At 41.7% G+C, this 72,089-nt stretch overlaps 2 protein-coding genes across 5 annotated transcripts; both read left to right on the forward strand.

Annotated features, from left to right (window-relative positions):
* Positions 1–1,464: 1,464 nt before the first annotated feature.
* LOC105180879 (calcitonin receptor-like) lies at positions 1,465–52,401 on the forward strand. 4 transcript variants are annotated; one of them, XM_025301214.1, is made up of 6 exons: positions 1,465–2,296; positions 2,356–2,442; positions 5,572–5,806; positions 32,191–32,243; positions 32,337–32,417; positions 52,299–52,401. In XM_025301214.1, the coding sequence occupies exons 2-6, from the start codon at positions 2,409–2,411 to the stop codon at positions 52,397–52,399; spliced, it is 504 nt and encodes a 167-aa protein (XP_025156999.1). In that variant the 5' UTR covers positions 1,465–2,296; positions 2,356–2,408; the 3' UTR covers positions 52,400–52,401. The 4 variants fall into 4 exon arrangements, with proteins under 4 accessions (XP_025156999.1, XP_025157004.1, XP_025157007.1 ...); XM_025301219.1 differs by lacking the exon at positions 52,299–52,401 and adding an exon at positions 34,046–34,141; XM_025301225.1 differs by lacking the exons at positions 1,465–2,296; positions 2,356–2,442 and adding an exon at positions 3,176–3,233.
* Positions 52,402–70,443: 18,042 nt separating this feature from the next.
* Positions 70,444–71,715, forward strand: LOC112589069 (uncharacterized). Its single transcript, XM_025300955.1, has 2 exons — positions 70,444–70,980; positions 71,038–71,715. Exons 1-2 carry the CDS (start codon positions 70,444–70,446, stop codon positions 71,713–71,715), a joined length of 1,215 nt encoding a protein of 404 aa, XP_025156740.1.
* The last annotated feature ends 374 nt before the right edge of the window (positions 71,716–72,089 follow it).

Below are 72,089 nucleotides of genomic sequence, written 5' to 3' on the forward strand. Positions count from 1 at the left end.
AGATTTTGAAAATTTTTTTTAAACTGTATTTTTTGAAAAAAAAATTCCATAATTTTGTTATAATATTGTGGCATTGAAACCCATAACATACATTTTTTCCATCAAAATCGGTTTGACCGTTCTCGAGAAAAAAATTTTTATCGATTTTTCTTTCTACTTCCATAATTCCTATAAAAAATTTTTTTTAAATATAATCTCTTGGGAAATATTATCTTACATCAATGTCAACTTATTGTAAAAATCTCAACTAGATCCAAGCGGGGGCAACACATACATGTTTATCCTGCTATGCTCTTTCTCTGTAGTACCAAAATCAACCAAAAATATATTAGTTTTAGGATTTTTGAGCATAACTTCCTTCATGGTAAAGAAACCGGATTCAAATTTTTCGCGAGATGTTGTTTGATTGAAAGTATTATGCTTTGTTCGGTAAGCTGCACCTGTTATCAAAACATGTTATGATCTAATATATATATCCATACACTTCAAACCAAGTTATGCTCAAATATCTTAACCCTTTGTGACGCAGGCGGACACCCAGAGACCCACCTGTATTCCGTCAGTTGTTCATATTTTATGAGCAATTTTAACGATTTCTTAGCAATTATATTTTTTAGCTTCTTAAGACCCTAACTAATGTAAAATAATTGTAATTACTTATAAATGTTTTAAATTTATTATTGCTAATAGTAAATAAGTAAACACAATAAAATGTTTTTAAAAATAAATGTATGGCAAGGCGAGGAATTAATTATTTTTATCTGAGAATTAATACGCAGGAATTTGTTTGGGGCGCTGATTACGAATCCGTTGTCAGATTTTAGAAATTCAGAATAACGAATCCAATATGGTGGACATAAAATTAAAAATTCAACCAATTTTCGTGAAACTAGGTATCTAGGGTTTTCTTGGGTCACTGATTACGAATTCATTATCAGATTTTCAAAATTCAAGATGATCAATCCAATATGGCGGACGAAAAACTTAAAAAAAACTTCAATTTTTAGAAAAATTGATATTGAGGGATTTTTAGGTCGCTAATTATGAATCCATCATCAGATTTTCAAAATTCACGATGGCTGATTTGATACAGCGAGAATTTGAAAAAACCTAGATTTCTACGCCATTTTGAGTTTCGAAAATCTGACAACGGATTTGTAATTAGCGACATTAAAAACTGCTGGGTACCTAGTTTCACGGAAATTGGTTAAATTTTGAATTTTACGTCAGCCATATTGGATTCGCCATTTTGAATTTCGAAAATCTGACAACGTAATTCACGTAATCAGCGACTCAAAAAATGCCTGGATACAAAATTTTATAGAAATCGGTTGAAAGGAAAAATTCGTGGCTCAAATGGTTAAAGGTAGTATATTTTTGGCCGGTACTGTACATGCTTACAGAAGATCGATACTTGTGAGAGCGTCGTGTCTACGCAGGCTCAACCCGATTGGTCCGACAATTTCGTCCTTTTTCGACGCAGATCGATATTCATTACTGAATTTGAGTTTTACCAGACGAGTTGACTCGCCGGTGCTGCGTGGATTTACTTGTTCGGTAGTAAAAGGTTCATTTATATTTTGTGCGCAACTAAAGCCTGACTGTTACCTTATTCATAAATAGCAGTGGAACGTGAAAGCATAGCCTGCAGCTTACGTGCTGTCGCATTATTAATAAGAAACGCGACGTGTGTTTGTGTGTGTATGTGTGTGTATGTGCGCGTGTGCGGTCAAGAATAATGCCGCGCTGCCTAACCGCATTACGGAGCGGAAGGGTTAACATTGCGCCAAAGATCAAAAACATCGACATCCGGTCATCCGGCCGTAATAAATATAAAAACAGGTCCTTTGGACTCTCCGTCGTGCGTCATTACCGCCTTAAATATTTGATGAACGGGAATTTTACTGAATCCGTCTTCGCCGTGCGTTTTCTGTTTGCTCGCCAGCCGAGAGCCCAAAACGATTGCCCGATTCGTTTCTAATCGCAGGAGTGGCTGTCCTTGAGGCAGGCTGTCGTGTCCGAGTTCCATAAACATTTCGTGCCTAGTGGACATTTGTCATACACAGGACAACATTACGACGTCCTATAACTGGCCGACTTTGCTTTGCAGATGAGACGAAAGTATATTTAAGACAAATTCGACGTATTATGTTAGCGGAAAGCAGATAAGTTTCGCCAGAACGTATAAGAGCAGTAAAAGGCAAGAGATCACCTTCTATTTCTCGAGCTCCATTTCTGACTACTATTGAAGAGAAAACAGCAATCAAGAAAGGAAAAGAACGGAAAGACGAACAAGGTAAAACGAAAAGACGAACGAACGGTTCCAATGTGAGAATATATTTGTGATTATTACAGGGGCAGCAAAAAATTAATGAAATTTACGAGGCGTGATATCCTTGGTGACGCTTATGCTCTCCTTAGGAATCTTCTTAGGTATTTTCGGTAAGTTTGTAATTTATCGGCACCTTTATTTCCGCCGTTATGTGGACAGTGTATGAAAATTTGTATCTGCGCCGATCCAGGTCACCGCGCTAAAGATCCGGGAGTTTCCTCATGATACATCATGTACAGTCTGTCAATTAAGAACGTGGTCGGGTTAATTTTTAAAAAAATATATTAAATAAAATTTTTAAATACATGTATGCATTGTATTCGATGAGAAGAAGGATACAATAATGTCAATAATGCGTCCAGTCACCACCGGCGTCGATAATTGCCTGGCATCTCCGAGGCATGCTTTGAATCAAATTGACGGCGTATTCTAGCGGCAAGGATCTCCAAATCCGACGAATCTCGCAATATATAACTGTTCAAAGTGTACGTGCATTTTCCACGAAGCTTCTGCTTCTGCTAATGTATACCCACACATTTTCTATGGGATTTGCATCGGGCGACTGCGACGGCCAATCCAATGTAATGATGCCAGATTGCTTCTTCCACTCGGTATAGAGTTTGCTGCGGTGTTCAAGATCGTTGTCCTGCTGCAGAATCCAAACCTCATTTTTATCGACGAACCAACGTTTGGCAGACGGTAACAAAGCCTTTTTGTATATTTTCAGCATTTTCTCGACATTCAGGTTGTAGGTAAACAGGTGCAAAGTGCCGAATCCCTGCTTTGACAAGCAGCCCCAAAGATGCACCTTTACTTCGTGTTTTACTGTTCGCTGGACAAGCCTATTGGTGGAAGTCGACCAGGCGTGAGGATACAACGTGCCCATATAGAACATTCATCGGTAAAAATTACGTTGCTATAATCTTGATCGATGTTCTCGTGGGCCCAAGCGAGTCGCTTCGTCACATGTTTTTCGGTCAACAGAAGTTTCTTTATTTTGTTGCGCCATTTCAGGTCATGAGTGCGGAAATGAATTTAATTTTGCTTGTCCTTGACGTAGTGTTAAAGCAGGATTCCAACTGAATCTTTCTTGCTAGTGCATTAAGGAGAAAGTGTCCCTCTATCGGCCCACAAAAGATTTAGGGCGTTTAACTGTTTATCAGTTATGAGTAAGGCCGACCACACTCTTACTAGACAGACTGTACTTTTTTTAAAAAACGTTCCAAATATTCCGACCCATGAGCATATGATTATTTTTTCGTTCATGTCTAGAGGCGGAGCATGATTGAACAAAAGAAGCCGACATCAAATTAACATATTCCTCTTCATATACAGGTTGCGTGAAAAGTTCCCGGAGCGAAACTGAAATAAAGAATACCTAATTCCATAAAATGATTTTATTCTTCAATATAGTCTCCATTAACTTCAATACACTTGGCCCAATGGCTCTCCAATAATTTTATTCCATCGTGGAAGTGTGTTTCTGGAAGGTCTGTGAAATATGCATCTACGGCTGCTATAGCTTCTTCATTCGACAAAAAATGCTTTCCACGGAGGAATTGTTTCGGGTTTCGGAACAGATAGAAGTCGCCGAGTGTCAAATCTGGCGAATACAGTGGATGATCAAGCAATTTGTACTTCAATTCATTGAATTTAGACATTGACAAAACACTTGTATGAGCAGATGCGTTGTCTTGGTGAAAAATAATTTGTTTGTGCTGCAAACCAGGTCTTTTCTTACGAATTTTTGCGTCTAATTGATCCAAAAGGTTACAATAATATTCAGAGTTAATTGTTTTACCATTTTCCAGATAGTCAATTAACAAAATCCCTTTAGCATCTCAAAAAACTGATGCCAAAACCTTTTTTTGCTGATCTTTTATGCTTTGTTTGCTTTGGAGCTGAACATCCAGCTTCAGTCCATTGTAAACGTTCCTGTTTCAATTTAAGATCATGGTGATAGATCCAAGTCTCATCCATAGTTATAAAACGATGCACAAAATCCGTTTTATTCTTCTTAAAACGATTCAAATGACGCTGAGAAATTTGTTTTCGAGCGAGTTTTTGTTGAATTGTTAACGTATGCGGCACCACTTTCCCAAACACCTTTTTCATTTGTGATTCTTTATGCAAAATATGCTGTACCCGTTCATCTGAAATGCCTATGGTATGAGCAATTTCACGCATGTAGTCACACTTGGATCTTCAGAACAATAACACGTATTTGCTCAATGATTTCTGGTGTTGATGCGCTTTTTGGACGTCCACTGCGTGGATCATCTTCAATGCTTGTACGACCACGTTGAAACTCAAGTGCCCATTTACAAACCATTGTTTTTGAAGGAGCAGATTCCCCTAACACATTTACCATCTCGGAATGAATTTCCATTGCCTTTAAACCTTTTCTAACAAAGAACTCAATCACTGCACGCTGTTTCAAATTTTCCATTGCAAACAAATATACTGACACGTCAACTTCAATTGGCTTGTAAACACAGAAAGAATTGACAGATGGAAATGAAACCTAACCTAGGTTCATGTGAAGAGTGATCCCATATAACCGATTACAATTTATAATTCTACCGTTTATTTATAGATTCCGCTCCGCGTACTTTTCACACAACCTGTAAGAGGAAAATTAATTGATATCAGAGGGAATCCTCTTGAAATAAGAGAAAAGTGGTTAGAATAATATCTAATAAATTTTAGATGAATCGTTCACTTTAATCGCTTTAGCGAAAGAGGAATCCTTTTTCTGTAAAAGGCTTTTTTTGTTTAGAATATGAGACTCGTACAAAGGTCACATTTCCCGTGACTATAGTTGGTCACTATATAGTTGCCAGTTTATGTTATTTTTTGTTATTCTCGTACGTTATCTCTGTATTGCTTTTTCGCCAATTTTTCGAGCCACGCAACAATCTTCGCGCGAAATATTCCAAAGAAGAGAAATGCTCGTGAAGAAAACGGTTGCGACCTCTCCGTTCCCTTCTGCGAACAATTTGATTTATCGTTATCGTACATATCTCAGACGTATATGTGTTGCTGTAACATATAACGAAAAGAATTTACGCAAATTTGGTAATAACGGTCAACCGCATCATTAAGAAGCACGGCGCCGTTTCTATCAGATTTTGCAGCTCGATGTCACAATTGCTCTGATTGAGCTACTGTCGCGTGCGCAAATAGTTGAGCAGTTTTGAAAGGACTTCCATTCATGAACTTCCACGTATCTTTTGCAGATCCTTTGCAGATATGCCGCGTATTGTATGTGCTCTTTCATTACTTCCTATTAACAAACTACGCCTGGATGTTCTGCGAGGGCTTCTATCTGCGCACCCTGCTGGTAAACGCATTCACCAACGAGCACAAATTAGTGAATTGGCTGATGGGACTTGGATGGTCGATGGCGACTGTAATCGTCACATTGTACACGGCACTACGCGCCTCCAGCAACGATCCTGCGGACACCGAGCAGTAAGTAACAATTTGCCAGTAGACGATCGCGTTGAGAGGATTAGCCCGCGAGAACATTTAACGAAGAAATCGTAAATTATCGCGCGACGATGAGAGTGCGGTGGCGAAAACCGAAAGAAAAAAAAAGGAACATTGAGAGGGAAATTGGGTTTTAGGGTCGATAAAGAAAGCTTTTATCGCGCGAAATAAGACGAGATAAAGAGACGAATAAAGTTGCCTTTGCACTCATTTTCTATCAACTTTATTTTTCGCGAGATTCGGGGGAAATTTGCTAACATTAGACGAAGGAGCGTTCTTCCACACATGATTTAACAAAGGATTTCCAAGAGATTGCAAATTTATCACTCTTTCCTAACATCACGATGTGTCGGATTCCTTCTTTCCGACTGAAGCACGATTTCGCAGCGCACTATCGAATAGTTTCTCCATTTACAATGTTCCTTGTTGAATTTAATCAAACTCGGCAACTCTTGAAAGCGGTGGATAGCGTAGCTCGACAATCGATTAGAGTATCTCCTATTAAACTTCTATTTGAGCTCACCGCGTTATGTTTGTTTGAGACAGACGTTAAATGTTTTTCGACGTCGGGATAATATCGATTCAGGAAAAGTAAAGATATTCTCCAAACGATTCGGGGAACGTGAGTCAACATTGGTCTAAAAACCACGCAAATGTTGGATTGATTTAAAAATATGAGGGAGAAAAAAAAGGGAAGATTCTCATACATGACGTTAATACTAAACTAAACTACTAGCGATTATGAGATTTCTGTCATTTGTCGAAATAACAATTTTTGAAAAAGGACAAAATATAATACAAGGAAAAAATATATTTATTCATCCTCTTTAATTTTATTCAACGTCAGTTAAAAGTATGAAGTACATTGCTGTAAATTGGAATAATTTTTAATATATTGAAGTCAATAATATTACTTTTATCTTTAATTCAAATTTTTTAATTTAACTCTTTAACGCCCGACTTTTTTATAAATATTTTAAGAATAAAATTTGAGTTTCTTTGAACTGAGACTATAAGTAGTGATAACCAAAAAAAATATCAGAATTTTATATCTATGAAAAACTACCTTTCTAAGCAGAATCTACTCCCAGAAGCGAAAAATACGCCTGATCGGTTAAATTCTCTTTTTTAGTTTTAATAATTTTATATCATATCTAATGGTTGGAAAAATTTCTCGAAACATAAAACTCATATTCAAAACTTGATATTTATTTATCCGCAATGGAATTGCATAAAGCATCGAGAGATGCAGAGGGGAATTTTACAGGTTTTGCAAATTATTTTTGTCCTGCTTTGCTTCCCTTTCGAGCTGCACAATTGACAACGTCTTTTACTGTTTTCCTTAACAGGCATGTGCTTGTTGTAACACTTCCTGATGTACGAAAAACGAAAACTAACAATCGACATTTGAACGGAAAATGTAAAGTAATAGTCTACTTCTGAACGAATAAATTTGTATTTTTTTTTTGTAAATATAACGGTAAAAATGATAAACATGAACACACTCAGAGATGGTTATCCAGATGAAAAAACCGTGAAACAATTACACGGAAAATGAGCATCAATCGTTTACTTCTGATTAAATAAGTACATGAAGTTTCCGCTTTTCGTTTGTTGGTTTCGTTAGTTTGGCTTTTTTATCGTTCGTTTTTTGTTTATTGGTAAATACGACTTGGATTCTAAAAGCATATACGAAATGAGCAATCTATACAGAGAAAAGTGAAGAGTAATCTATACGACATAACTCTGATAGTCAGTTTGACATTTTTGAGCTAAAACTTTACTATATTTGTGAATGAAGTTTATCGTTCAGAGCGTCAAATTTACTATTTCAGAAGAATATCTTATAGATCACCATTTAGTTAGTCAATCGTCCCTTCACTTTTCGCTGCATAAAAAACTGTAGATCACCAGGTTTCACGAAAATTGGTTGATTTCTTGGTTTTCATGTCCATCATATTGGATTCGCCATTTTGAATTTCTGTATTCTTTTAATCCCACATATTGTATCTGAGAAAGCTTCCAAATGTATAAAATTACAATAGATACCAATCTATTCATTTATAGTGCACTTCTAGATGCACTTCATTAATAATGCTAACTATACCTGCTTGGAATTTGACAAAACATGTTATCATTAAAACTGAGCTAAAAACTGACTAAACCGAATCTACATACAATCTATATACCATTTTTTAAAAAAAGAATTCACCTTTACAGTGGTGCAAAGGAAACGAAAATATCTCCTTTTTTGACTAAGTTATATTAGGAGCGCAAAAAAGTTCTGAGCCTTTTTTTGCAAAATTCAAAATTTATTTAAAAACAAACAAAACTATATTAATCAACGAAATATTCCCCGTTTGCGTCGATGACCTTTTGTCATCGTTCGGGCAGCTTGCGAATTCCCTGATGGTAGAAGCTCACCGGCTTCGAGGCGATAAAGTCATCAATGCATTTTCGTATCTCTTCAAGTGTCACAAAATGTGTATCAGCCAAGAAATGCTGCAGAGACCGGAATAGGTAGTAATCGGAAGGCGCCATGTCTGGGCTATACGCCGCGTGCGGGAGAAGTTCCCAGCCTAACGCAAAGATATGGTCCTGAGTCACTTTCGCAACATGTGGTCGGGCATTGTCATGAAGCAGTATCACTGTACGACCTTTGCCAGTAAATGGCCTCTTTTCTTCAAACGCATCGCTCAAATTGCTCAATTGTTGCTGATAGCGATCTGCCGTTACTGTTTCACCCGGCTGTAACAACTCGTAATACAATATACCTTTCCAATCCCACCATATGCAAAGCAAAACCTTCTTGACGTGGATATTGGTCTTTGGCGTCGATGTCGAAGGTTGACCAGGGTCAACCCATGATTTTTTACGCATCGGATTATCATAAAGTATCCACTTTTCATCACCTGTAATGATTTGGTGCAGAAAATCCTTTTTCCGGAACCTTGAAAGCAAAGTAAGTGCCGTGTCACGCCGTCGATTTTTGTTGTCTTCGGACAGTGCATGCGGAACCCATCTGCCTTCCTTTTGAACTTTTCCCATTGCATGTAAACGTGTGGAAATGGCTTGTCGCGTAACGCCAAGTTGCTCTGCAAGCTCCTTTTCAGTTTGTGCAGAGTTTATATCCAACAATGCTTGCAGTTCGTCCGTTTCAATCTTTTGAGGGCGTCCAGCACGCGGTTCATCTTCAAGACTGAAATCTCCTTGGCGAAATTTTTGATACCACCTTTTATACGTAGCATAACTTACAGCGTTCTCTCCATATGCAACACAAATCATTTCAGTGGCTTCAGCAGCATTTTTCTTCAGATGAAACGCGAAGTGGATAGAAAATCGAATATGCTCTTTTGTTATTGCCATCGTGAACACTGCTGATTTTAAGGTTATGTGCATCAAACGCCAAATCGCACGATGCTTCGAAAGACCAAATGTCACTGCTTTAAAACCGCAAGAGGGCGGGAAAATTAATGCAATTTAAATTGTGGTTTCAGTAGTATGAAATCTAGGGCTCAGAACTTTTTTGCGCTCCTAATAGATTCTTAAATGCGTTTCTGGTAACTATAGTTACCAGTAGGCGTTAAAGGGTTAATTTGATTAATTTTATTTTATTATCTTTTTATTAAAGAAATTATAAATTGATCATTTCGACGGCGTTGGTAGTTTTGATGTCAAACATTCATCATATCTTTGTTTTTTATCATGGATATAACAGATACTTTTATGTTCGCTTCGAGCGAATTTTCGCTCGTTTCAAACGTAGATTTCACTCCGAGAAGTTAAAGAGAGTACTGTTCCGTTCGCGGGATGATATTAAACAGGAATCACGAAAGAACAATGCTATCAGAAACGAAATTGACACAATCGATCGATCCCGCTGAATTACAGAAGCACGCGCTTTCGGTTTCGCAGATGGCTGTTCTTGAAATGTTCTGTCGATAAGCGAATTAGATGAGCTCAAACGATTGTTTGAGCTTCACTCAAGGGGATTATTGACGCATCACATCGACAGCGAAAAGATGATGTTGATCGACATTAATTTCTCAACAAGAAGGGCATGCGCGGTCGGTCAGTTGGTCGCTCGATCGCGTACGTACGATCGCCGGTAAAATTAAATATGTCCGGCATCGTGAAACTGAGGCAATTAAATACACCGGAGTAGAAGACCGAAACCGCGATGCGACAATCACGTTACCATTCCATTATATTTGACAGCTAGATGAAAAATGTCGATATATACATCGAGGAAAAAGACCGCCCTTGATTCCAGCAAGATAACGTCCGCAGAGGAAGGAAGGGGCGAATCAATATCGAGGGAAATTAACGAAACGTCGCGCTTGCTTTGTTGGATTGAAATAACTCGCATTGGAATAATAAACGGCGACAAATTGCGATGTGATTCATCAGTTCCGCTGGCATCATATTTATTCTCAACTGGTCGATACGGACGATAATTCCCTCGATGTTTCCTCCAGTGGACGACACTCAGATGAGAATACTGTCTCGATAAAATTGTTTTCACGATTACCATGCTTCTCTGTTACCGATAAGAGCGTTGAAAAATATACAGAATGTTTACCATCGATCATTTACCATGACACCGCTATTGTCATCGTGTTGGACTAGGTTAGGTTAGGTTCTGGACTATCAACGGGCATCGCGGTAGCGATGGGATATTCTCTATAATAGTACGACAATGCGGAATAAGTTGATATTTTTTGTTTAAACGAATGAAATCGTTTTTATAATCTCATTAAGAAAGTTCCCACTTTGTCATCGATGTAACAAAATTACTCGCAAATTACGTGCGGGAGGATGACAAAATTATGTAAAGAACGGACAAGGGAATGACATCACAAAGGAACGACATCAAAGAATCGAATCAGAATTCTATTTTTGTTTGAAAGGTAGAAGATAAATATATACAATCTAGCAGAACGCTTTGATTTAAGACCCTTCTAAATCTCACGTTTGATTTTTCTATAATGAACAAGCTTTTTATACCCGGCGATAGAGGGGTCAGCCTATATAACTTATTGGAACTTTTTCTCCCGAAAAAGACCCTCATGCAGTGGTGTGTGTATGTGTGTGTGTGCATGCGTGCGTACGTGACCCGCCTTATAAACGTACCAACCCAATACTGAGGGATTAAGTTTGTGTATCCTAAAGCTGCAAGAATAAGGAACAGGAATGAGGTGGGGAAATATTTTCGTACTTATTAAATTCAGAGAATCCCCGACAGCCATCATGTCTCCCCATTTTCTTCTAGTATACTTGAAAGGCTCGAGGAAATGGTGTATTGTATTTTTTTCTAACGCTCTCATAATATTCGCGTGGCTCTGATTGTGTTATCTTTCGGCTCGACCTGAAACAACGAAGCATTCCTGCACCAACGTTCTCTCTCATTAATAATTTCGTAAATCGAAACCACTATGCTTCGGTGGCTTTAAGGAAAGTTAATTAATGCAGACGACGTGCGATTATAATTATAATTATAATTATAATTATAATTATAATTAATTATAAGCAATTGAGGCACGTGAGGTGTGAAATTCAAAGAATACAGCGCGGAACAAAATCAAATTATCGTTGGAGTTTAGAGAATGTAACCAGTGGAAACATATAAATACAATACAACAGAACCCTTTGGAATCCGATTTGGCGGATTTGTAGCTTCATGAAATTATAATAAAACACAATATACGGTGCTTTATATCTTCATAACAATATGTAGTAGTCCATAGTTTTTTCTAGAAAGCGATTCATCGAACGATCCTCGAGCGCGCAACGAGGTAATTTATTTTCGCATGTAAATTTCGGCGCCCACGTTGTACAGTTCATGGGAATATAAGACAGAGGTTTCGCCGATAGAGGCCAATGAAGAAAGACTAGTGGTATAGTGCTCGGTAAATTTATCGAAAGTAATTTAACGAAAGTGCTACGTGTTGCAATATCAATTCGTTGCCGAACGTCCCGGTCTATCTGGCGCAATAAAACTACATTGCTTGCGTCGGTATAACGAGCAACTTTAAAAGTTCCGCAAAGTCGACGATTGAACGTGACACGCTACGCTCGAGACAAATTTTAAGGGGGGAATCCTGTCTGTAGGGTCAAAAAATTGATTTTTGTTTATTATATTTCCTGAAAATACGTATTGTTAAGAGTCTATTCTAAAATCCGTATCGAAAAATTCAGAAAATTACAGAAGTTACGATCTATTATTCGAAGCGGCGCACAAGTCAAAATCAGAGCACTCACTGGGTCTTTCAAAGTTTCGTCATACAATTGCTGTAGAAATAATTCTACGAAACCTAAGAATGTAAAAAAGAGTTTCATAAAGTCGAGGAGAATTCATTATATGGACCTGGAATTGCCGATTAGGCTGAAACTTACATGAGTATTAGAAATATGATTGAATAGTGCATAAAACTTTAAACGTGTTTTTTGTGAAATGACTTTAACTGCTTTAAATGACTTTAACTGGCTCCCACGATTTGAGACAAACTAATGAATCGATTGACTTCAGCATGTAGTTACATATTCGAAACATGTCTCTCTATCGTGTGATCTAGCCAAAAAATATTAATTTTTTATATTTATTTTTAACGTAAAACTGTCGATTTTTATAGCCATTTTTCAAATATAATTTTTAAATGGCTTAAAATTATTGAGAAAGTAGTTCGTTTTTTATTTCCCTAGTTTAGATGATAGCGACAAGTCCGTAGATTAATTATCTTACTTTCGTTTTTGTCCCAGTCCATCGTATTTCGAGATTTTATAGGAGCTATGAAACGGCTATGAAACAGCTATGAAACGGGATGCACTTAAATACATCTCGTTATTTTTTCTGTATCTGCTACATTATTATTCATATAATACTATAAAAATTTATTCTTATAATTTAAATATATATTATTGTTTCTACCAAGTTTGAAATCAATCGTCCGCTTAGTTTCCGAAAAAAATTCGTGAATATATTGCTTATTTTTTGGCCTACAGACAAGATTCCCCCCTTAAGTGCCTAAGTGCATTAATCGTCAGCGAGCGGCACTGCTTAATTTCACCGTCCATCGAAGCTAACGAGATTTCTATTATCTATTTATTTCCCTTCGAAATTTCTTATAAACGGCGAGTTGAACACAATCCATTGTGTCCAAACTCTTCAACAAACAAGTGTGTATAACTGATTGCTATCTAATGAGATAAATTTGAATTTTGCATATCGCATATGCAATATCACGCGATATGCAAATCATGCGATTATTCGTAATGCTTATTCCGTCCGCGCGGCAACTATTATCGGGTTTTTAAAACCGCCATTTGAGTAGAAGCTCGAGGACTCGTTTGAAGTGAGTTTCAGCGGATAAAATAAAATCAGAATACGATACGAGCACTCGATCTTCGCGCTAGTCGCCGGAAATATGCCGCGCGCTCGCAAAATATGTACAAGCATGAAACGACCTGCGCACAGCTATAACAGCTATAAAAGCGCGAGCAATGTCGGTTGAAACATATCGGAAGAGTGATGAAATAAAAGGCTCGATAACGAGCCGCATCGATGCGTAAAGCGTTGGTTCAGCGAAAATAATGCTATATTAAAAACAAATGTTGTCGAATCAATTGTTTGAACGCGGAATTGGACATAAGCATGCCGCGAGACACGCTTATCATGTTTGTCGCGATAATATTTTCATTATTTAACACACGAGTGACTATCTACTTCGGTATAATTGGAAGAGAGAGAAAGAGAAAGAGAAAAGGGAAAAACGTCCAATAAGAAACCATCTTGCGCAAATAACGGACGAGTATACGCAAGACCAAAATTAGCAGGAGGAACTAAAATGAACCAACCACAGTCGATTATTAAATACAGTCGATTAAGAATAATCGATTATGGTCCATGTCTTACTGCTTACGCTTACAACCTTATTCTTGCAGCCATTGTAGATGAGCCTTAAGACGCAGTCGTGACGACTAAGATGTTTGTTTTGAAATAGGGACAGCTTAGTCCGTATCAATAGTCGTCGCTTGTCTCACATGAGATATTCAGAAATCTGAATTTAAAATTAGAGACAGACCGAGTTCTTTAGTTGAATCATATGATACACGCGATGTCTCTCCGAAGAAAAAATGATTCTATGATGAATATTGTGTCCGTACACTTATGCACAATTATATCGTTTTCTCTATAATTATGCGTAATTACACATGTCCTTGGGAACAAATGAATGAGATGGTACAAGTACAATTGAGACATCTATTTGTATTTGACGTCCGTCTTTGTATTCGCAACCCGCAACGTCGACGTTCAATTGCTCGCGACTGTATCGGCAATTTCAGTTCGGCTGAAAAATTTAAATCTGTGTATGTACCCGACTGGAGGCAAGCTTAAAGTGACGACTATTCTTAAAAGCTTGATTGGCTATTTTTTATCGAGTTATCTTGACACGGGAATAAACCTATCAAAAAGGGATCATTCCGTTTTGGAGATCGAAGACGTGAAACATGAAGTCGACGAGAAGCAGACCAGGGAGATCGATTTACGTTTTCGATATGACGGTCTCATCTCGTTAGTGAGATTTTATTTTTGCTATCGGAGAAGCGTGCTCGCGTAAACACGCGTATTCGTGTATGATCGTCCCGACGGGATAGCATCCGCCTCTCGCTTGTATGTTTATTTTTGCCGGTGTCTTTCTGTAGTATACTCCCCATTAGATGGTAAATATTTTATAACCGATCCCCAATAACTAGACTTGCAATATCTGGCGATCCTCCAATCCCGGGTTACGCTTGCTTCGCTACATAACGCTGCTTGTTCATCTTCCTTCCTTCCTCCATATCTATTACAGGGTTAATCCTCTCGAATTATTCTCTTGACATTTTTCATCCTCCTGTTGTATCTGGAGATTGTTATATAATAAGAATTTATGTTAAACGTTACACACACACACACACACACACACATACTCAGACGCGGGCTAAGGCGATCGATACTCCATACAGAACAGATTCGTCCTTGTCTGTTTCCTTATTAACAGAATTGCAGAAATATCGCGCTCATGTCTGCGAAATTTCGTGCTCGGTATTCTCATTACGGACCTTAAATGGCTGATTTAGCAGTTCTCCAAGACAGAGTGGCCGAGTTGCGTTTCGTGTTCCCGAAGGTCCGAGCATTTGCACTTCAGAATTCCGTTATTTAAATGTAACGTCTCTCGCAGCTCCGGAAACTCGAAAGTTGGAAATGTCGAGAGGAGAAGCGAAGCTTCAGATATATTTTATAGACCTAGGACACACACACACACACATAAAGATGCATGCGCGCTAGGGTAGATATTGTACACGGTATAAAACATGCGGGATATTGTAAGGAGCACTCATGAATTCATTCTCACAAGCCGGACATCCACCACAGCAGCGCGGCGAGGGTCTCATATTTTTCTCATATTTCGATCTATCCTTTAACATGTACGAAAAAGTTTCAGTTCAAAAACCGGAAAGCCGACCCGATCGTAAGAGTTCACGGCATAGTTGCCAACTTTAGCGAAATTTCACCAAAGGAGGAGGGTCCCTAAGGCCTGTTTTCGGCACCCTTCAAAATGGACCAAAATGGCTGGAATCAGTTCCTTATACCTTTGGAAGTAATATTTAGTCAATTCCAGCCTAAGCGGAAGTATTTAGGGTGTATACTTTAAGTATACATGGTGCATCAGCGCGTTCGTATCAAGCATTTCTTTGGAAAACTAAGCATTCCTGAGAAAAATATTTCAGATAAAAGTTGTATGGTTTCAAGGGGGACATAAGATGGTGTCATTGGTTTGACCTTGGATAGTCATTTGAAGGTCACGTGAATGTCGATTTCAATATTTTATATAGAACCCCCTATTTTTATATATCTTGTAGCTTATCTTGAGAGCTTTCCAAAACACTTATAACTAAGTCATTTTTCATTAAATATTTTGCGAGTTATGAGGCTTCTTACAGATAGATTTGTAGAAATGTTACTTAATGAGATCCGAGATTGAAATTATTTATACTTGTTGATTAATATTATTTATACTTTGATTATATAATATTATTTATACGTTGATTCTCCATACGTGAACAGTAAAATCGTATACGTAATCTTCCTTTAAGAAGCCGCGGAGAGTGGTGTGTTGGATTTACGTAAGTCTCCTTGCCTGTCACTTTTTATCAATTATCAATCCATGCTTAAAACCCGAAGCCAGGGAAGGTACAACAACAAGCGACGACTTAGCTTTGCAGATAATGCATTTATGTGTCATAGATGGTCTACTAAAAGGAATAGTTATTGTTTCGTTTGCAAGAACATTAATATTTTCTGCCATATTGGAAACACCTAATTATAAATTGCAATTCACTGTAGAACAAATTTGAATAATTATGCAAGATTAAAAACTAAAGAAGGAGAAAAAATAAAGAAGAAAAACTCAAAAATAACAAGATATCTTTTTGCGTAATAAGAAAATCTCGAGAAGCAGCTCTGACAAAAAGTAGTTTTATTTTTATCGTAACCAGGTCCCTGGGTACGCGCATACACACATTTTGTGTATCTCTGACATTAAGATGTGAGATCGGGTCCGATATAAGGCCATAGACATAAGCAGAACTTGGTCTATTGAATTAAAAGCTTAAGGGATCGTAGTTGCTCAAAAAGGTACATACAGTTCTTAAAACAGCTATTTTCAAAACTTCGTATTTAGCCTTGCGGCAGAAAATACGTCAGTCATTTCTTTCAGAAGTATTTGTAATAAGTGTTTCTACATGATCTACGATAGTGTTTTGGAAAGATCTCGAGATAAGCTACAAAATTTGTAAAAATAGGGGGTTCTATATAAAATATTGAAATCGACATTCACGTGACCTTCAAATGACAATCCAAGGTCAAACCAATGACACCATCTTATGTCTCCCTTGAAACCATACAACTTTTATCTGAAACATTTTCCTCAGAAACGCTTAGTTTTCTAAAGAAATGCTTGATACGGGCGCGCGGATGCACCATGTATACTTAAAGTATACACCCTAAATACTTCCGTTTAGGCTGGAATTGACTAAATATTACTTCCAAGGGTATAAGGAAGTGATTCCAGCCATTTTGGTCCAATTTTGAAGGGTGCCGAAAACAGGCCTTAGGGATTCTCTTCCTTTGGTGATTTTCTTCACATTTTGGAGATTAGTGAAAATTTTTTGGGAAAAGCATAAATCTGGTAAGTTTTGGCAGCCGGTACTGAGAAAAATTTCCACAATCGAATGTGAAGAAAATAATTGACTGTGATTGGTCAATTTTTTTACAACTTGAGGTTTACTATATCTATTGTAGATTCAACCTAAAAAGAGAGTGGCCAACATTTTCTGATTGGTTGATTAGTATATAATTTCCACGAGTCATTTGATTGGGTGGAATTGATTGGGTGCATTCAGTATTACAATCGCTCACTGAGTACTAAGTGAGCTCTTGCATTTGATTGACGTATATTTTTGGATCTAAAGGAATAGGCCAATCGGATGTAAAAGCTGACTGAGAGCTCAGTGAGCGGTTGTAATACTGCTACGTAGAATGCATTCATTCACTACGTTTCAATACTCACATATAAACATGGACAGTATGACCACAGTATACATACGAGGGCGGTCCGATAAGTACTTAGCCTCACCGCCCGATGGCGTCACTATCGCAAGAGAAATTTACTATCGTGTAGTACATTCTCGTAGACGGCTACTGTCGAAATTTCAGCCGAATCGGACTCGTAGTTTTGTTTTGACCGCGTGTGGAAGCGGGCGTGTCCGCGGATTTTAGAAAAATGGAAAAAGAGCAATATCGGTCGGTGATTCGATTCTTGTTTTTGGAAGGGAAATCGCGCAGCGAAATCAAAGAGCGCTTGGATGCTGTGTACGGTGACTCTTCTCCTTCGATGGCGACCGTCAAAAATTGGTTTAACGAATTTCAACGTGGTCGCACGTCGGTTTTTGATGAGCCACGCCCAGGTGCCCCGTAAACGGCTACCACGGAGGATAACATGACGGAGGATAAAAATCCACGATCTCGTATTGGCAGACCGCCGATTGAAGGTGCGCGAGATAGCTGAGACAGTAGGCATCTCAAAAGACCGCGTGGGTCATATCCTGCATGAAATTTTGGGCATGAGAAAGCTGTCGGCGCGATGGGTGCCGCGTTTGCTCACTCCGGACAACAAGCGCAACCGTGAGACCACTTCAGAGCAGTGTTTGACGCTGTTTAAGCGCAATCCGAAGGAGTTTCTGCGTCGTTTCGTGACCGTCGACGAAACATGGATCCACTGGTACACACCAGAGACCAAGGAACAGTCGAAACAGTGGACTTCACCCGGCGAACGTGCTCCGAAGAAGGCGAAGACTGTCCTATCGGCCGGAAAGGTGATGGCCACCGTTTTCTGGGATTCACAAGGTGTGATCTACATCGACTACTACTACTACATCGACCTGGAGAAGGGTAAAACGGTCACAGGGCTGTACTATGCCGAATTATTGGGCCGATTCGACGCCGAATTGAAGAAAAAACGGCCCCATTTGGCGAAGAAAAAAGTGCTCTTCCACTATGACAACGCACCGGCTCACACCTCCGCCCTCGCCACGGTCAAATTGGTCGAATTGGGCTACGAACTGTTGCCCCATCCACCGTATTCTCCAGATTTGGCCCCGTGCGACTTCTTTTTGTTTCCAAACTTGAAAAAGTCACTCGCCGGGCAGAAATTTGAGTCGAATGAGGAGGTCATCGCCGCCACGGAGGCCTATTTTGCAGACCTCGAGAAAACGTATTTTTCAGACGGGTTAAAGAAGTTGGAGCATCGCTGGGTCAAGTGTATCGAGCTAAAAGGAGACTATGTTGAGAAATAAATCGCCACTTTTCCAAAATTTTCGTTTTTCTTTTGTAGGCTAAGTACTTATCGGACCACCATCGTAGTTGGTGAAAAATTTTATCAATTTGGTGAAATTGTTACCAAAAGTGAGGAAATTTGAAGAATTTTTGCATAAATATTGATGAAAAAACATAATTTTGATCTGGCAACACTGGTTGACGGCGTGATGCAACGATTACTGTCACGATTAGGTGCTGGATCAACGAAGGCAACTATATGAGTGTGCTTGTTTACCCCGTGTACGTATCCACTATGTTGAACCTGCTCTTCCTATTTAACATTGTGCGAGTGCTCCTCATGCAGCTGCGCGTCGGACCTGCCGTCGGAACACGCCCGTCACGATTCATGCTGCAGGCTTTCAGATGACACACGAGCTGAATTCTTTATACCTTGTATGTTAACCGTTGCGCGTCACGTTTCATGTCGAGAGATGGCGCTGGAAAAGAGAATAGAAGAAAAGAACAATAAGAGCGCGGAGTAACGAACGGGACTCTTTTCCGCGCGGCAGTCATCGACTGAAATGTATCCTCCTCGCAAGGAATTATTCTTCGTGAAATTGCTTAGATCGTCCACCCGTTAGAATTCGCTCGACGACATCTTGAAGCGGCGTCGTTAGTCGCCGATAAATCTGCAGTAGAACTTTCGCTTGAAGCACCAGTCTGCTCTCGTTTAAAACCAAGTTAATACTTTGAACACTGAGAAAAATTGTATTAAAATTAAACAAATATTTGTTCGAATACATTTATGACTAAAACATTTATTTAAATTAAGCAATTATTTTCTAAAATTCAAGAAAAAAGTTTACATTCAGAAACTCTGTATTTCATTTTAGAAATTGGTCGCTTAATTTGAATAAATCTATTCACAGTCGTATTCAAACAAATATTTGTTTAATTTTAATACAATTTTGTCTCAGTGAATGAACAAATGGCTGGTGCTCTTTGGGATAGTCGCGGAGTGATTTTAGTCGCTGGGAAAAATTGACTGTGTTTCATTTTTCGAGTACGAAACTCGCAATAATATTTATCACCGTTGTCGATATTTTACGAAAATAACGTTGTTCCGTACGGCACGAGCTGCCGTGCGGAATTTCGATTCACGGTTCGGCGCTGCAGGACAGGCGGCCTGTGCACCGGGGTGTTCTCGCAAGCGGCGAGGAGACCGGTCTCTCGCGGGCGAGCGCGTGGGGCTCCCGCTGGCGCCCCGCGACAGACGGACAGCTCCGACCGTGGCCGCTACGTAGCGTGGCCCGCGATTCCACTGCCTGCAGGCAAGATTCGGCCGCCCGGCTATATAACCGGGCGCGCCGTGCCTTACCTTGTCTTTTGCCATATCATTTGCCTGGCCATTTTCAGTAACAAACCTGTGCTGCTTTTTGGTGCGATTGTCGCCCTACTGCTGATTACCGACACGCTTTTCTAGGCTTTCCTAGGGCGGTCGTTCTTACCTCTTAGATTCGAACCAGCGCTCTATACACTCTGCTGAGTTGAAGGCGGCGCCGATTTACCCTGGGTTAAGGCTAATGGTTCGAATCTCGTCTTGTGGTCTTGCGCTTACGTTGTTGCCGTGATATAGGAGCGACTCGACCGTCACCTCGGAGCTTCGAGCTCCCTTGTTTCCCAAGCGCCCGTCAGGAGCCTTGGCAATTTAGAAGCGGCTCGATTGCCGTCTCTAGAGCTTCGAGCTCTTTCTTCCAAGTATCCGCAAGGGAACTTGGCTCTCTCGCAAGAGCGGTTTAGTCGCCCTGCGAGCTAGAGTTCAGAGCTCATTTTCTACGCATCCTCGGGACCGTGGCTGGCTGTAGGCCGTTACGTCCGGAAGGGCAGGCCTTCCGAAACGACGGAAGTCGTTTCGTTACACATACTTGACGTGCTCCGGGTGCCGCATACCATTGACGTCACAGACGTGTGTGTCCTGCGGGACTTTGCGTAGGCGAACGGTTGTCGCCTTGTAAATAGCTGCGCTTATTCTCTTCTGCGTTTCTACTGCGTTCCTTCTGCGTCGTTCTTCTGCGTTATTCCACTTGCGTTTCTACTGCGTTCCTTCTGCGTCGTTCTTCTGCGTTATTCCACTTGCGTTACTACTGCGTCTATTGCGTCCATTGCGTTGTACAGTGCATGTCACTTTACGTCACCACGTGCGTGTCATTCCTCTCTCTTAGTTTCGCCGCCGTCTCTGGACGCGGTGCGTCGGCGCACGGTGTTGCGCGTTTCTATGGGGCCTGTGGCCGCCTTACGGGACCCAGACGTCAACCAGGACGACCGGTCGGTCGTCGAGCTCACTCGAGCGACCTGGATGCAGGCGGACGTCGCTCTGCAATCCAAATCACCAGCCAGCTCTCCGGAGTTATTCTCTGTTCGGTCTCGTTCCTAACATACGAGGCTGGTCCCATAAGTCCGATAAGTACTTAGCCTACAAAAGAAAAACGAAAATTTTGGAAAAGTGGCGATTTATTTCTCAACATAGTCTCCTTTTAACTCGATACACTTGACCCAGCGATGCTCCAACTTCTTTAACCCGTCTGAAAATTACGTTTTCTCGAGGTCTGCAAAATAGGCCTCCGTGGCGGCGATGACCTCCTCATTCGACTCAAATTTCTGCCCGGCGAGTGACTTTTTCAAGTTTGGAAACAAAAAGAAGTCGCACGGGGCCAAATCTGGAGAATACGGTGGATGGGGCAGCAGTTCGTAGCCCAATTCGACCAATTTGACCGTGGCGAGGGCGGAGGTGTGAGCCGGTGCGTTGTCATAGTGGAAGAGCACTTTTTTCTTCGCCAAATGGGGCCGTTTTTTCTTCAATTCGGCGTCGAATCGGCCCAATAATTCGGCATAGTACAGCCCTGTGACCGTTTTACCCTTCTCCAGGTCGATGTAGTAGTAGTAGTCGATGTAGATCACACCTTGTGAATCCCAGAAAACGGTGGCCATCACCTTTCCGGCCGATAGGACAGTCTTCGCCTTCTTCGGAGCACGTTCGCCGGGTGAAGTCCACTGTTTCGACTGTTCCTTGGTCTCTGGTGTGTACCAGTGGATCCATGTTTCGTCGACGGTCACGAAACGACGCAGAAACTCCTTCGGATTGCGCTTAAACAGCGTCAAACACTGCTCTGAAGTGGTCTCACGGTTGCGCTTGTTGTCCGGAGTGAGCAAACGCGGCACCCATCGCGCCGACAGCTTTCTCATGCCCAAAATTTCATGCAGGATATGACCCACGCGGTCTTTTGAGATGCCTACTGTCTCAGCTATCTCGCGCACCTTCAATCGGCGGTCTGCCAATACGAGATCGTGGATTTTTGTCATGTTATCCTCCGTGGTAGCCGTTTACGGGGCACCTGGGCGTGGCTCATCAAAAACCGACGTGCGACCACGTTGAAACTCGTTAAACCAATTTTTGACGATCGAAGGAGAAGAGTCACCGTACACAGCATCCAAGCGCTCTTTGATTTCGCTGCGCGATTTCCCTTCCAAAAACAAGAATCGAATCACCGACCGATATTGCTCTTTTTCCATTTTTCTAAAATCCGCGGACACGCCCGCTTCCACACGCGGTCAAAACAAAACTACGAGTCCGATTCGGCTGAAATTTCGACAGTAGCCGTCTACGAGAATGTACTACACGATAGTAAATTTCTCTTGCGATAGTGGCGTCATCGGGCGGTGAGGCTAAGTACTTATCGGACCGCCCTCGTAATTTTGGTCCTTCGAGCCGGATCGGGAGCGGCAGTCTCGGACTTGTATCTAGCGGTTTAGCTTGAGTCCATTATGGCGTCTGAGGAGGACATTCATGGCCTTATCGAGGTTCAGTACGATCGGCAGCATCGGATGGCACGACTGCTGGTAAACGGTCGTAAGTCCGGAGAATTGAAAACGATTACCGGGCTGATTTCTCGTCTGCAGATGCTCAATACCTATTGGGCGCAGTATCAAGCTGACCATCGTGTTATCCGGGCATCCCACACGAAGTCGGTGCGGGAGTCGGAGTATCTGCGAAAGGACGCATACGGTGAGGCGGAGGAGGTATACCTTGCGCAGCGCGTTGAGCTTCAGGAATTGGTCGACAGCCTGAAGGCTCAGAAAGCTGAGATATCGGCTCACGCTGTTCCTGCGCAAGCAGTGGTGCACGAGGCCTCGCTACCGCGTATTCCGATCCCCAAGTTTGAGGAGAGATTTGATGAGTGGTGCAATTTCAAAGACCTATTTGAGTCCTTGGTTGTGCAGAACCCTACGTTGGCGTCGGTTCACCGCATGCACTACTTAAAGCAGAGTGTATCGGACGGGCCCGAGCGGTTGCTCCGCAATTATAGCCTCGTATCTGGCTCGTTCGAGCAAGCATGAGACGCACTTTGTGCGCGCTACGACAACCGTCGCCTCCTGGTTGACCAACATCTCGATGCCTTTCGTGAGCTCCTGCCGATGCGTCAGGAGAATGCATCTGAGTTGCGAAGGCTGCTCGATCAGGCTAACGAGCTACGGAGCGCGCTGCGCCTTTTGAAGCAATCGGTAGACGCTTGGGAGGTGATGTGGGTCAACATTCTCCGTGCCAAGCTGGATCCCGCTACGCGGCGAGCCTGGGAGCTGGCCACCGCGGCTCGGCGAGAGTCAGTGGGCTGTGAACAATTGGCTGTCTTCTTGGATGAGCGCCGGGCGGCCCTGGAGGCTGTCAAGGCGGTCACGCACTCCAGCGGTGACACCGCGGTCTCTCCGGTCGCCGCAAAGACTAAGCGGGCGTTGCATCTCCATCGGCCCAAGCCGAATCATTGTGCCGAATGCGGTGCTGAGCATGGGCTTAGGAATTGTCCGACTTTCAAGGACCATTCGACTTCGTCGCGCCGGGCAAGAGTGGGGACCCTCGGCCTGTGTTTTAACTGCTTCGGTTCGTCGCACCAGGCGGCTGCCTGCCCATGGACGAGTCGGCGCAAGGTGTGCGATGAACCGCACCACTCGCTGCTGCATTCGGACCGGGAAGTACGCCGCCCCGGCTTCAGAAAAGGAACCGCTAACGGCGTATGCTACGATGCGGATGCCCTCGCAGCGGGTTCTCCTGGCCACGGCCAGAGTTTGCTTGGTGGCAGCCAATGGACGATCCACTGTGGTTAGGGCGCTCGTTGATCAGGGCTCTGAGGTGAGCCTGGTGTTCGAGGCGGTCGCTCAGCGCCTCCGAGCATCTCGTCGGTCAGTGAGGGTGGGCCTGTCGGGCATATCAGAGGGACACCCTTAGCGGATGCGTGCCAGCACGTCATTGCAGCTTAAAGCGACTGCTGGCGTCCCGTTCTCCACGACAGTGGAGGCCTTCATCCTACCGCGACTTACAGCGTACCACCCCCCGCAGATGGCGCAGCTGGCGGGGAAGTTGGCGCATTTGAAGAGCCTTCAGTTAGCGGATGGTTCCGATAATGTTGAGCCTATCGAGGCGATACTTGGGGCGGAAGTGTTCGCCGAGATATTGGTGCCTGGCATTCGCCAAGGACCACGGGGGCTCCCATCGCACAGCGCACCTGCTTGGGGTGGGTGTTGTTTGGAGCTCTCGTGTCGAAAGCCCAACCGGGCAATTCTCAATGCCATACTGTGCAATGTACACAGGATGACACGGCAGGCCTGTTACGGCGTTTCTGGGAGGTGGAGGAGGTTCCAGCGGCCTCCACACTCATAGAGGAAGAGCGAGCTTGCGAGAAGTTCTTTACAGCGACCGTTCGCCGTTTGTCGGACGGCCGTTATCAGGTGTGTCTGTCATTGAAGGCCCCCCTGACAGAGCTCTTTCTGGGCTATACTCGGCGGTTTGCCACTGCCTCGTTTTACCGCTTGAAGTGACGGCTGCTGCGGCAGACTTCTTTAGACGAAGCCTATCAAGTGTTCCTTAAGGACTATGCATAGCGGGGGCATATGGTTCGCCTGCCGCTCAGTGCCGAACAACCACAGCCCTCGTACTTTATGCCACATCACCCGGTGATAAAACGAGCTCCCAAGCTTAAGGTCCGAATGGTCTTTAATGCCTCGCAAGCGTTCACTAATGGACAGTCCTTGATCGATTTGGTGCACGTAGGGCCACGCCTGCAACTTGGAGAGGTTCTGCTGGCATGGCGGATGGCCTTCACTGCGAACATCGAGCAGATGTTCCGACAGATACGAGTAGCTCCTGAGGATCAACACCTCCAACAGATCCTTTGGCGAGATAGCCAGCTGCAGCCGATAGGGGTGTACCACTTGGCCACGGTCACCTATGGCATGGCTTGTGCTCCCTACCTGGCGATCCGCACGCTGCATCAGCTCGCGCTGGATGAGGAGAAACACTATCCCCATGCAACGGAATTACTGCGTCGACAAACGTACGTCGATATACTTGCGGGAGCAGATACCCTGGAGGAAGCGCGCCGGCGACAGCACGCTCATGGCATGCGCAACCTGCTCATGGCGGGCGGGTTCCGTCTCCGGAATTGGGCGGCCTCTCAGTTGGGGCTTTTGTCCGATGTCCCGGAGAGTGACCGAGAACCACTAGTGCCGCTGCCGGACCCCGGGGCCGTGGGGGCCTCTGTGCTTGGGGGCGGTTGGATTCCGAGCGAAGATGCCTTTTGCTTCTCGGTTAGGGCCGATGCCTCGTCTACCACCTCAAAACGCGGCATCTTACCTGTCGTTGTCCGATTGTACGATCCAATGGATTGGCTGGCGCCTATTATAGTAATGGCCAATATCCTCCTTCAAGATCTGTGGTTGGCCGGACTCGACTGGAACGAGGCTCTTCCTCCTGCTGTGGCACAGCGGTGTGACTCCTTTAGGAGCTGGCTCACGGAAGTTTCCGGAGTCCGAAACCCTCGTTGGACCAGATGGTCTCCTACTGAGGTAGGAACTCAGTTGCATGGTTTCTCTGACGCTTCGGAGAGGGCGTATACTACCGTCATTTATGTAAGGGCTCGCCGGTCCGATGGGACCACACGGGTCACTCTGTTGGCGGCCAAGACGAGGGTCGCCCCCTTGAGGCGGGTGTCGTTGCCCCGTCTGGAGCTGTGCACAGCAGTGCACAGCTGCTCTCGCGCCTCATGCAGGCCACGATAAAGGCTACCGGTTGTGGCGAGGCGACAATTTATTGTTGGACGGATTCCTCAGTCGCACTCCACTGGATTGGCGGACATCCATCCAGATGGACTACTTTCGTCGCCAACCGCGTCTCGTTCATACACGAGACCACACCGGGTGCCTCTTGGCGCCATGTTCCATCCGGCGACAATCCTGCGGATTGCGCCTCTCGGGGTTTGTCGCCCAGCGGGTTAAGGAAGTACGCTCTTTGGTGGCATGGGCCTTCCTGGCTCACTGGTGACCCAGCAGAGTGGCATAGTGCACTCCGAGTCACTGTCGACCCGAGCGGTTGCGAGGAGCACCGCAGGGTTCACTTAGCGGCAGTAAACCCGGAGGACTGGTTCTCTGGGCCTCTTCTTTCCGCAAGGCCATACGCGTGATGGCTTATGTACGACGATTTCTGCTGATACCGCGGGTCCGCGGACCCCTCTCGGCGGACGAGCTGCGTGAGGCTCAGCTACGCCTGCTGCGGATCACGCAGAATAATTTCTTCGGAGACGAGTTGGCTCGCCTGCGTAATGGACGGGCGTTAGCCGTGGATTCCGAGTTGCGCCCACTCAATCCCACGATTGCCGGGTGCGGCCTCTTGCGCGTAGGAGGTCGACTACAATTCTCGGCATTGCCGGCTGAAACACGGCAGCCGGTCCTGCTGCCTCGTCGCTCTCAGCTCGCTGCACTCGTTGCCCGGGATGCGCATGAGCGCACGCTGCAGGGAGGAGTGCAGCTTACTCTCGTCACGTTGAGGCGCCAATTCTGGATCCCTGCCGGGCGATCCTTCGTGCGCCGGGTAATTCGAGGCTGTGTGCGGTGCACACGTCATAGCGGCACGCCGGTTACCCCGATAATGGCGCCACTGCCTCGTGAACGGGTATTGCTTCACCCGCCGTTCTTTACCGGGGATGGATTACGCTGGACCGGTGGCGGTTCTTCCATCTCGTGGACGAGGGCGAACCACCTCTAAGGGTTACATCGCTGTGTTCGTCTGCTTTGTCACGCACGCCATGCACTTGGAAGTGGTCAGCGACTGCTCTGTCTCGGCCTTTCTAGCGGCCTACCATCGTTTCGTGGCTCGAAGGGGACTGCCAGCTACCATCTATAGCGACCAAGGGACTACGAGCCGGGAGTTGCAATCGCAATTTAAGGCTATCGTGGCTTTGGGGAGACCGGTGGCGGCGTCTTTGGCTAACCAGGGCATCACCTAGCAGTTCATCCCTCCTTCAGCTCCGCATTTTGGCGGGCTATGGGAGGCAGGGGTGCGATCCGTTAAGCACCACCTCCGAAGGGTGATAGGAGACCAGGCGCTGGCATTTGAGGAGTTCGCCACTCTATTGGCTTGCATCGAGGCCTGTCTTAACTTCAGGCCCTTGTGCCCTTTGACGGACGATCCCCAGGATTTAGAGGCCCTGACTCCGGGCCATTTTTTGATCGGGCGGCCGCTGTTGGGTCCGCCTGAGCCGGCCCTCGAGGGGGTTCCAGTCACGAGGCTGAGTCGTTGGCAGCTGCTCCAACAGATGACGGAGCACCTGTGGGACCGCTGGTCCAGGGAGTATCTGACCCAGTTACAGGATCGGGGAAAGTGGCTCATCGCCTCTCGACCGCTGGAAGTCGGGGATCTCGTGGTCTTGTGGACGCGCGATTCCCTCCGGCTTGTTGGCCGCTCGGTCGCGTTACGCGCTTACTACCAGGCCCAGACGGATACATCCGCGTAGCACAGGTGCGCACAGCGGACTCGACCTTGACCAGGCCACTGGTCAAGCTGGTGAAGCTTCCGGTCGATCAAAGGGGGCTCACCCTAATAGACCTTCAACATGAAGGGGCTCAACAGGTCCTCATGGACGTCAAGTCGCGAGTGCGACCTTCTCGTTCGTTCCACCGAGTTGAGTTCCGTCGTCGCGACGGAGGTGGGCGGTACGATCCGTACGGCACGCCGTGCGGAATTTCGGTTTGCGGTTCGGCGCTGCAGGGCGGGCGGCCTGGGCACCAGGGTGTTCTCGCAAGCGGCGAGGAGACCGGTCTCTCTCGGGCGAGCGCGTGGGGCTCCTGCCGGCGCCCTGCGACAGACGGACAGCTCCGACCGTGGCCGCTACGTGGCGCGGGCCGCGACTCCACTGCCCGCAGGCAAGATTCGGCCGTCCGGCTATATAACCGGGCGCGCCGTGTCTTGCCTTGCCTTGCTTTGTCTTTTGCCATATCATTTACCTGGCCATTTTCAGTAACAAACCTGTGCTGCTTTTGGTGCGATTGTCGCCCTACTGCTGATTACCGATGCCCTTTCTAGGCTTTCCTAGGGCGGTCGTTCTTACCTCTTAGATTCAAACCAGCGCTCTATACACTCTGCTGAGTTGAAGGTGGCGCCGATATACCCTGATGGGTTGAGGCTAATGGTTCGAATCTCGTCTTGTGATCTCGCGCTTACGGCGTTGCCGTGATTTAGGAGCGACTCGACCGTCTGCTCGGAGCTTCGAGCTCCCTTGTTTCCCAAGCGCTCGTCGGGAGCCTTGGCGATTTAGGAGCGGCTCGGTTGCCGTCTCTAGAGCTCTTTCTTCCAAGTATCCGCAAGGGAACTTGGCTCTCTCGCAAGAGCGGTTTGGTCGCCCTGCGAGCTAGAGTTCAGATCTCATTTTCCACGCGTCCTCGGGACCGTGGCTGGCTGTAGGCCGTTACGTCCGGAAGGGCGGGCCTTCCGAAACGACGGAGGTCGTTTCGTTACACGTACTTGACGTGCTCCGGGTGCCGCACACCGTTGACGTCACAGACGTGTGTGTCCTGCGGGACTTTGCGTAGGCTAACGGTTGTCGCCTTGTAAATAGCTGCGCTTATTCTCTTCTGCATTTCTACTGCGTTCCTTCTACGTCGTTCTTCTGCGTTATTCTACTTGCGTTACTACTGCGTCTATTGCGTCCATTGCGTTGTACAATGCGTGTCACTTTGCGTCATCACGTGCGTGTCATTCCTCTCTCTTATTTTCGCTGCCGTCTCTGGACGCGGTGCGTCGGCACACGGTGTTGCGCGTTTCTGTGGGGCCTGTAGCCCCCTTACGGAGCCCAGACGTCAACCAGGACGACCGGTCGGTCGTCGAGCTTACTCGAGCGACCTGGATGCAGGCGGACGTCGCTCTGCGATCCAAATCACCAGCCAGCTTCCCGGAGCTATTCTATGTTCGGTCTCGTTCCGAACAAACGTCTAATATTTTGTCATCAGGGCGACGTTGCTGTTAGTACCTCTCTTGGGTCTTCACTATTTAGTGATCCCATTTCGGCCGCCCGAAAAGCATCCTTGGGAGCAGTTTTACGAAGTCCTTTCTGCGATCATAGCTTTCTTCCAGGTGAGCGCCTTTAATCTTTATCGACGACCTTCGAGAGAATTTCTACTATACAAGTAAAATTAATTCGACTGATCAAGACTGAATATATTATATATATAATCATAGTAATAGTGAGTATAATAATAGTAATAATAATATCTTATACGCTTGGTATACAAATGTTGGACGACGCATAAATATGATCGCACGATAAACATAAATCTTCTCTTTTTGTTGTTAAAAGGCACGCGTTTTATTGAGAAGTATCGGACGTGTTGAGAAATTTTGCGTACACGAATGCGCTCTTCTGCTACGTACGATCAATATTCGAATATTTCGAGGCATTCGTCATCGTGGAGTTAATTCGTCAGTCATTCTTCTACAAATTCTTGAAATAATATACGACGTTTAAAGATACAATGTTTAAAATAAAAAAAAGGAAAGAAAAAGTATGTTACAAGTAAACAAATAAATTGGCGAGTGAAGTTTGGGATATTAAAATACGTAAAAATATTTCGGATACGCGCGTTGATAGCTTTCCATAACAAGGAACAGGATTTTTTTATTTTCTTTTGAAAACTGCCAAGCCCGAGACTGGAAACTCGAATAGCCGGAAAATGTTGCAGTTAGAAAAAATGCGTATGTATGTTTACTTTTTGTGAAGTCAATCGTATTTTTAACGGTAAAAATCAGTTCAATTGCGTTAAAAATGTATTTTTTGAATATGTGTGATGAAAGAAATACAAGCTGCACGCTAGGTGTTTTGCAATTATTACATCCATGTTCAGCAAAAAAAACTCACAGGGAACATCCGCGAAATGTGCGTCTTCGATTTCGACGAAACTTGGCATAAAAAATCGTACAATTTTTGTTTAAAAAGTTTTTTTCTATCTGCAATAATTATTAAAACATAACATAAAGGGGATGAAACTCTGAGGGGCAGTTTCATCCCTTAAACCTGAGCTATTGACGATAAAAAAGATATGAGTCTCTCTGAATTTTGGCTACTCTACAAATATTTGCCAAATTTCGTCGAAATCGGAGACGCACATTTCGCGAATATTCTTTATCGGTCAATTTCTTTCCGACATAAATATTGGAATATCACACATTTTTTACATAAATGGTGAGAGAAATAAGAATGACTCTTGACAGATGTCGATAATCTCAATTTTAATTTTGTTTGGAATTGTTTCGAGACTCCGAGAATGTTTCGCTTCACAACCTTAATTTGCAAATTACTGAGCGCTAAAAATAAGATGGAAAAAATGGAAAAATAACAATCTCGCTGGTAAAACACACTTCGTTAAACAAGACTCTCGATCTGAGATTACTTGATTAAGTAAATTAAATAATAAAAAAGATTTATCTTAATCAAGCGAATTGATTAATTAATGAAAGAATTAATTAAAGCAATCTTAATTGAAAGATAGTGATAGCTCTGCGACGTTGCATATAATAAAGGAATCGCCTGTGTATGCGCACTTTATATTACAATGTGCTGCATGAAAAAGAGAAAATATTCTTCCAATTATACTTTGACATTTGAACTCTTTTTATTACGCGAAAATTCTGGATTCAATGATACATTCCGGATTTTAAATAACAGCATTGCACCGTATTAAGTATAATTAGTTATCGATGAAGCGCTTCATATACCCGACGCTTTGTGCAGAATAAAATGTCACTGGAGTAAATGAACATTGTTAATAAGTCTTCTGTCGAATTAAGCGTGGCTACGCGTGCCTCGAGCATCCAAAATTGACGTGGAATTGCTCCCATGACATGGAATCGCACGACGCCACCAACGTAATTACACCGTTACGGACGAACCGCCTCGTGTCGTGTAAAATTGTATCGGATCAATAGAATCGCGATTTCACTGAACGACACTGTCATACACGAAGCATTTTCCTCGGCATTTCACTTGCCTCAATTTAAACTTCCTTTTTATTTTACCGGGAAAACTCCATCGTTAACCCTTTGAAGCATGGTGGGGTCCCACAATCCCATCTTATCTTTCTTTATTTTTAGTTATTTAAGCTATCTTTTTGATATTCTCGTCCGAATTTTTTGTACTTGTAAGATATGTTAGATATTGATATACGTGCTAAAAATGTAAAATGTCAATTTTTTTTTAAATTTAAGCATCCTATAAATAAACAAATTGCATAAAATTATATATTTTTCAGTAAAAATTCATTTAACGGTGATCTATAAAAACAGTTGTAACGAAACTTGTTCATTTTACGTTTTTGAGATCGCCGATTACGAATCCGGAGTCAGAATTTCAATTCAAAATGACGGATTCAATATGATGAACAAAAATGTTCAAAATCCTTCAATTTCGACAGAAATAGGTACATGAAGATTTTTTGGGTCGCTGATCACGAATTTGTTATCAGATTTCGGAAATTAAAATCCATAATATCATATCAAAGTTAACCATTTGAAGTCGTCATATTAGATCCGCCATTTTGAATTTTTAAATTTTGACTCCAGATTCGTAATCAGCGACCCAGGAAACCCCCTATATATGTAATCAGTTTCTTTTATTATTGCATAGAAAAATTCGTGCTTCAAAGGGTTAAAATGCATATCTCTTGGCAATGCAGCATGTAGCAAGGAACTCTTCGAAAATCCATCGGTTATCTTTGCGATTTGTTTGTCAAGCTTATTCGGCCATGACTGCAATAATTTGCCACAAAGCAAAGATACGCTGGTATGAGCACAGAAGTCTATAAACAATTGATATATATATCAATATTACGAATTAACCTTGATATGATATTTTTCATTTTTTTCATTTATTTCACTTTTTCACTTTTTCATTTTACGATACCGCGTGGATTTCGCAATCTGGAGAATCGTAATCTCTCAATCTCGCACAATGGTGTACAACGAAAGCGTGCAATCCGGTGACATAGATTAAATTTGAAAGTTGACCGGAAGTGTAGCTCGCTTCTCCGTAATCTGTGTGAAGCGCGCTGCAGTAAAGTCGACGGACATTTCTGCCGTTTTGCATTTTCTCCGACCTCGAATATCGAAATAAAACGCTATTTCTCCTTTTTCCAGGGCCTCTGTGTGGCCTCTGTGTGGCGGTACTTATCGGCTATTGCAACGGGGAGGTAAGTTCCACTAGCGCAGCGCGGTTGAGCGGCCACTTTTGCCTTTCTCGTAGTAACAATGTGTAATGATATTTTTCCTCGTGGTGTTGCCAGGTAATGGCGCAGTTCAAGAGGAAGTCGGAGAACAATGTGCTGTTGCGGAAATGAATCTCCTGCACGACCACGATTGTCTCGGTATGTGATATTGACGAAAAGTTCGGGATGGGTTTTTGCGGCCGAGGATCGATTTTAAACGCCACCCAGCTTTCTCGCTTACTTTCTCACGCGAGGGAAAACTCCCGTTGGGGAATAAAACCCGATCGAGAGCGGGTGGATCAAGAGGAATGCGGCGGGGATGCATTCTCTACAAATTGAATTCGTTATCTCTAAAATCACGGGATTAATTGACAAACCTCCCTGCTCCTGCCTATTCTATCTCGTCGTCTGTGTAGTCTTGCTAACCTGTTGTTCTTCATTTTCTCTTTATACGAACGACTGAACCAACAATCTCTCAGCCAAACGCTTCCACGCGATGAAGCCGATGATCGACAGCTCTCCGCTAGTATTTGTTATTTTGCTTGCAACACCAAAAAAAAGTAATTTCAGAACAAAAGGAATTATCTAAATTTTAGAGGGAATTGTTTTTATATATGGCCTCAAGAGAATTCCTCTAAGATTAAAAGGAAAATATTATAAACACATTATTCTCAAAATTAGAGGGATTATATGTTGTACATATATAATGCAAATCTTATTGATTTTAATATAAATTTCCTCTTATACACAGGTTATTTAATCTTTTTTTAGGAAGATTATTATTTATTCTTACTATACCTTATTCTTACTGGTTATACTGGTTAATTTGAAAAAATTATTATAACCTATAGCAAAAAATAATATATACATATATATATATATTTATTCCCCTCCTGTTCCCTTCCCTTCTACCCTTTTGCTCTCTCCTTCTTCTTTCGCTCCTCCCCTTCTTATTATTTTATTTTCTCCTCTTTTCTTTGCCTCATCCTCTTATCGTTCTCTCATCGTTTTATTCTCTTCTTCGCTCACTCTCTTTCTCCCATTTCATACTCTTGCATCCCTTCATTATCTCCCTCTCATTATCTTTCTCTCTCCCTCTCTCTCTCTCTCTTCTTTTTTCTTATCTTATATCTCTTATCTTACTCACACCTCTTTATTCACTCTTTTTTTCTTTTATTCACACCTCTCCTTTTTCTCTCATTCTCTCTTGTGTCTTCATTCATTTGTCTATCCCCATCTTTCCCTTTTCACCATCTCAACTTTTTTTTCTCTACTTTCCTAACTTCCCTAACTCTTCTTTGCAACCCATTCTCACTATTATTGATCTGAGTCATTCCGACTTTCACCCTTATTTGCAATCGCTCTTTCTCCCCCTCCTCCTCCCTCCCTCTCTCTCTCTCTCTCTGCTCATCCTCTCCCACTACTCCAATCCCTTTCTTAGTCCTTTCTGTTTTTACTTTCTCTTCTCCTCCTCCTGTAACAATCGCAAATATATTCCCACCTTGGATCCGTTCGTTCGTCTTTTCGTTTTACCTTGTTCGTCTTTCCGTTCTTTTCCTTTTTTGATTGCTGTTTTCTCTTCAATAGTAGTCAGAGATGGAGCTCGAGAAATAGAAGGTGATCTCTCGCCTTTTACTGCTCTTATACGTTCTGGCGAAACTTATCTGCTTTCCGCTAACATAATACGTCGAATTTGTCTTAAATATACCTTCGTCTCATCTGCAAAGCAAAGTCGGCCAGTTATAGGACGTCGTAATGTTGTCCTGTGTATGACAAATGTCCACTAGGCACGGAATGTTTATGGAACTCGGACACGACAGCCTGCCTCAAGGACAGCCACTCCTGCGATTAGAAACGAATCGGGCAATCGTTTTGGGCTCTCGGCTGGCGAGCAAACAGAAAACGCACGGCGAAGACGGATTCAGTAAAATTCCCGTTCATCAAATATTTAAGGCGGTAATGACGCACGACGGAGAGTCCAAAGGACCTGTTTTTATATTTATTACGGCCGGACGACCGGATGTCGATGTTTTTGATCTTTGGCGCAATGTTAACCCTTCCGCTCCGTAATGCGGTTAGGCAGCGCGGCATTATTCTTGACCGCACACACGCGCGCACACACACATACACACACAAACACACGTCGCGTTTCTTATTAATAATGCGACAGCACGTAAGCTGCAGGCCATGCTTTCACGTTCCACTGCTATTTATGAATAAGGTAATAGCCAGGCTTTAGTTGCGTACAAAATATAGATGAACCTCTTACTACCGAACAAGTAAATCTACGCGGCACCGGCGAGTCAACTCGTCTGGTAAAACTCAGATTCAGTAATAAATATCGATCTGCGTCGAAAAAGGACGAATTTGTCGGATCAATCGGGTTGACCTTGCGTAGACACGACGCTCTCACGAGTATCGATCTTCTGTAAGTATCTACAATACCGGTGTTTACGACTCCGCTCAATAGTGAGCGAAGATATACGGATACCGGAACACCCTTATCAAAAGGATCGGAGTCAAGGATGGTAGTAGATTCAGGTCTCGTGCGGCCTATTCGGGTCGTAAGTCGGTGCCGAAAACCCGTGAACCACTCGTAACAGATACGTCCACGGGCGTTAGAATGAAACGACCTCCGTCGGTTCGGATGGCCTGCCCTTCCGGACGAAAAGGCTTGCAATCTGCCACGTTCCTGCGAGGCGTGGAAATGCACATGAACGCGCTGAGCTCGTGTCACACGAGAGGCGACTCAGTTGCTTCGGAGCGACTAGCCAAGGCCTTGAAGACGCTTGGACAGAGAGCTCAGAGTTCTCGAAGAAACGACCACGTCGCTTTTGAACGCACCAAGACCCTAGACGGATACTTGGCAAGAGAGAGTTCGCAAAACTCTCAAGGAGACGGCAACGCCGTTCCTAACAGCCGAGGTCTTCGACGGACGCTCGGAAAGAGAGAGTTACTCTCGCTCCACACGGAGGCGACAAAGTTCGCTCCTGAATCATGACAACGAGGCGAACTCAAAGCTAAAGTCGATTCTCACCATAAAGCCTCAACCCAGCAGGGTATATTAGCACCGCAGTCAACTCAGCAGAGTGTAGAATGCGCTGGTTTGAATCTCGACTACGCGCGAAAAGTGCTCTAGGAAAGCCTAGAGAGAACGTCGGTAAAGACGGGCGCTATAAGTCGCATAGACCAAACACCGGAGAATGCCACAATCGGCGTTAGGCCATGCGAAAGCACCGCGCCGGCCGTTGCGCTGGGTGATATACTCGGCCGGCGGATTTTTGCCCGCGGGTTGCGGAGTCTGGTGGCGCGCCTCGTAACAGCCACGGCTGGAGCTACTCGCCGAACGAAACCGCTGCGCCGACTTCGAGTAAGCCGGCGCCGGGAACCCATGCCGCCCGCCATGCAGCTCCGCTCGCGTCTCTAAGACGACACACTCATTCCTGAACATACCGCCCGCCTCGAATAGTCGTACTCGAAGTGGATGCTCCGTGGATGGCTTTTTTTTTTTACGATTGAGTTGGTCCGCCCACCGTGGCTGTCTCGCTTTCGAGGTTGATATCGATGGATAGGAAACACAGGTTTGTGATCGGACATTTGATTTCGTTGGTCACGGTGCGAACCGTGACGACGCGCACCAACCCGTCGTTACCCGGATGACACCGCGAGATGTGACCGAGGGCCCACTGACTAAGAGGAGCGTTGGGCTCGGCAATAAGGACGATTTGTCCTACACGGGCGAGTCGCTGCCGTATGCATCATTTCGGTCTTTGTTGTAGGGTATGCAAATAGTCGCGGCTCCACGCCTTCCAAAATTCCTCCGTTAGACAACCGTTAGACTAATTGCCATCGGGAGAGTCTCGTTTCCTTTTCGTCGAGCAGATTGGGTTCTGGAACGGAAACGAGTGGCGTCCCGATTACTAGATGACCGGGAGTCAAAGCGCGGTAGTCGTCGAAGTTATCCGAAAGCGTGGACAACGGGCGAGAGTTGAGGCACGCCTCAATGCGACACAGCAACGTGCACATCTCCTCAACCGTGAGAGTGTGGGCTCCGATGCATCACTTGAGGTGATGTTTGATGCTTCGCACGGCTGCTTCCTAAAGCCCTCCGACGTGTGGAGCCGCTGGTGGAATGAAATGCCAGGAGATCTGTTCAGTTGACAGCCAATTTATGAGGTCCGGGTGAGTCACAGCAGTCCGGTAAGCGTGAATCAACTCGCGATCGGCCCCTTGAAAATTGGTGCCGTTGTCTGAATACATCGTCGAAGGTGAACCGCGCCGGGACACAAACCGTTGAAAGACGGCTAAGAATGCGGCTGTGGAGTAATCAGAGACTAGTTCGAGGTGGATGGCTTTCGTAGTCATGCAGATAAAGAGCGCTAGATACGTCTTGTGTGATTTCTGATCTCGGACTGGAGCGTAACGGACTAGAAACGGGCCCGCGTAATCGATTCCGGTGTGAGAGAAGGCGCGTGTGGCCGCGGTGACGCGATATTCGCGGAGATTGCCCATAAGCTGACTCGGGACCTTCGCCCGAGCGCGCGAGCACGTGATGCAGCGACGGATTTCAAGACGGATAACAGACCGAGCTCGTAAGAGCCAGAATTCTTGTCGAAGTAAGGCTAAGGTAAGCGTCGTGCTTGCATGAAGGGTGTGAAGATGGATCGCAGAGATGATGAGTTTGATGAGAGGATGTGACGCTAGTACTATCGGATATTTGCTGGATGTCGAGAGTGCCGAATGATGCTACCTACCTCGGGCACGGATTACTTGATCGGGATCGAGGAAGGGATCAAGGGGTACCAGCGGACTGCTGGAGGCGACCGACCGAGAATGCCGGAGGCGTGTGAGCTCCTGCGGGAATATTACGGTTTGCATTTCCCTAATCCAAAACAGCTCTGATTCTTTCAATTCGGTCGCGTGGAGCGATAGAGGGGATGAATGCTCCGCGTCAAGAGTGCGACGAGACTTTCGTAGCCGTCGAATAAACCGAAACATATACGCAGTCACTCTGAGAAGTTTGTTTCACGAGGAAAAGCGCGTTTGTAGATCCCACTCCGATTTAATAGTAGCCGCATGTACGGTTGCCGCGGGTCGCTCCTCCAAGGGAGCGTTGTCCTCGAGTGGCGGAGCGGCGCGCCCACGATACCTCCGTCAACGTTAACCAGGATGGTCCGTACCACCACAAATCGTGATGTAGAATCTCCTCCGCGAGGAGTCCGCGGGACGCGCAAACGGCAGGGTTGTCAACAGAGGAGACATGTTGCCAAGCGGCGTTGGGTACGAGATCCTGTATTTGGGACACGCGATTGGCGACGAATGTTTAACATCTAGACGAAGGTTGGCCTAACCAAGCCAAAACGATGGAGGAGTCAGTCCAGCAGTAGGTTGAGGCGTGGGCTAAACTGGATTCCGTGCCCTCGAAAGCCAGGAGTTTTACGAGAAGATGAGCCGCGCACAGCTCTAATCGTGGAACGGAGATGACCTTTACCGGAGCGACCTTGAATTTTGTGATAAGCAGTGTAGTGGTCACGAGGCCGTCGGAGGAGATGACGCGGAGGTACACGACGGCGGCGTAAGCGGCTGTGGAAGCATCCGAGAGCCCGTGGACCTCGACACGGCGGTTGCTAGGGTGTGTAGTCGTCCATCGAGAGATTTCTAGGGTCTCGAGTAATGGTAATTTGGCGCGGAATTCGTTCCATTAGGAACAGAGGCGAGTTGGTAGTGGATTGTCCCAACCGCTCCCGGTCAACCAGAGTCGTTGCAGCAAAATCTTAGCCGTAATGACAACCGGCGTCACCCACCCAAGAGGATCGAAAAGGCGCGCGATGACGGATAACATGGTGCGTTTCGTGGCATCAGGTCTGGTGTCGAGTTGAATGCGAAACTGAAAGAGATCACGGGCGGGTCGCCAGACTATGCCGAGCACATTGAGTGAGTCGTCCGGCAGAAGATCCTTACCACACGCAAGCCCGTGATCCTGAATGTAAATGTCCGCGAGGAGAGCAGAATTATTGCTGGCGCATTTTCGCAAGACGAATCCTCCGCTTTTGAGAAGATCGATGAGCTAATTCCGCGTAGCTCTGGCGGATTCTAGGTCCGACGCGCCGAATAGGCAATCGTCTACGTTAAGTTTCTGGCGAAGGACAAGAACAGCCAAGGGGAACCGCGATCCTTCGTCGTGGGAGAGTTGCTGCAGGGCCCGCAGCGCGAGAAACGGAGCGGACGAGGTGCCATAAGTCACCGTACGAAGACGATACTCTTGGGTCGGGGCCGAAGGCACGTCCCGCCAGAGAATACGCTGGTAGTCAACATCGCGATCGTCGACTCGGATCTGCCGATACATTTTTGCAATGTCGGCGGTGAGAGCGTATTTTACCTGGCGCCAGCGTAGTATAATGGCGGTGAGGTCGACCTGCAACTTCGGTTGCCGACCAGCAGGTAGTCGTTTAAGGACTGACCGCTCAGTGTTTTGCAGGAAGCGTTAAATACAACGCGCAGTTTTTACGTGGCACTGTGTTCTCGCAAAACCGCGTGATGAGGAATATAATACACTTGATCTAAAGGGCAGTCGTCCGATGAGTTAACTCTCGTCATGTGTCCTAAACGTTTATATTCGGCCGTGAGTTCCTGATATTCCGCGGTGAACGAGGCCTCGTGTGGCGACCATAGAGTGAGCCGTCGGAGGGCAGCCAAGGCGGCCGGGCGTGAATCGCCAAGAGGCAGCGGAGGAGGGGCCTTAAAAGGCAATCGAACGATATAACGACCGTCGCCATCGCGCCGGGCGGTCATGCGGAAGTGGTCCTCACAGCGCTGGTCATCGACCGACAGCGTACCGGCGGCGGGAATGGATTCGACCTCCCAGAATGTGCGAAGCGTTTGATTGAGTTCGTCGACAGCGAGATTATGAAAATTGTAGACCGTCAGATGAGTAACAGATACAGGACCTGATATTATCCAACCCAGGACGGTGTTTTGCGTGACGGATTTGTTATCTCCGCCGCGCCGCATCGCCACTGCGAATCAAGCGACCGTACTAATCGGCGCCGATGATGAGTTCAAGTCGAAACGAGTCACACGGATCGGGGTCGGCGAGATGCAGATTCTTAAGATGCGGCCAAAGTTTGGCATAGTATCTCCGCTGAGGCGTGTATCTTGTAAGCGACTGAAGAACAATGGCCATGGTCTCATAACAAGGTCCACTCGAGTTAGCGAGACGCACCTGGATACCCGCGATATGTTTGGCGGTGGTGTACATGTCCCTAATACCCATCACGCTGACGTGTTGCTTCTGACACGGGAGTCTGAGTAGCTGCGCCAAATTATCGGAAATGAGAGTGGCGCTAGATCCTTGATCGAGCAGGGCTCGAACGCGGGCCGTGCGTCCATGAGTCGACTGAACCCGCACGATGGCTGTCGCTAGTAGCACGGAGAGCGGCGGTTGTTGCGAAGAGAGGAGATGGGAGACCACGGGAGAACGACAGAGTGCGTCGCGAGTTAAGCTTTTAGTCCTGACAGCGTCCGAGTCTCGCGTATCAGGGCGCGGTTGGTGCAGCAATGTATGATGCTTGGCTTTGCATTCACGACAGCGCGAGCTACTGGGACACGCCGGTGCATGGTGAGATGCTAATAGGCAGTTGAAACATCGCGCGGTTTTAGCGGCAAGCTCCTGTCGTAACGCTAAGGACAGCCCGTGAAACTTGGGGCACTGATAGAGTTTGTGCGTCAGCGGACACAACGGACATTCCGCATCCGTTGCAATCGCAGTATGAGACTGAACGGAATGCCCCTTGGCGCCGCGGGAGGCGGACGAACCCGAGGCAAGACCAGGATCGACAGGAGTCAATGCTTCAAGCGCGCGAGTACGAACCTCCATGAACTTGAATAACCAATCAAGTGTCGGGAATTCCATGGACTCGCTCAATTTAGTTTCCCACAGACGCTTGGACGGCCCGTTAAGCCGCTGCGTTAGTATATAAATGATGACATCGTCCCAATGCTGAACGGGTCGACTGAGATTTTGTAAGGCCTGCAGAGAAGAGTACACGTGATCTCGTAGCCGCTGTAACGCTTTGGGATCTTCCGTGGTGAGAACTGGTGACTCGAAAATGGTCGCGAGATGGGCATTGACCAGACGTCGCTTATCCTTATACCGAGCTGTAAGTAGCTCCCACGCCACCGAGAAATTTGCAGCGGTGACAGCTAAATGGCTCAGTGCGTGACCAGCTTCCCCGGTGAGGGAGGAGCGAAGATACAATAGGCGATTGACGTCCGAAAGCGTAGAGTCGTCGATAATGAGGAATTGGAATTTATCGCGGAACGACTCCCAGTTAGAAAACGCGCCGTCAAACGTAGGCAGCAACAGACGAAGCAGATGCGGTCGCAACGGCTGAGAGACTATTGGTGAACTCGCACGCTCGTGAGAGCCCGGCAGCAAGCTAATGTTCAATGCGGACTGTGGGGGTTCGATTGCCTCTAACGCTTCGGTCATAAAGTCGAGGGCAGCGTGAAAATTACTTTCACACTTTTTGAATTCAGCCGTGACGAAATACGGTAGGGTTGTCTGTTGGACGTCGGAGGCTTCGACACGAAGTTGCATATCAAGAGATCGAGAGCGTCCTAACATCTCTTTCAGGAGGGCAATCCGTTGCCGGATCACCGCACCGGTCCATTTAGCTTTGCCGAGTTTTTTGAAATTAGATAGCACTCGCGCGATGTCGTGCATCTCATAAGCCTGCAGATGAAGCAGGTGTTCGATGGAGGACATGATGGGCGATAAGGAGACATACTCGTTGGACGCAAGAAATCGCATTAGACTATGCCTTTATGGACTGACTGTCAATCACCGAGTCAACTACCTCGAGCTCCGATCTGGCTCGAAGGACCAAAATGTTTGCGACTCCGCTCAATATTGAGCGAAGATATGCGGATGCCGGAACACCCTTATCAGAAGGGTCGGAGTCAAGGATGGTAGTAGATTCAGGTCTCGTGCGGCCTATTCGGGTCGTAAATCGGTGCCGAAAACCCGTGAACCACTTGTAACAGATACGTCCACGGGCGTTAGAATGAAACGACCTCCGTCGGTTCGGATGGCCTGCCCTTCCGGACGAAAAGGCCTGCAATCTGCCACGTTCCTGAGAAGCGTGGAAATGCACGTGAACGCGCTGAGCTCGTGTCACACGAGAGGCGACTCAGTTGCTTCGGGGCAACTAGCCAAAGGCCTTGAAGACGCTTGGACAGAGAGCTCAGAGTTCTTGAAGAAACGACCACGTCGCTCTTGAACGCACCAATATCCTAGACGGATACTTGGCAAGAGAGAGTTCGCAAAACTCTCAAGGAGACAGCCGTTCCTAACAGCCGAGGTCTTCGACGGACGCTCGGAAAGAGAGAGTTATTCTCGCTCCACACGGAGGCGATAAAGTTCGCTCCTGAATCGTGGCAACGAGGCGAACTCAAAGCTAAAGTCGATTCTCACCATAAAGCCTCAACCCAGCAGGGTATATTAGCACCGCAGTCAACTCAGCAGAATGTAGAGTGCATTAGTTTCAATCTCGACTACGCGCGAAAAGTGCTCTAGGAAAGCCTAGAGAGAACGTCGGTAAAGACGGGCGCTATAAGTCGCATAGACCAAACACCGGAGAATGCCACAATCGGCGTTGGGCCATGCGAAGGCACCGCGCCGGCCGTTGCGCTGGGTGATATACTCGGCCGGCGGATTTTTGTCCGCGAGTTGCGGAGTCGGGTGGCGTGTATCGTAGCAGCCACGGCTGGAGCTACTCGTCGAGCGAGACCGCTTCGCCGACTTCGAGTAAGACGGCGCCGGGAACCTATGCCGCCCGCCATGCAGGACAGGCGGGCTCCGCTCGCGTCTCTAAGACGGTACACTCATTCCTGAACAACCGACCAAAAATATACTACCTTTAACCATTTGAGCCACGAATTTTTCCTTTCAACCGATTTCTATAAAATTTTGAATCCAGGGATTTTTTGAGTCGCTGATTACGTGAATCCGTTGTCAGATTTTCGAAATTCATAATGGCGAATCCAATATGGCGGACGTAAAATTCAAAATTTAACCAATTTCCGTGAAACTAGGTACCTAGCGGTTTTTAATGTCGCTAATTATAAATCCGTTGTCAGATTTAGAAACTTAAAATGGCGTAGAAATCTAGGTTTTTTCGAATTCTCGCTGTATTAAATCAGCTATCGTGAATTTGAAAATCTGATGATGGATTCATAATTAGCGACCCAAAAATCCCTCAATAACAATTTTTCTAGAAATTGAAGTTTTTTTTAAGTTTTTCGTCCAACATATTGGATTGATCATCTTGAATTTTGAAAATCTGATAATGCATTCGTAATCAGTGACTCAAGAAAACCCTAGATACCTAGTTTCACGGAAATTGGTTGAGTTTTTAATTTTATGTCCACCATATTGGATTCGTTATTTTGAATTTCTAAAATCTGACAACGGATTCGTAATTTGCGCCCCAAACAAATCCCTGCGTATCAATTCCCAGATAAAAATAATTAATTCTTCGCCTTGCCATACATTTATTTTTAAAAACTTTTTATTGTGTTTACTTATTTCCTATTAGCAATAATAAATTTAAAACATTTATAAGTAATCACAATTATCTTACATTAGTTAGGGTCTTAAGAAGCTAAAAAATATAATTGCTAAGAAACACATCGTTAAAACTGCTCATAAAATATAAACAACTGACGGAATACAGTTGGGTGTCTGGGTGTCCCTGCGTCACAAAGGGTTAAGATATTTGAGCATAACTTGGTTTGAAGTGTATGGATATATATATTAGGTCATAACATGTTTTGATAACAGGTGCAGCTTACCGAACAAAGCATAATACTTTCAATCAAACAACACCTCGTGAAAAATTTGAATCCGGTTTCTTTACCATGAAGGAAATTATGCTAAAAAATCCTAAAACTAATATATTTTTGGTTGATTTTGGTACTAGAGAGAAATTTATTTCAATTCGGAAATTGTGTATTTTTATATTAATTTACCATCAGTCGCTGCAGCAGAATTCTACGATGGCCGACATTCCGAATAGAAAAATCAATGGGGCTTTGGTAAGGGCCTGATTATATTTCTCCAACATTCAGTTCATCAATCAGAGCTAGTAGTGATAGAAAGATAAGGACCTTACAAGATATATTTATAACAAATGGTTTAGTGGGTTCTTATAAAGCAATATTACAAAGGCAATATTATAAAAGGAAATATTAACAGGGGTTTTATGAGACAATATTAAGAGGACCTCAGGGTATTGAGGGATCATATTAAGATATGGAGTTAAAATCCATTCTAAAATTTGAGATATTCACTTTTGCAATTGCGATTCGAAATATTTTTATTATTGCTGGAATAAAAATATTCATTCCTTTCATTCCAAGAAATTTAGACTGTAATTTCTTTACTTCTTTATAACCTTGTTCTTTATAACCTATACAACAAGAATTTCTTATTTTGAAAATATAGCATATTTTACGCATAATCCTGCTATTGGTTTTATTAAAGTTTGCTGCATTTCAAAACGGAGGCAACATTAGAAAAATCCTTAGAAAAGACTAATGAATATGACAACTAATAAAATTAACTAATAAAACTAATAAAAAACTAATAAAATTTATTTTTAATTGCGGTATAATTAAAAAATCTTTAAAAGAATAAGATAGAGCATACCTGCTAAAACAATACCGAACTATGATAATTTTATTACATGCTTCAGATCTTATTAATTTTTTATAACAAAACTTGACTTTGTATATCTAAAGCATCCTTAAAAGATCCTTCCAAGGTCCATATCAGTTGTCCATGTTAAAGCCTTACTTATTAAATCCAAGTCATCCCTTAAAAATCCTTCTGAAGCTCTTCTCAGTTTTTCCTATCAAAGTCTTATTTCACAAAATCTAAGGCATTCTTTAAAAATCCTTCTAAGACCCTTCTCAGTTTTTCCTATCAAAGCTTTATTTCGCAAAATCTAAGGCATCTCTAAAAAATTCTTCTAAGGCTCTTCTCAGCTTTTCCTATCAAAGCCTTATTTGTTAAATTTAAGGCACTCGTAATGAACTCTTCTAAGGTCCTCATCAGTTTTCCTTATCAAAATCATATTTCGTAAGATCTAAGGTATCCCTAAAAGATCCATCTTGGGGCCTGACGTAATAATAATGATAGGCATTCCTTTTCAGGGCATCCTACTTTCAGCCTTATCGGGGCCTTATGCTTCATGAGGATAGCCCTAAGAATTTTTTGCTCGGGATGACGGTGGAATTTTGTTGTTTGCGTGAAAGTATAAGCAGATACGATACGCCGAATTTCGCGGGTAATGAGACGGGAAGACGCCCCGACGTTCTACGCTCGAAAAGTGGAGTCACGTGTCCGTTTATCGACATGCGCGTGATAAATACGCGGCTCGCGATAACCGGCAAGAACCATTCCGGAATCGTTCAGTGCCCTCGCAAAGCGGAAGCACATCCAACGCGGTATCGTGTGCGTCGTATGCGCGGCGCGAGTGCGACAAATTCATGCGTTTAATTCGGCCGCGCGTGTATTCGGGTCAGTGAATATCTCATAATCATGAAAATCAAGTACGAGTAATTTCCGTGGCTTTAATAAACGGATCTCCCGCGTCCGGTGGCCCCGGTGGCGATAAATAATTCATGAAGTTCCGGGGCTATAGGCGGTCTCCAGCTTCTAACTTCAGATTGCACGGCACTTGATACGGTAATAAGATAAATACGCGCGAGTCCGGGCCTCTTTTCTTCGATCCCGGTCGGCCGGATCGGATTAACATAGACCCGAAAGTGATATCGCAGTTGCATGCGGCGACACGATAAATTTTATCAACGCGAACAAACGATAATTGTATCCTGCCGCTGCCGCGCTCTCGGCTTATTATGTATCGATGTGGAGATTATGCTATCACTTGCGCGCCGCATCACGGTTTATTGGCACTCGCGTGCGCGGTCTATTATACTGCGGGACGGAATGCCATGCGGGTCTAATATGCCGATGCCGTCGGATCGTCAAATATAGCGAATCGCCCGATCGATCGTGCTCGTCGGCACTGACATTACAACAGCGATCGCATGATCTGTGCTGTTTGATATCAACACGGCTCGATACTTTGCACGCGGCGCGCAAATACACCATCGGAAATGCAACCAACTGCAAAAATCCGCGAATATCCGCTCCGCTCGCGATAAATCTCACCATCGTTCGCACGATTGCCAATTCCGGAGATTTCCCACACTTGACGTTACAATGTCATCCCGGCCACCGTCATTCACGCTGAATTGAGCGTGTATATTTATCATTTCTGCAGAAAGTTTGAATTTGTAAAAATGTTATTTCTTGACAAACGCGCGCCCGACGAGAGGTCTTCTTTTCCTCTCTCTCGACCCGGCCGAGAACGCCGTGCTCCCCACGATTTTCGCGAGTTTTCCCCCGAGCGACTCTCGACGTATATTCTCCCGGGACGTACCGGAATTTGTCATGTACTTTTTCGTCAAGTCACCGAGCACCGATTGCGTCGGAACGATTGCGGTCGCGCGGGTGCAGTGGATTGAAACGAATGCGAAGCGACGCGGTCGAAATGCATCGACGAACTCGGTTATCAATGCGAAGAATGGCGAGAGTTTAATTCAAACACGAACCACACACGTCACGTGGCGTAGCGCTAGGGTTGAGAAGCAACTCGTTACTTGTAACGAAGTTACAGTTACAGTTATCTTTTTTTGGTAACTCAACTTTGCTCCGTTTTTGCCGTCTGTAACTGTAATTTAACTCGATTACATTTGTTTGATAACTATTGAGTGTACAAATTAGTTCGGTCCGTTTTCAAAAGATGGCTCCGGCTGTTATGAATGGTTCATAGTGACTGCCAATTTTTGCGGTTTCAGAGAGGTTAGACATCTGCCGATTAATATTCAGTTTATATCGCTTTGAGTTTCATACAAAAACCTTGCTTTTTACAATGTTGAAAATGTCGAATTTTGTGTTAACCAAGCAGCATTTGCGGGAGGTTTCAATTTTCTGCTTTAATTGGAAGAAATGTGCAGCTGAAGCCCATCGAATGCTTGTTGAAGTTTATGGTGACGCTGCTCCAACTGATAAATCATGTAGGGAATGGTTTCGACGTTTCAAGGATGGAGATTTCAGCGTCGAAGACAAGCCTCGCTCTGGACAGCCAAAAAAATTCGAGGACAAAGAATTAGAGGCATTACTCGAAGAAGATCAGAGTCAAACGCAAGAGGAGCTTGCAGAATCATTGGAAGTGACTCAACAAGCCGTTTCCGTACGATTGAGAGACATGGGAATTATTCAAAAACAAGGAAATTGGGTGCCTTATGAACTGAAATCGAGAGACGTTGAAAGGCGTTCTTCATGACAACGCTCAGCCTCATGTCGCAAAAGTCGTAAAAAAATATTTGGAAACGCTCAAATGGGATGTTTTACCGCATCCGTCATATTCTCCGGACATTGCTCCTTCTGATTATTGGTTGTTCCGAAGGATGCAGCACGATTTGGCAGGTCACCGGTTCACTTCTTTCGCAGAAATCGAAAATTGGCTCCAAATTTGGATCGCCTCAAAAGAGGAGTCATTTTTTCGAGATGGAATTCGAAAATTGCCTGAGAAATGGGAGAAAGTAGTAGCCAGCGATGGAAAATACTTTAGTTGATCTGTTCATTCATTTTGTTTTGAAATAAATACATCTTTTAACACAAAAAACGGACCGAACTAATTTGTACTCCCAGTAGCTTAACTAATTTAATAGTTACTTTAATGGTTACTTTATATATTGGTTACTTTATATATTAAACTTAAGTTTCTGACAGACCAGCGCGATAACGTGACGCTTGATATCAAATAAGCGTACAGTTATTCTAACTGCATTTAGAAAATGCGTTATTGCGTGTTTAAAATTATTTATGCAAGTAGAAATTTGATTGCAAATTTAAGAAAACATATGAGTGTATGTTTTTATTTATAAAATGTCAATATATTGTATTTATAAAATATCAAAATATCAATATCAATATTTTTTAGTGAAAAAATGTACTTTTTGATGTTAAGATTACTTTTAGTATTTTTAGTGTCTATTATTCTCATCAAATTCATTCACTTTCTTATAATTGTTATTAATAGTCTTAAAGAATAAATATGAATTGCTTATTTAAATTAATGAATCTAATTTGTAAAATTATATACAGTATGAGAAATATAATAATCAACAAACCACCACTTTTATATACAATTGAAGGAATTTACACAATTACAAAATCTAAAATAATAGTACAATTATTGTAAAAAAGTAACTGAAAAGTAACGACTCGTTACTTTCTAAACAACTATAACTGTCACATGTTATTTTTGAAGATAACTTGTAACTGTAATTAGTTACTTTTTCAGTGAAAAAAACTGTAACTTTAACTAGATACTTTTACAAACTAGATAACTTTCCCAACCCTGCGTAGTGCATACAGCACTTGGATGTAAATCGCATTGATCGCGGCGTTATTGATCGACGAGGAGAGTCACCACGCGAAAAGACTATTTTTCGCGAGAGCATGAAATTATTTAAAGTAAATTCAGGAGTCACCTGTAGCGCTTTGGCGTTTAGCGCAAACAAAATCTAAAATTGAGATTCTCGCTAAAAATAGAACTAAAGGACCGCAAGCTCGATTCCTGGCAGAGACAGCATTTTTTGCAAACGTGCCGGATCTATTGGCCTGAATAACAAATAATAGCGTGTTTAGGTCAAAGTGGAAAGACATTAACGAAAGGCCGTCGTTCATTGAGACACTCCAAATTCTTTTTGCGCAGTTCCTCGCATGATAAGTTTTGACTCCCGGTTTCCATTAGCAATACCGACGTCTATTAAATCAAAAGATCGCCCATAATCGAGGCTCATCGCCGTAGATTGAAATTTCCGTCCTTAAATTTCTTGGACCAACGTCATTTCCCAAAGTTTTGGGTGTGTACTGTTAGGTGCAAATACTGTTTCTGTCATCGCATATTACCTTCTCTAAATTCATGTAACGTCTAAATTCATGTAACGTGAATGGTCGTTACTTGCGTAAATTTCTTCGAAAAACTCATTTTGATTAACCAGTTAGTAACCAAGCTTCGGTATTTGTTATTTCTCAATCCAATGATCATTTCTAGAGAATTGCGGAAAATATAATTTTTTGCGATTACAGCGCCATCTATCACGAATAAAAAAAAAGTTTCGGACAAAATTTACGTATTTTGTGGCGTAGAATCCGTATCTGCAATAAAAAATGGGGGTTTCCATTTAAGATTTCAAAGTTGCCCCCAACCCCTACCCCCAGGGGGTGGAGTGGGAGGTCGAGTTTGGTATCATTGGATGTCCCCCTTCGAGACTAACAACTTTCATTAACCACTTTTTTTTATCCAATGCATAGTTCTCGAGATATTTCAATGTCTTCAGATAAATCGTGCACCCTGTATATAGATGTACTTCTAGCTCCAGTAAGTAGGCATGAATGAAATAAGGTCAGCATAACAAACAAATTTCCAATCAGTTTTTCTATGGACTTCATAGTTACAAAGATGTTCATCATAACTAATTGTATGAAACATGGTTGAAAGAGAGAATATATTATTCAACTTCTTGCAATAGATTATAAACTGTATTTGACCAAATTTAAGTAAATTGTCTGTTACGTCCTGCGGACTCCGCGCACTCTAGACTTCTTTTATAAATAAGGAAAATTGAATTTATTATTACTTATTATATGGCCGGATGCGCTCAGGCATGTTATCACACGATGCGATGGCCCTGGAATCTCTGGAAGTTTCGATGCTCCGGAAATATTAACAATCCTTGAACCAACTCCAATCTTGTTTCCCCTGCGTTTAGTCAACGTTAACAATATCGCGACATCCTTCTTAAAAATATCGATATTTCCTTCTTAAGATTGCTGCCGCGTCTTTTTTTTGTAAGAACAAAGAGATTCTCGAAATCCTCTTATTGCCGTATGCATCCTATCTCCTACAACATTATCTTAAAGACACTGCCACGAACTCTTGATCCCCACCTCTAGAAAACATTCGAAACACAGTCCTATGACCATATTTGGGCATAAAAATTAGATTTCCGAAGCAATCCTGCAAAATCCCACTCTCTCAACCGAGCTGACGTTTTGAGAAAAGCCAAAAGGCCACCATACTTTTCGTCAGACCAGCAGCCAGGACAGAAGCTCCTCTTCAGCACCTCTTCAGGGTCTTCTAACAATCTAGCCTACTAGTGGCTTAGACAGATTAGTGTTCCTCCAGTCTTTAATTATTCTGTGCAACGATCTCGTGTATTTTTTGTGAGCCATTGTGAGCAATCCAGCTGAAACCAGCTTCCGCTTCTTGGCGCAGAACTTGGGTCATCCATCCTCACAGACCCGCAACAATTACTCTCTTTATTTTCGACAAACATCATAGAACCAGCAGTAAGTTATTTATACTTTCTTTTGCTTGATTGATTCCTTTCTCTTATTTTTTTTTCTTTTCTTCTCTCTCTTTTCTTTTCCTTTCCTTTTTCTTTCTTTTTTCTATCCCCCTTGGCATTCTTCCTTAATCGTAAAATACGGTTTCAGTGGTCCAATCTTTTCGATCACAGTCGGGCATAACGAACATGGAATTTTGCTCAGACCGCGATTGTTTATATATATATGTACATATTATAAAACCTCACAAATTTCAACTGACATACTTCATTGTGAACTTCCGCTTAGCTATCAATAAAACGAGCTATTTGTAATTATAAGGCCATCAGGTATTCCTAATAATTATTCAAAACAAAAATTCTCCCTTCCCTCAACTGTCGCTCACGATCCTATCCCAGGTAAAGAAATTCAGTTCCTTAACCTAAATAAAGGACCACCGACGTACGTCCGCGCCAGATAAAGGGGTCATTCCGATCCTTGATCTGCATCGCAGACTTGCAAGTATGTCGGAGCTTGTGAAAGCAAGCATCCAGTTACGTTCCTCCTCCAGGACGTAACATACGTCCTTCGTTATATGTTACAGCAACACACATATTTTTTATAAAAAGCGTTCCAAATATTCTGACTCATGAGGCATATGGTTATTTTTTCGTTCATGTCTGGAGGTAGAGCACGATTGAACAAAAGAAGCCGACATTCAAATCAACATACTCTTCTTCATATAATAGCAAAAATTAATTGATATAAGAGGAAATCCTCTTGAAATAAGAGGAAAACAGAATAAAATCTAATAAATTTTAGATGAGTTGTTCACTCTTCAATCGCTTCATCGAAAGAAAAATTCTTTTTCTGCAAAAAGCTTCGCTCAGAAAATGAGACTATGAGAAAAATCATTTTACAAATAGAATACTTTCTTTTGGATGAGTATGTCGTTTCTCGTGGTCGTTTCGACGGTAAAAGCATATTCTTGTCTGCGTGTATTGAGAATAGAAAAAGGTAAGACAGGAAACGACATTATATTCATGACTTTGTGGTAACCCGCAAAGTATTATCGTGAATATGTGCAAATAAAATAATTTATTCAATTTCGTGTGACGCTGCGAGTATAGGAGGAGCATGCGTAAAGTCCGTATCGCGCCGCACACATCGTCAACAATGCATATCGATCGTTCGTTCGTTCGCGCATACGCATATGCGCCTCCCAAACGTTCAACATGCCGAGCAAACAAATGAATAGTTTTTGGTCGCGGTACACAAGGTGATTCGAAACAATCAGTTGTCCTTAATATGTCATATTCTTGAGCAATTCTAAGACTATTTTTCCTCTTGCAAAATGTTATGCGATGCTTAATTACTGAGTTATTAAGATAAATAGCTTGTCTTTGTTAAATTTTGTTAAAATTTTGAAGTTCTTGAAAAATAATATGGATGAACGTTATCGCATGCGTCGATTAGCACATCGCACTAACGCGACGTGCGCCACAACGGTCAATTGTTCCGTCCCTGCCTGCCTTCTGTACTTGGCCCGTAATAGACGAAATATTTATCTTAATAATTCAGTAACTAAGCATCGAATAACATTTTGCAAGAAGAAAAATAGTCTTAATGGTTTGGCAACTAAGTAATTGCGGATTTCACTGATAGATGGCGTTAGTTGAATCTTTAGGTATATTTATGTATTCGAAATGTCAAACCCATATGTTGTTTGATAGTTGGTACTTCAATTGACATTCAGTAAGAAAATTGTATCGATTGATTGTGTAGTTTTTGTTTGGCGTCGAAAAATGCAAAAGCAAAACGAGCATTTTCATTATATTTTGCTTTTTCACTTACGCAAAGGAAAAAACGCATCGCAAGCTCGCAAAAGGTTATGTGCTGTGTGTGACGACGAAGCCTTAGAAAAACGGCAGTGTCAAAATTGGTTTGCTAAATTTCCTTCTGATGATTTTTCAAAAGATGAACAACGATCTGGTCGTCCAGGTGAAGTTGATGACGACCAAATCAAAGCAATAATCGATACGGATCGTTATAGCGCGACACGTGAGATTGCAGAGAAGATTGCTCGATGTACCACATACATACATTAAAAAACGTTGAAAACAATTTGGCTAAAAACTGAGGACTGATTTTTACTGAACGTAAAAAAACTGAGGAAAGATTATTATACGACCCTGCAATTGCTGATTAATAGCCGTAAGTTACTGAAAACTTAAACTTTTTGCTTCTTAAAACTTTAAGTGTGTTTTTCTTGAAAATAGTTTTTTGTTTTCAAATTGGCCCGCACGATAACTCAAAAACTACTTAACCAATGCGGTCTTTTGCAGACATCTAAATAAAAGCATTCTTTTCTGTATAAACCTATTTTGACTAAATAATTACATTAGACAATCCTTTTCCTTGAAAGAAGACAACAATTTTTTGTAAAATTGGAAAATTCTAGTTTAAAGCCATGCCATTTTCTTCCTATTTAACTTTTCTCTTCACTTTTAGGTTCATCGACAGCGCAAATTCATACAGAGTTAGGAATAATTTGGTTTTTTTACTTTCAGATGAATACAGCAGATGCCAGAGTGCGGGCCATTTGAAATCACTGGTATCAACAATTGCCTTTAAAATTCATTATATTGACATTATTCTTTTATGCAAATAATATTTTTCACTTGTTTAAAGTACCAATTAAGTCTTCTCAAAGTTTCAAAAGGATCTGCTTAACACTTTTCTTGCAATAAATTCATAAAATATTGCTTTTTTCTCATCGAATTGCATGGATTATCTCCTTTAAGCGATAAACTCCCTTAATGTCGGCTGTCGCGCAGCGTATTCTGCGAGATGGCCTGCGAAGTCGGGTGCTAAATTATCCCGCCGGATAATTTAGCACCCGACTTCGCAGAATAGATAACGTCGCGAATGCCAAAACGTAATACCTGTTTGCCGCATGCAACGTGCTTTTCAGATGTTTCAACAATGGAGTATACCGGTTCGCTCTCTCAAATATTACTTTCGATATTACTTTCTGCGAGGGATATACGCGAGTCGATGCACGAGTTACGGCCGTCGCGGAGGAGCCCTTAGAATGGCAATAGGATAAATCCGAGATAGATGGGCATAAGAGATGGATAGTCAATTGCTATAATTTTTTTAATATATGCTAGATCGGTGCTGATCGGTCAGTTGTAAGTTGGATGTACTCTTACCACGAGTAAGTGTGTTTCACCCTGATGCCCAGAAACACTACTATTGTGAGTAAATAAATGTTTTATGTTTGTAGTAATCTCCAAAATGTTTCATACGTCAAAAAAATACCTTGCGCATACGGTTTATTTTGAGTTGCAATATTATACCTGAGCTTAAACGACTAAAAAAACATCGTATTTTCATATTTAGTCTCGAAATTCGTCACCGAGACGATGTTTTACGCGGTATACGCATTTTTACGTGAACTCTCCAAACGGGGATAGATGGTCCATTCTTTTTCAGGGTTAGATGGGCATCGGGTCGACATTTTCTAGATATATATATATATATAACTGGATTTATCACTTTAACCGTAACATATATATATATATATATACATATGTTACGGTTAAAGTGATAAATCCAGTTATTGTGTGGTATAATAACCGGTTATTGTGCATAATGACCAACAGCTTTGGTTAATTTGATAAATTATTCATATTTTTGTAAATTTTATCACATTAACCGGTGATTATGAATAATAACCAACATGCTCTGGTTAAAGCGATAAATCTCATGTTTCTGCGAGTTTGAACTTGTCTCAGTCGTTACATAAGCGTTATTCGTCTGTCTCGAGGCGAATTAATATCGATGACTATACTTACTGTTTGTTTACGTGCATGTTGTCAAGGATATTCATCTGAGTAATTCTTTGCAAAAATTAACTGCCAAACGACGTTAACTTAGAAAATATAGCAAATAAAAGTTTCATATGTGAGATACTGTCCATCATAAGCATGCAAACTGCACGCACGGTTATTAATACCCACACGTAAATTGCAAGTGCGTTTTGCATCGCGCGCTATGCGCCGCGCGCGGTTGTTGAAACCTACGTATAAGTTAAAAGCGCGTAAACTGCACGAACAGTTATTAAAACCCACACGTAAGTTGCAAGTGTGTTTTGCATCGCGCGTTACGCGCCGCGCGCGGTTGTTGAAACCTACGCATAAGTTAAAAGCGCGTAAACTGCACGCACGGTTATTAAAACCCACGCGTAAGTTGCAAGTGCGTTTTGTATCGCGCGCTGTGCGCGCCCAGTTACGCGTGAGTTTTAATAACCGCACGCTTGTGCAGCTTACGCACTTTTAACTTACGCATAGGTTTCAACAATCGTAAGCGCAGCGCGCAATGCAAAACGCACTTGCAACTTACACATAGGTTTAATTGTTCCTAACTTTGTAACATTTTGATATCGTTTGGAGTATTTCTGCCAATATTCATGACAATTGGACATAAATGGTTTTTCAAAAATTTCTCCAAAATTATTTTCTAAATATCATTTCCACTTTAACCAATAAAGTTTGATTATGTAAAATAGCCGGTTCAAGTGATAAATTGCATGTATTTTATCACATTAACCAAAGCTGTTGGTTATTATGCTGGCTTATGTTGGTTATAATAACCAATTTATCACTTTAACCGTAGCATTATATCCATTCGACAGTCATTTTTTCCTAGTACCTAACATTAAATGTCAAATTTGTCAATACCGATCGGTCAATCGGAGTTGGATGTACCACGAATAGGTGTGTTTCTTCCTGATACACAAAAACACTGTTATTATGAGTAAATAAATGTTTTATGTTTCTATTAACCTCCAAAATGTTTCACACGTCGGAATAATACCTTGCGAATACGTTACGGTTTATTTTGAGTTACAACATTAGACCTGGACTTAAGCGACTAAAAAACATAAATATTTAACCTTAAAATTCATTACCGAGATGGTGTATGTCTAATTATCCTTTGACATTTGACCATCCAACCTGGACACCTGACCATCTATCCCTCACAGAATATTTTTAATATTTCGTTATTATTGGCGTCCCATGAATTTTTTTTCACAGAAACTCTTCTGTATCTTAAACATTATCTTCTCTTATGCGTTTACGGTTTATTCTCTTATGCGTTTACGGTTTATTCTCTTATGCGTTATGTATTATGTGTTATGCAAAAGCCTGTGCTTTTGCCCTATAGATTCAAGAATAGGGCCCCTGAATGTGTTAATATGTTGTTGACCATTTATTGCATTAAAACAGATGAGTTATTTGCAATTAAAAAAACTATGTTCATCTATTCCAGACTTACTCTAATTAGGCAAAAGCCGAAAATTCCTGTCAGGACGTTGCACGACTGTCGGGGAAGACGTAACTGGGCCTCGCGTGTGCGAACTTACATTACGAATTTATTTCCCACCGGGCAGAGGAAAGACGGAAGAAAACAAACATAAATGAGAGACGAGAGGGCAGAATTATGTCGCGATAATACAGCTCAGCGCGACAGTATTAAAAATTCTTTTAAAAGTCTTCCAAGATTTTTCCACTCTCTGATCCTGATGAAAGTCTTCGCGATATTTTCTATCTCCCTCGCTTTCTGTCTCTCTTCTTCCTTCTTTATGCTGTTCCATGCCTCTCGATATTTGTCTGATTCGATGATCGACAACAACTATCGCTATCCAATCCCTCCCCTTTGGACGGAATAATATATGAAACATTACTCATGCTCAGATTTAGGAGATTCAGGCACGTCATGTGATTGCTCCATATTATATTAAACTCGAAATGCAGGTACCAAGAGCCGTTCTCTTCGCAATATTTGTGTGCTGTTACTGTAATGGAAAAAAAGAAAAATAAGAACTTTCGAATGAAAAGCGCATGGCGACGCACAGTGGGTCAAATGGGTCTTTTCGTGGACAAAAATCGCTAGACGGCGTAATTCTTAACCGATTTCCATGCTTTTTTTTTTTTTTACTCGCGATGAATTGCTCTACAATCTTATCGAGCCCGATTTTTAAATTAGGCTCTCTATTCAAAATGGCGGACGCACAAATTTGTCAAATATATAAAACCTGTAAAAGGTTAACATTTTTTTACTCACAATAGTAGTGTTTCTGGGCATCAGGATGAAACACACTTACTCGTGGTACGAGTACATCTAACTTACAACTGACCGATCAGCACTGACGTCTAGTATATATTAAAAAAATTATAGCAATTGACTATCCATCCCTTATGCCCATCTATCTCGGATTTATCCTATTGCCACTCTAAGGGCTCCTCCGCGACGGCCGTAACTCGCACATCGACTCGCGTATATCCCTCGCAGAAAGTAATATCGAAAGTAATATTTGAGAGAGCGAACCGGTTGAGGGAGCGAACCTATATCGAAGATTTTTGGATCGGACAAAGTTTATACGGGCTTTTAAGGCCTCTGAGATACATATGTAAGATCGAAATTCTCAGTTTTTGCCAGTCGAGAGAATCTGCAGTGGGCCGATATATTTTATACTTGCCTGATATCCCCACATTATCGATGTATTTTACTAATGAGTTTGCGTATATATTAACATACATTACTCGATTATTTATGAATTCCATAGTTTAACATAAAATCCTGATGTAGGTGACAGCATATCAAGTCAGTACTCAGATGAAAATAACCGATTAAAGTCAATTGTGTGAACTGGCTGTATTAATGATGGTAATACTTATCTCCTTTTATCCTGACGATTTCGTCATGTGCTAAAATGTTTAGTATATTTTTGTCTTTTTTGTAATTAAATAATATTTTGCAATATTTTTTATAATTTTGTATTATTTTTCATACTTTCTGTATTTTGTTATGGTTTTGAAATTTTATTATGTTTTTCTGTTTAAACACTTTGTATATACTTTGTTATATATTTAAACATCTATAACATCTATATTATATTTATAACATATCTACACGGAGAAAACTCTTATGATTGTTGCATTCTCATATTCTATGGTTACAGGGAAAATGTATGTGATTTCAAATTAAATAGATATAACATTAAAAGTTATTGTTGCTATATGTTTATCTATACAGTTCTTACAGCCACAATTCTTATGATACGTTATGTTTGGTTAATATATCTTCATATATAGTTGCCTCATCCGAAGAGGTATTGCTGTCTTTCTGTTGTAGTCTGTAGAACAAGTACTATAGTTGAAAGATCCGTAATGTTTTGTTGCGCGATACACTAACAAATGAAAGTTCCTGCGCAAGCACGTGTGGATAAGCAGTGCAAAGCATTGGTCACTGACTATTTTGTAGTGATCTTATAATGTGTATGTGAGAAAACGCAGTGAAATATGGACGAAGCTTGTGAGTTATTTTTACGAAGCAATGGATTTGAACATTACATTCCTATTTTCAAAGGTAAGATCTTCCACATTAAGAAGGCTGTGATTTATATTTCTTATTCGATATAATAAAAATGTTTAAGCTTTGTTACTTTAACAACCGCAGACGGCACAAAATTCCAAGAGATACCTTAAGAATGTCCTGAGGATTCCCTGAAAACATAAGAACGTCATTTGAATGTTTTTAGGACGTCCCTTAGAGATTTATGCTGTCTGGGACTACACAAACATTTCCTTTGAATAAAAACGTCTCTTTTATAAAATTGTCGTTTCTAAATATATTTTGGAAAAATATTTCTAGAACATGGTATCACAAAAAATGACATATCATGTCTCTTTGAAAACAATGAAAAGTATTTGAAAGAACTAATGCCTAGGGCGATTGATCGAATGAAGTTTGAAAAATTATATTTTTCCCTTTATAGTAAACAGGTGATTCCCTCCTTAGTTTGATATGTCTAATAATCGAAACTTTCTCTATAAATATTCCCAAGAACAATGAAGTAGAAACCGATTTTACAATTGTTTGCAGAATGATGCTTTGAATAGCTCAGTACTGGATTGTAAAAGAAGAAAAGTAGTATCTATCCAATCTATTCCATCCACTAGTGATGAATTATCACCTGTTATTTTGGAGCTTCAACATCTTAGTGTAGACCAAAATACCTTTGACGATCTTGATGACACAACTATTATCTCTCTCCAGTTTCTCCAAGTGATAAATATATAAGTTGTATTGAAAAGCAGAAAGAAGATTCTACTCCTATAGATGTATATTCACCTTCACACAATTCATATACAAGTGATAATGTAAGATTAAAGTTATATATATAATTTCCCACCTACTTGCAATGAAATTTTGACTTCAGAAATAAGAACCGTGCATTTATCTATATTTTATTTTTTTTACATATTTAAAACTCAAAATAAAATTTTCATTTCTGTGTATGGTGAAAAATCATTAACTATTTTTTTAAGTAATATCAAAGAAGTATTTTTTTATGTTTCAGAATATTTACAAGATATTAACAGACTCAGTAGAAGGAAAAAATGTTCTTGCACAAAATAAAAGAATAGGCTTAGATAATAATGCCAGACTGAAACTAGCTCACATTGTAGTTACTTCAGAATTCGGTTGTAATACTCAGAAAGTGTATGTACTTGCATAATCGTTATTGATTTTTTTTATAAAAAATTAATTTCTCCAAATACTTTCTTTTTATTCCAGAATTAATGCAAATCGTTTTGACTTCTTAGCGAATGAAATTGTAAAACTGTTTCCAGAAGAAATAAAAGTAAATAACATATCATCACTGTCAAAATCTATATGATTTTTATTATACTATTTAATTTTTCTAATGATCAGTTATTATTACACTCAGGAAACATATTACATTTCCTCATATACTCCTAAAAGAGGAAAAACTGTGCAAGCAAAAGGAAAATTAGTTGATAAATATACCATTACAAGGTCACTTAGACAAAACGGTCTAAAATCTATTCGACAAGTGGGTAAATCTATTGCATCACTTCCCACAAAATATTTATCTACAAGCACCTACCCTCTTCTTGGTAATTTAAAAATTAAAAGTTTAATTTACATAACTTTTTTTTATATTTGCAATGATTTAATTGTTTCAATATTTTTCATACTGCATCAGAATCAGAGACAAACCTTACGATTGAAAATTGCTTAGAATTCTTGTCGACAAGGCTTTCTCCTTGGGATCAAATCGAAAGATATTGGAAACATACATCACATATAAGACTTAATAAATTAAGATCTACGTTGAATTTGGACGACGCATTCAATTCAGTAACATCACGGGAAAAAAATAATATAGAAGAAGAGGAGCAAAATCATGCGTTAAAAGTGTGTGATTATTTTAATACTTATAAATGCTTAAAACAACCTTTAGGTTACACATTAGTAAGTGTTTCATTCATTATAAATGTATCAATTTAAACTAAAATTGTTGTTTTATTGAATTGTATTCTTTACTTATTTGTCAGCTTGAATACGACTATAATGTTTTATACCCAGAGACTTCAATGCGTATGGTTACTCACTGGAGTGAATTTAGCAAAAAAGTAAAGTTAGAATTAGAAAAAGCTGGCGAATGTATGTATTTTGCATATTCATTATCATATTACTATTATTAATTATTATTATTATTGTTATTATTTCTATTTTAGGTTATAACACCAATATTGAGATATTGTATCAACTGCCAAACCTGTTTTCAGTTGTACCTGTAAAAATACCTAAAGGTAGTTGGCGACCAAATAAAGCTCAAATCAGACAGGATTTTTTACTTCATTTACAAATAAGTGTATTATATAATAGAATATATTTTTTAAAATATTTTAAATAAAATTATTTAATTTTACTCTTACGAATTGTTTCTTAGGCCATTAGCGATTTGGAAAAAATAACAAAATTGTGGAAAAAAGATTTTGTGAAGAAAGGACTCACTCTTCAGCCTTTTCCTTTTGTAACAGGACCTGATCTTTTATCAGTAACATCCAGTTATGTATATATTGATGATGAGACTATATTGTTAGAATCACCAACTCGAGCTGTAGAGGTCGCTTTCAAGTTTTATCACGCTTTGCATTGTGAGTACCCTGTACAGAGCGAGTGTGGATTGTCTTACAAAAAACACTTTTTGGCTTGCATTTGCCAGAAGATTCAACTAATCGTCAAGGTCAACAACCAGATGTTAAGAGATTAATCGAAAGTCTTAAATGCGTTTAATTATCTCTATTCCGCACAATATTTTTATCTTTTGTTGAGAAGAGCAAAAATAATGCCTATTTGTTTCAAATGTGATAAAAATTTTATGAGTATAAATACTTTAAATGTACATCTCCGTATTATTCATAATGTAATGAAACGCATCGTTGTTCAGAGTTTGGCTGCTCAGGAATATTTTCAAATTGGGAAAGATTTAGGAGACATCTAATCTCATTTCACCAATATCTTTCTAAATTAAAAAGTAATTGTTCTTAAGTTTCTTGTAATGTTAATTTTCAATCTGTCAAAACACAAAACGAAATTTGTTTTAATAATATTGATGTTGAATAGCTAAACTTCAAGGATGAATGTACTAAAGAGGAAAAAGATATAACGGATTTTAGTTTAGAGAAATGTTTACTTGCATATACTGCAAAATTGTATGCAAGTCATAAGTTATCTCGTAATCATGTTCAACATGTATTGGATGACTAAATATCTAGTACAAAAAATGATATCTGCTATCAAACCTACTATGAGAGATATACTAGTTACTAATGGAGTAACTGATAATACAATAGTTAGTATTAAATCTTGCTTAGATCAATTTCTTCAACCTTTTGCGGTACTTTCATCTGAATATCGGAGATTTAAAGCATTTATAGAAATTGATTGTTTTATTAAGAGTGTAGATCATACAATTGGCCAGAGAACAGATGAAAAGTTATATAGTGGTAATATAGTAAAATAAATTGTACCAGTTTTTGCCAAATTTATCCCAATAAAATTAGTGCTTCAGAAAATATTTAATCTTCCTCATGTTTATTCTTCTGTGAGCTCGTACGTTAATTCACTGTTACAGGAAAAAAATATAGAAAATTTTATTCAAGGCGAACTTTGGCGTAAAAAAATTGATCTTTATTTTAAGGATAGAATTGTATTTCCTTTATTTCTTTATTATGATGACTTTAAAGTTAACAATATATTAGGAACACACACTGGTATTCAAAAGTTAGGTGCTATGTATTATTCTGCATGTATTATTATATGCTTTCCACCAGAAGTAAATTCGCTCCTTGAAAATATTTTTCTTGCTATGTTATTTCATTCTTCAGATCGAATAGAATTCAAAAATCACAGTGTTTTCAATATTTTAATTGATGAACTTAATTACTTAGAAACTGAGGGGATAGAAATTGAACCTAACAAAGGAGAAAAAATTAGAATCTATTTTGCCTTGGGTCTTCTTTTAAGTGATAATCTCGAATTGAATGGAATTCTTGGTTTTGTTGAGAGTTTTAATTCTTATTACACTTGCAGACTTTGTAAAACTTCTAAAAACCAATGGCAAAAAGAATTTTTTGAAAAAAGAGTGAGGATACATAGTTATGAATCTGATGTTTTATTGAAAAATGTTAGGGAAACTGGTATAAAAGAAAGATCGATCTGGGATCAAGTCCTTCATTTCAAAACAAATGAAAATTTTACTTCTGACTGGTTGCATGATGGTCCTGAAGGATGGTTTAAACTTGTACTACAACATGTATTGTATCATTACATTGTGAAGGAACCCAGCATTGTATCAATTGATATTATAAATGATCGGTTAAGAACTTTTTATCATCATAATAATATATCTAATAAATCACCTTTGATTTCTTATGATGATATCAAAAATAAAAAATTGTCAATGTCTGGTAGCGAGTCATCTAATTTTATTCTCATATTTGCAACGCTTGTAGGAGATCTTATTCCAGAGAATAATAAAGTATGGCCATTATATTTAAAGATGAGAGAAATTATGGATATAATTTTAGCCCCAAGGTTGCAAAAAGAAACATGTAACCTTCTTTGAGTTTTGGTTTGCGAATTTCACATGATGTTTGCAGAATTATTTGCAAATGAAAGATTTACTCCAAAATCACATAATTTTGTTCATTACGGTACTATTTTTCAGTTTTCTGGACCTATTCGTCCATATAATAACTCTTTAGCTTCTGCAGATAAATCTTTCTCTTTCTTGTTATTCTTAGACTACTAATTATCGGATCTGATGATATTAGAAGATACTGCATAATATCTTCATTAGTAGTTCGTCGTGACTGCATTCTGCTATGTTGGACACGAGTTTTTCTAAAAATCTTATTGCTTGCTTCTTGTGCTTCTTCCGAGAAGTAGCCAATCAGCAAACTAAAATGTTTAATAATATTACTGCCGTGTAATAAAACCTTATGTACACTTGGTGGAATGTTATACCAGGAATATAAACGCACACAAAGTTCAGCGGTATCTGTACAATATTTTTCGAACTTATCACAATCGATATTTCTCCCAGATGATAATACTTGCAAAATATTGGCCAGTTTATTAAATCTTTATTTACTCCAATAATATCAGCTACGGTTTCAGCTTCCGCAAAAAAACAGCAAACAACATTCCCAGTATTTGACGTACCTACTCCTTGTTTTACAACGTCTACAGTTAATGATAATTTCGATTTCAATTTTTGTTGAATTTTCTTTTTTCTTTCAGCTTTTACGACTTTATCTTCTCCTCTGGCACTGTTCTTCTTGAAGTCTAAATCGTAAGAAATATGTATTATATATTCTATAAGGCGAATCCAGCAATGTAATGTCGAGAGTCCATATTTGTAGTTATCGTTATTAACTGGAAGATTGTTCACATAGTGGAGGTTATTTATATTCTTTGGACTCACGCCACAAATGTTACAAGAATTCGATGATTTTTGTCCTGTTAAGATGTTATTGCAATACATATTTTACCGTCAATCATTGTACATTGTATGTTGTAACTTATAGTGAATGACACGTTGTTTACTTTGATGCATGAAGCTAAATTGTAAAAAATATTTGAATAATAGTTATATTCTAATATTATATATGAATTAGTTTCCTTTCTAAATTCGAACTTTATTGATCGGCAATAACGTACTGATGAAGGTCTTTCGTTTTTCCATACAATATTCCGAGTATCAACCACCAACTGAATTGGCACAAAAGAAATTAAAAATATTGCATCATCACAGAACATGTCTTCTGTAGTCTCATCGTCAGTATCATTGTCAGCATGTATTGACTGACTATCTTGTTTCATATTATCGGGATTTAATGACCATTTCTGTCTTGTGGTTTGTTGCCCAAACGCTCCATTCATGCCCCACTTTCCATATAAAGTTAATTGTGTATCGCGTATATTAAGGAGCGTCTTCTCATTCAGTGTTAAAAGTATTCTCTCAGTTGTATGATCTAATAACGACTTCACATCGACATTCGCACCTAAGTCAGTAATATTTAAACCTGATGGATAGCACTGTTTTTTCGCACTCTTAATACTATTATATGATGGATATGATTTTGTCCCATATATTTTTTTATTGTGTTCCCTGAGTTTCTCGTATTTCGTTTTCGTTAAATCTAAATCAATGTACATAGCTAAAATTTCATTAAGAGTAGGTTTAACGTGATGAGTACCTTCACCCTTACTAGACTCTTTATCATTATCTTTATCATCATCTTGCAAGCATTCAGTAGCTGCCCTCAGTTCTTCTGCGCTATATTTTGATAGCAATTCCTGAACACGTCTTTTCTTTGTCTTGTGTGAACCTTCTTCATATGATATACGTGGCCTCCCTTTTTGATTTATTTGTATCATATGTTGTTCTGGCTGTAGAATATTCTGGAATGACCTGGAATTTAAATCGTCAGTATCGAGCTTAATAATAAAATTTTGATTTAAAAATGCTGCGTATTTCTTCTGGAACAAATTCGATTTTCCAAACACAGTCTTCCATTTCTTAGTATAAGAATGAATAAATTTCTCACGTAACTGACCTTTTATGTGTTCCAGTTGATTATCGTTGAAATTATTTTCACTCTTTAACTTATCTAAAATAATATCCACTTTATCTGTATGTGTACCAACGTAATTCCACATCCACTCACACAATGTTTTATGTTGTATCACGAACTCCATTTTGGACAGTCGACCGACAATAAGGAGATGTGCACACTATGACTGTTCGGTACCAATTGGTGTAACGCCACTTAATATTGATTCTTATTATTGTCAATGGCTAAGAGCTCGAACTCCATTAGCTAATCCTCTGTTACGTGACATGGCCGCCATTTTACATTTATAACGTCACAGGCGAAACATCATATACTACTTTACGTTGCAATATACGTCGAAATAAGCGATTTGTCGCGCAAACTGACTCTCGTGATCAATTCAGCATAAATGAAAAGTGTCCAGATGCTTTTCTTTAACTTATATAAGCTATACTTGCAAATGCGAAAACTGGGCAAATATATACGCAAACTCATTAGTAGAATACATTGATAATGTGGGGATATCAGGCAAGTATAAAATATATCGGCCCACTGCAGATTCTCTTCACTGGCAAAAACTGAGAATTTCGATCTTACATATATATCTCAGAAGCCTTAAAAGCCCGTAAAAACTTTGTCCTATCCAAAAATCTTCGATATTTTACAGGCTTTATACATTTGACAAATTTGTACGTCCGCCATTTTGAATAGAGGGCCTAATTTAAAAATCGGGCTCGATACGATTGTAAAGCAATTCATCGCGAGTAAATAAAAAAAAAAAACATGGAAATTGGTTAAGAATTACGCCATCTAGCGATTTTTGTCCACGAAAAGACCCATTTGAACCATTGTGCGTCGCCATGCGCTTTTCATTCGAAAGTTCTTATTTTTCTTTTTTTCCATTACAGTAACAGCACACAAATATTGCGACGAGAACGGCTCTTGGTACCTGCATTTCGAGTTTAATATAATATGGAGCAATCACATGACGTGCCCGAATCTCCTAAATCTGAGCATGAATAATGTTTCATATATTATTCCGTCCAAAGGGGAGGGATTGGCTAGCGATAGTTGTTGTCGATCATCAAATCAGATAAATATCGAGAGGCATGGAACAGCATAAAGAAGGAAGAAGAGGGACAGAAAGCGAGGGAGATAGAAAATATCGCGAAGACTTTCATCAGGATCAGAGAGTGGAAAAATCTTGGAAGACTTTTAAAAGAATTTTTAATACTGTCGCGCTGAGCTGTATTATCGCGACATAATTCTGCCCTCTCGTCTCTCATTCATGTTTGTTTTCTTCCGTCTTTCCTCTGCCCGGTGGGAAATAAATTCGTAATGTAAGTTCGCACACGCGAGGCCCAGTTACGTCTTCCCCGACAGTCGTGCAACGTCCTGACAGGAATTTTCGGCTTTTGCCTAATTAGAGTAAGTCTGGAATAGATGAACATAGTTTTTTTAATTGCAAATAACTCATCTGTTTTAATGCAATAAATGGTCAACAACATATTAACACATTCAGGGGCCCTATTCTTGAATCTATAGGGCAAAAGCACAGGCTTTTGCATAACACATAATACATAACGCATAAGAGAATAAACCGTAAACGCATAAGAGAATAAACCGTAAACGCATAAGAGAAGATAATGTTTAAGATACAGAAGAGTTTCTGTGAAAAAAAATTCATGGGACGCCAATAATAACGAAATATTAAAAATATTCTGTGAGGGATAGATGGTCAGGTGTCCAGGTTGGATGGTCAAATGTCAAAGGATAATTAGACATACACCATCTCGGTAATGAATTTTAAGGTTAAATATTTATGTTTTTTAGTCGCTTAAGTCCAGGTCTAATGTTGTAACTCAAAATAAACCGTAACGTATTCGCAAGGTATTATTCCGACGTGTGAAACATTTTGGAGGTTAATAGAAACATAAAACATTTATTTACTCATAATAACAGTGTTTTTGTGTATCAGGAAGAAACACACCTATTCGTGGTACATCCAACTCCGATTGACCGATCGGTATTGACAAATTTGACATTTAATGTTAGGTACTAGGAAAAAATGACTGTCGAATGGATATAATGCTACGGTTAAAGTGATAAATTGGTTATTATAACCAACATAAGCCAGCATAATAACCAACAGCTTTGGTTAATGTGATAAAATACATGCAATTTATCACTTGAACCGGCTATTTTACATAATCAAACTTTATTGGTTAAAGTGGAAATGATATTTAGAAAATAATTTTGGAGAAATTTTTGAAAAACCATTTATGTCCAATTGTCATGAATATTGGCAGAAATACTCCAAACGATATCAAAATGTTACAAAGTTAGGAACAATTAAACCTATGTGTAAGTTGCAAGTGCGTTTTGCATTGCGCGCTGCGCTTACGATTGTTGAAACCTATGCGTAAGTTAAGCTGCACAAGCGTGCGGTTATTAAAACTCACGCGTAACTGGGCGCGCACAGCGCGCGATACAAAACGCACTTGCAACTTACGCGTGGGTTTTAATAACCGTGCGTGCAGTTTACGCGCTTTTAACTTATGCGTAGGTTTCAACAACCGCGCGCGGCGCGTAACGCGCGATGCAAAACACACTTGCAACTTACGTGTGGGTTTTAATAACTGTTCGTGCAGTTTACGCGCTTTTAACTTATACGTAGGTTTCAACAACCGCGCGCGGCGCATAGCGCGCGATGCAAAACGCACTTGCAATTTACGTGTGGGTATTAATAACCGTGCGTGCAGTTTGCATGCTTATGATGGACAGTATCTCACATATGAAACTTTTATTTGCTATATTTTCTAAATTAACGTCGTTTGGCAGTTAATTTTTGCAAAGAATTACTCAGATGAATATCCTTGACAACATGCACGTAAACAAACAGTAAGTATAGTCATCGATATTAATTCGCCTCGAGACAGACGAATAACGCTTATGTAACGACTGAGACAAGTTCAAACTCGCAGAAACATGAGATTTATCGCTTTAACCAGAGCATGTTGGTTATTATTCACAATCACCGGTTAATGTGATAAAATTTACAAAAATATGAATAATTTATCAAATTAACCAAAGCTGTTGGTCATTATGCACAATAACCGGTTATTATACCACACAATAACTGGATTTATCACTTTAACCGTAACATATGTATATATATATATATATATGTTACGGTTAAAGTGATAAATCCAGTTATATATTAGGAGCGCAAAAAAGTTCTGAGCCTTTTTTTACAAAATTCAAAATTTATTTAAAAACAAACAAAACTATATTAATCAACGAAATATTCCCCGTTTGCATCGATGACCTTTTGCCATCTTTCGGGCAGCTTGCGAATTCCCTGATGGTAGAAGCTCACCGGTTTCGAGGCGATAAAGTCATCAATACATTTTCGTATCTCTTCAAGTGTCACAAAATGTGTATCAGCCAAGAAATGCTGCAGAGACCGGAATAGGTAGTAATGGAAGGCGCCATGTCTGGGCTATACGCCGTGTGCGGGAGAAGTTCCCAGCCTAACGCAAAGATATGGTCCTGAGTCACTTTCGCAACATGTGGTCGGGCATTGTCATGAAGCAGTATTACTTTACTACGTCCTTTGCCAGTAAATGGCCTCTTCTTCAAACGCATCGCTCAAATTGCTCAATTGTTGCTGATAGCGATCTGCCATTTCACCCGGCTGTAACAACTCGTAATACAATACACCTTTCCAATCCCACCATATGCAAAGCAAAACCTTCTTGGCGTGGATATTGATCTTTGGCGTCGATGTCGAAGGTTGACCAGGGTCAACCTATGATTTTTTACGCTTCGGATTATCATAAAGTATCCACTTTTCATCACCTGTAATGATTTGGTGCAGAAAATCCTTTTTCCGGAACCTTGAAAGCAAAGTAAATGCCGTGTCACGCCGTCGATTTTTGTTGTCTTCGGACAGTGCATGTGGAACCCATCTGCCTTCCTTTTGAACTTTTCCCATTGCATGTAAACGTGTGGAAATGGCTTGTCGCGTAACGCCAAGTTACTCTGCAAGCTCCTTTTCAGTTTGTGCAGAGTTTATATCCAATAATGCTTGCAGTTCGTCCGTTTCAATCTTTTGAGGGCGTCCAGCACGCGATTCATCTTCAAGACTGAAATCTCCTTGGCGAAATTTTTGATACCACTTTTTACACGTAGCATAACTTACAGCGTTCTCTCCATATGCAACACAAATCATTTCAGTGGCTTCAGCAGCATTTTTCTTCAGATGAAACGCGAAGTGGATGGAAAATCGAATATGTTCTTTTGTTATTGCCATCGTGAACACTGCTGATTTTAAGGTTATGTGCATCAAACGCCAAATCGCACGATGTTTCGAAAGACCAAATGTCACTGCTTTAAAACCGCAAGAGGGCGGGAAAATTAATGCAATTTAAATTGTGGTTTCAGTAGTATGAAATCTAGGGCTCAGAACTTTTTTGCGCTCCTAATATATATATCTAGAAAATGTCGATCCGATGCCCATCTAACCCTGAAAAAGAATGGATCATCTATCCCCGTTTGGAGAGTTCACGTAAAAATGCGTATACCGCGTAAAACATCGTCTCGGTGACGAATTTCGAGACTAAATATGAAAATACGATGTTTTTTTTAGTCATTTAAGCTCAGGTCTAATATTGCAACTCAAAATAAACCGTATTCGCAAAGTATTTTTTTTACGTATGAAACATTTTGGAGATTACTTTTTTTGGAAAGAAACATAAAACATTTATTTACTCACAATAGTAGTATTTCTGGGCATCAGGATGAAACACACTTACTCGTGGTACGAGTACATCTAACTTACAACTGACCGATCAGCACTGACATCTAGCATATATTAAAAAAATTATAGCAATTGACTATCCATCCCTTATGTCCATCTATCTCGGATTTAACCTATTGCCACTCTAAGGGCTCCTCCGCGACGGCCGTCACTCGCAATCGACTTGCGTAAAGTTTCCTCGCAGAAAGTAATATCGAAAGTAATATTTGAGAGAGCGAACCGGTATACGCCATTGCTGAAATATCTGAAAATCACGTTGCATGTGGCATACAGATATTACGTTTTGGCATTCGCGACGTTATCCGGCGGAATAATTTAGCACCCGACTTCGCAGCCCACCTCGCGGAATACGCCGCGCGGCGGCCGACATTAAGGGAATTTATCGCTTAAAGGAGATAATCTATGCAATTCGATGAGAAAAAAGCAATATTTTATGAATTTATTGCAAGAAAAGTATTAAGCAGATCCTTTTGAAACTTTGAGAAGACTTAATTGGTACTTTAAACAAGTGAAAAATATTATTTGCATAAAAGAATAATGTCAATATAATGAATTTTAAAGGCAATTGTTGATACCAGTGATTTCAAATGGCCCGCACTCTGGCATCTGCTGTATTCATCTGAAAGCAAAAAAACCAAATTATTCCTAACTCTGTATGAATTTGCGCTGTCGATGAACCTAAAAGTGAAGAGAAAAGTTAAATAGGAAGAAAATGGCATGGCTTTAAACTAGAATTTTCCAATTTTACAAAAAATTGTTGTCTTCTTTCAAGGAAAAGGATTGTCTAATGTAATTATTTAGTCAAAATAGGTTTATACAGAAAAGAATGCTTTTATTTAGATGTCTGCAAAAGACCGCATTGGTTAAGTAGTTTTTGAGTTATCGTGCGGGCCAATTTGAAAACAAAAAACTGCTTTCAAGAAAAACGCACTTAAAGTTTTAAGAAGCAAAAAGTTTAAGTTTTCTGTAACTTACGGCTATTAATCAGCAATTGCAGGGTCGTATAATAATCTTTCCTCAGTTTTTTTACGTAGCCAAATTGTTTTCAACGTTTGTTAATGTATGTATGTGATACATCGAGCAATCTTGTCTGCAACCTCACATGTAACATCAAATATATACTCTAAGGTCTTTTTTGTTTTTGTTGTATCGCGAACGCAACTTTGTGTCAGTGGAGTTCAATCATGAATGAAATTGCTTATAACTTTTGATAGAAGCATTTTTCGAACAAATGTTTCAGATAAAGCTTACTTGTTTTATCCCGTAGAATCCAAACATGTAACATCTTATAGCAGGTTCCATTTAAGATTATAAAGTTACTGCCGTCGCCATCTTAAAGGAGAAACGGAGGCAACTTTACGTTTATGTAGTTAGGGAGACCTCTCGAATACATGAAACTTCCTTATGAAGAATTTTTTTATTTAATAAATATTTTTAAAGTGGACTTGTAACACTTATGGACTTGTAACACTTGACGTAGGCCACTCTGTATATATCGATTCTAATATGATTTATTATAATATAATGTGATTCATGTTCCTTTTTATTGTTAGACATATGGTGATTTAGACAGAAAAATTTGCGAAAAAAAGAAATTGTCCGCTTTCAAATTAACATTGCAATCACAGGTTGTTATTACGGGCTCATCAGAAATAGATATAAGGCGCAGTTTTGTCATTGTCGACAATCAGCATTATAAAGTCGAAACTCCTATAAAAGCTATTGACATAACGCTCAAATGTATTCACAATCTATATGCTGAATAATCCTAAGGAATATGAACAAGTAAACCTTTTTCTACAAACATGTATTTATAATATTCATACAAAGTACGATAAAAAATTTACTACAGTTAGTACTTTGATCAAACAATTCAAGCGTTCGTACATGGAGTTCATGCGAGAGTTCGAGACGCTCGGGCACATGTCGGTCATCTCACCAAACGAGCACGTGACTGAGGATCGGCTGTGCTACCTGCCTCACCACAGGGTTTTGCGCGAGGCGACAAACAAACTACGCGTCGTATTCAATGGTTCTCAGTACACACGCGACGGGCACTCGTTAAATGGCACGCTCATGATCGGCCCGAATCTACTCCCACGGCTCGCGGACATTTTGCTTGCGTGGCGCCGACATCGGTTCGTGTTCGCGACCGACGTGGAGAAGATGTACCGCCAGATTTTGGTGTATCCGGACGACCGCGACTTGCAACGCATCCTGTGGCGATCGACGAGCGGACTGCAGTTCCGCCTGAATACGGTGACGTATGGCCTCGCGTCCGCACCCTTTCTCGCGATCCGGACTCTTCAGCAGCTGGCCGTTGACGAGGGAGACCGCTTTCCACTGGGTGCGTCTGTTCTGCGCACGAAGGTCTACGTAGACGACATCCTGACCGGGGCATCCTCCGGGGCGGAGACCATGTTGGTGCGTGAACAATTGAAGGGAATCTGCCGCGCCGATGGCTTCCCTTTGAAGAAGTAGGCGGCCAACAACGAGCGACTGCTGGAGGGCATTCCCGAAGAACATCATACCGCCGGAGGACCGCTTACGCTGCAGGCGCTCGATGCGACTCAGTCCACTCTGGGTCTGGAGTGGGATCCTTGTCGCGATAGTTTCTCTTTCATCATTCGCCTTGGAGGAGAAAGCGCTACAACTAAGTGCGACATTCTCTCCCAGGCAGCGCAACTGTTTGATCCGCTGGGTTGGATGTCACCCGTAACGATCCGAGCCAAGTGCATCATCCAGACGACGTGGCTCAGGCGCATGGGATGGGTTGAACGCTTGCCGGACGATGACGTTGCTGCGTGGAGAACATTTGACCAGGATCTTTCTCAGCTGCTCAGCCTGAGGATTCCTCGCTGGGTGGGTCTAGATCGTCCTGGGGGCGCCGTTGAGGTCCATGGATTCTCGGACGCCTCGGAGCGGGCGTATGCAGCCGCGCTGTACTTAAAGACGTCCGAAAGCTCCGACGTCAGGGTGTCTCTGCTGCTTGCGAAGACCAAGGTGGCCCCCCTGCGACAGATCTCGCTGCCGAGGCTGGAATTGTGCGCCGCATCTTTCTTGGTGAAAATAGCGGCGCACGCGGTAGAGGTGCTCAAAATTCCCTCGTCGGTCGTTCATCTCTGGTCCGACTCGACGGTGGCGCTGGGCTGGATTTGAGGTCATCCGTGTCAATTGACGATCTTCGTGGCCAACAGGGTGGCGGAGATTCAGAGGACTCTTCCAGAAGCTCAGTGGCATCACGTGCCAGGGAGCTATAACCCCGCCGACTGCGCTTCTCGGGGCATCGCTCCCTATGATCTCTTGGCGCATCCGTTGTAGTGAAGCGGGCCGGACTTCCTGCGTTCTCACCAGTAGCCCTCTTCGCCGGACTTCGAGGAAAGCGTCAACTTGCCGGAGCGACGTAGGACGGCCCACCTTGCCGAGGCCGAAGCTGTGGAGTCGGAGCTGCTCGTTCGGTTCTCGGCTTTGACCAGGCTGCTCCGAGTATCGGCGTGGATGAGGCGCTGGAAGCTGAGATGTCAAGGGCAACA

Source organism: Harpegnathos saltator, unplaced genomic scaffold (assembly GCF_003227715.2).
Source record: "Harpegnathos saltator strain DR-91 unplaced genomic scaffold, Hsal_v8.6 scaffold111, whole genome shotgun sequence".
NCBI classification, from domain to species: Eukaryota; Metazoa; Arthropoda; class Insecta; order Hymenoptera; family Formicidae; genus Harpegnathos; species Harpegnathos saltator.

Excerpts from the sequence above, each read along its gene's own strand:
- LOC112589069 (XM_025300955.1), top strand. The coding sequence starts at position 70,444 with ATGGAGTTCATGCGAGAGTTCGAGACGCTCGGGCACATGTCGGTCATC. Across the intron at positions 70,981-71,037 it reads CCGGGGCGGAGACCATGTTG|GCGGCCAACAACGAGCGACT; the intron begins GTGCGTGAACAA and ends TTGAAGAAGTAG.
- LOC105180879 (XM_025301214.1), top strand. The coding sequence starts at position 2,409 with ATGCTCTCCTTAGGAATCTTCTTAGGTATTTTCG. Across the intron at positions 32,244-32,336 it reads TCGGCTATTGCAACGGGGAG|GTAATGGCGCAGTTCAAGAG; the intron begins GTAAGTTCCACT and ends TGGTGTTGCCAG. Across the intron at positions 32,418-52,298 it reads GCACGACCACGATTGTCTCG|ATGAATACAGCAGATGCCAG; the intron begins GTATGTGATATT and ends TTTTACTTTCAG.